At 45.9% G+C, this 72,089-nt stretch overlaps 2 protein-coding genes, 1 long non-coding RNA gene and 3 pseudogenes across 6 annotated transcripts; 3 read left to right on the forward strand and 3 right to left on the reverse strand.

The window, feature by feature from the left end:
- Window positions 1–9,225: 9,225 nt before the first annotated feature.
- Window positions 9,226–10,457, forward strand: LOC136545820 (cis-prenyltransferase 4, chloroplastic-like). Its single transcript, XM_066537797.1, has 3 exons — window positions 9,226–9,594; window positions 9,708–9,775; window positions 9,892–10,457. Exons 1-3 carry the CDS (start codon window positions 9,274–9,276, stop codon window positions 10,340–10,342), a joined length of 840 nt encoding a protein of 279 aa, XP_066393894.1. The 5' UTR covers window positions 9,226–9,273; the 3' UTR covers window positions 10,343–10,457.
- A 36-nt stretch (window positions 10,458–10,493) lies between these two features.
- LOC136541704 (uncharacterized) lies at window positions 10,494–16,505 on the reverse strand. Of its 4 annotated transcripts, none has more exons than XM_066533724.1 (5): window positions 16,362–16,505; window positions 15,309–15,364; window positions 15,177–15,226; window positions 13,507–13,581; window positions 10,494–10,630 (listed from the first exon to the last, which is right to left on the reverse strand). In XM_066533724.1, exons 1-5 carry the CDS (start codon window positions 16,369–16,371, stop codon window positions 10,594–10,596), a joined length of 228 nt encoding a protein of 75 aa, XP_066389821.1. In that variant the 5' UTR covers window positions 16,372–16,505; the 3' UTR covers window positions 10,494–10,593. The 4 variants fall into 4 exon arrangements, 2 of the variants coding, with proteins under 2 accessions (XP_066389821.1, XP_066389822.1); XM_066533725.1 differs by lacking the exon at window positions 10,494–10,630 and adding an exon at window positions 12,736–13,397; XR_010780436.1 differs by lacking the exons at window positions 10,494–10,630; window positions 13,507–13,581 and adding an exon at window positions 14,509–15,067.
- Window positions 16,506–16,745: 240 nt separating this feature from the next.
- On the reverse strand, window positions 16,746–25,928 carry LOC136541705 (uncharacterized). Its single transcript, XR_010780437.1, has 3 exons — window positions 25,772–25,928; window positions 17,041–17,159; window positions 16,746–16,934 (listed from the first exon to the last, which is right to left on the reverse strand). It is a non-coding gene; the product is annotated as an uncharacterized lncRNA (long non-coding RNA).
- A 1,468-nt stretch (window positions 25,929–27,396) lies between these two features.
- On the reverse strand, window positions 27,397–29,050 carry LOC136543782 (protein FAR1-RELATED SEQUENCE 5-like; annotated as a pseudogene).
- An 11,385-nt stretch (window positions 29,051–40,435) lies between these two features.
- LOC136543783 (disease resistance protein RPM1-like) lies at window positions 40,436–47,351 on the forward strand (annotated as a pseudogene).
- LOC136542893 (protein FAR1-RELATED SEQUENCE 5-like) lies at window positions 41,196–43,632 on the forward strand (annotated as a pseudogene).
- Window positions 47,352–72,089: the final 24,738 nt, after the last annotated feature.

A 72,089-nucleotide genomic window follows, 5' to 3' on the forward strand; every position in this document is an offset into this window, starting at 1 on the left:
GGAGCTCTTTAGTGTAGCAAGTGTGAGAGCTCTTAGTGAGTAGTGACATAGAAAATTGTGTGTCTAGAGATTATAGAAACTATAATTGTTGGATAGGTGGCTTGCAACCCTTGTAGAGCTAGAGCAAGTTTGCATTTCGCTATTTGTTATACTAATCAAATTGCTCTAGTTGATTTGTAGATTTTTAAATAGGATATTCACCCCCCTCTAGCCATATTAGGATCTTTCATCCCCCTACTTGTGTGTATTTTTTATCCCCTTATAATGTCATTTCATTTGTTTTCTCCTCCTATCTTATTATCTTTGTGAATTTCTCTCCCTCTTTGTCAATAATTAGCACAAAAGGCGAGCTTAAATTATAGATAGGTTGTGGTAAAACTATGTGAAATGAGGATCATTTTTCCAATTTGGTTCAATCTAAATCACTTGCAAAATATATTTAACTCGGTTTGATCCAAGGACAAGCTTCTTCACACCTCCAAATAAGGGTTATCTTGTACCATGTTGAGTTAAACACTTATAGCTTATTTTCTAGATCAAACACTAGGTTTATAAGCCCACAAACATGTCATATGCTACCACTAGATCATTTCAAATATACAAGCAATAGTGGTACCATACAAGTATCAAATTCATTTGATTTTCATGAATGAGCCTAGGACATGATAGGAATGAATAGATGCACTAAACAAGTCCTTAGCAATGGATGAATGACATGTTAATCAACTTTTACCTTGCTTTGCTCGAAAGAGAGGCATGTCATATAATGGGGGTGCATCAACACATAATGGAGAATTCAAGTATGTTCAATTTATTCCTTAGTTTGCAAAACCTCTTCTCATCAAGTGGCTTGGTGAAGATATCGGCAAGTTAATCTTCGGTGCACACACTATCAATGCAAATATCCCCTTTTTGTTGGTGATCTCTTATGAAATGATGGCAGACATCTATGTGCTTTGTTCTTGCATATTGAACCAGATTGTTGGTTAACATGATTGCACTCTCATTGTCACATAGCAATGGCACTTGCTTGAATTTGATTCCAAAGTCACTCAAAGTAGCCTTCATCCAAAGTAATTGAGCACAACAGTTACCGGCCGAAATGTACTCCGCTTTGGTGATTGAAAGTGCTACACTATTTTACTTCTTTGATGACCAAGACATAAGTGATCTTCCCAATAGTTGATATGTGCCTGATGTGCTCTTTCTCTCAACTTTGCATCCCGCATAATCAGAGTCCGAATATCCAATCAACTCAAATCTTGCTCCTTTGGGATACCATAATCCAACATTTTATGTATGCTTCAAGTACCTCAATATTCTCTTTGTTGCCTTCAAATGACTTTCTCTTGGTGAGGCTTGAAATCTAGCACACATACATACACTAAATGCCACATCCGACATTGATGCGGTCACATAGAGTAGGCTTCCAATCATAGACCGATACATCTTTTGATCCACCATGTTGCCACTAGCATCACTATCCAAGCTTCCACTTGTCCCCATTGGTGTACTAATAGCTTTAGCATCATTCATTCCAAACTTCTTGAGCATGTCCTTGATATACTTGCCTTGACTCACAAATGTGCCATTCTTCATTTGCTTGATTTGAAGACCAAGGAAGTAACTAAGCTCTCCAGTCATGGACATCTCAAACTCAATTGCCATCATCTTGCCAAACTCTTCACAAAAATCTTGATTTGTTGACCCAAATATGATATCATCAACATAGATTTGCATCACAAACAAGTCATTTCTAAGCTTATTGGTGAAGAGAGTGGTGTCAACCTTTCCCATTTTGAATCCCTTAGAGAGTAGGAAATCCCTCAATCTCTCATACCATGCTCTATGTGCTTGTTTTAATCCATACAAAGCCTTTCTCAACTTGTAAACATGGTTGGGTTTCTTTTCATCTTCAAAACCAGGAGGTTGCTCAACATACACAAGCTTATTGATGTACCCATTGAGAAATGCACTCTTCACATCCATTTGGTACAACTTGATGTTGTGGGCATAAACATAGGCTAATAAGATCATAATTGCTTCCAATCTTGCAACCGGGGCATATGTTTCTCTAAAGTCAAGACCTTCAACTTGAGTGTAACCTTGAGCCACTAATCTTGCTTCGTTCCTTATTACTATCCCATCTTGATCTTGCTTGTTCCTAAAGACCCACTTAGTTCCAATCACATTATGATCCTTAGGCCTCTCTACTAACTCTCAAACTTGGTTTCTTGTGAAGTTGTTTAGCTCTTCATGCATAGCATTCACCCAATCAACATCCTTCAAAGCTTCATCTATCTTCTTAGGTTCAATGGATGACACAAATGAGAAATGCTCTCAAAATGAAGCCAATCTTGATCTAGTTTGCACACCTCTTGAAATATCACCAATAATAGTGTCCAATGGATGATCTCTTACAACATTGGTTGGTTGAAGCACTTACACTTGATTGCTTGCATTTGATGGATCACTTGGTTGAGATGATGAACTAGCCACTTGTTGTTGATCTTGCACTTTGTCATCACTAGTACTTGCTTGAACGTAATCATGAGAACCACTAGCTTGCACATTTGAGTTAGAGAGCACTTGATTCTTGTCATCTTCAATATCAATCACCTCTCTAGGCCTTATATCACCAATGTTCATGTTCTTCATTGCATTGACTAATTGAGTGCCTCTTACATCATCTAGATTCTCATCTTCCTCTTGGGAACCATTTGTTTCATCAAATTCCACATCATGAACCTCCTCAAGAGTACCACTAGTCAAATTCCAAACTCTATATGCCTTGCTAGTAGTGGAGTAACCAAGCAAGAAACCTTCATCATATTTCTTTTCAAACTTGCTCAATCTAGTGCCTTTCTTCAATATATAGCATTTAGAACCAAAAACCCAAAAGTATGCTATGTTGGGCTTTCTTCCATTCAATAGCTCATAAGGTGTCTTCTTCATCATGGGGTGACAATAGAGTCGGTTGCTATAATAGCAAGCCATGTTGATTGCTTCGGCCCAAAATGAATGACTCACATTGTACTCACTCAACATTAATTTTGCCATGTCAATCCAAGTTCTATTCTTTCTTTCAACTAGGCCATTTGATTATGGAGTGTACTTGGTCGAGAATTGATGTCTAATTCCAAATTCATCACACAACTCATCAATTCTAGTGTTCTTGAATTCACTACCATTGTCGCTTCTAACTTTCTTGATGGTTGTTTCAAACTCGTTGTGAATGCCCTTGATAAATGATTTGAATATTGCAAACACATCACTCTTGTCAATAAGAAAGGACACCCATGTGTATCTAGTGAAATCATCCATAATCACAAATTCATATTTGTTTCCACCAATGCTAGTGTATATGGTTGGTCCAAATAAGTCCATGTGCATCAACTCAAATACCTTAGATGTGCTCATCATACACTTCTTAGGATGTGTGTTACCAACTTGCTTTCAAGCTTGGCATGCACTACATAGCTTATCCTTTTCAAATGTGACATCTTTCAAGCCTCTAACTAAGTCATGCTTGATCAATTTGTTCAATTGTTTTATTCCAACATGACCAAGCCTTCTATGCCATAACCAACCCATGCTAGACTTAGTGATCAAACATGTTGACAATTGAGCTTCTCTAGCATTGAAATCAACTAAATATAGATTTTCATATCTAAATCCTTTGAATATCAAGTTAGAGCCATCTACACTTATGATCTCTACATCATCCACACCAAATATGCACTTGAAACCAAGATCACACAATTGAGCTACCGATAATAGGTTGAAGTTCAAGCTTTCTACTAGTAGCACATTGGAAATGCTCAAGTCATTGGATATTGCAATCTTACCAAGACCTTTGACCTTGCCTTTCCCATTATCACCAAATGTGATACTATCAATACCATTGCTCTTATTTTCATTGATTGAATTGAACATCCTTGGATCACCGGTCATGTGTTGTGTGCACCCACTATCAAGCACCTAATACCTTCCTTTGGCTTTGTAATTGACCTACAAAAGAAGATCAATTCTTTTTAGGTACCCAAACTTGCTTGGGTCCTTGAAGGTTAGTTACCAAGGTCTTTGGTACCCAAATGGTCTTCTTTGGGCCCACAATTGGTGTATCAATGAACTTAGCCTTCACACCATTGGCACCCTTAACAAGCATGTAACAAGAATCAAATTTAATTGAGGATACATTAGGTAGCTTGTTCTTGTTAGTCTTGCAATATTGCTCTATATGCCCACCTTGCTTGCATCTATTGCAAAACCGACCATTGCCCTTCACAAAGCTAACTTTGGGAGTGACAAAGGCCGTCTTGTCTTTCTTAGGGTTATATCCTAATTCCTCTTTGTTGAGAAAATCTTTGGCTACCCAAGCACTTTAGCAAGTGGACATCTCCACCATAGGCATTGCCTAAGGCACGAGTGAGCTCATTTACCTCCTTCTTGAGGGTCTCATTTTCCACCATTGGTGAGGCATCACAAGTGAGACCATCACTCAAAGATGAAGTAGAAGTAGTAGTGTTACAAGAAGTGTTAGTGGGAGCAACTACAATGGGTTTATAAAAAGATTCATCAATGATATCACATGTTAGTCCCACATCACAAGACATAATCACTTCCTCCTTCTTGGCTTCCTCTATTTTGACTTGCTCGATGCGAGAGGAGTGAGCCTTTTCAAGCTTAGAGTGAGCCTTTTCAAGCTTAGAGTGAGCTTTGCCAAGCTTCTCATGGGCTTCCATTAGCCTCTCATGAGTGGCATTTAGCTCATCAAAGGATTGCTGAAGAAATTTGACTTTCTTGCGTAATTCTTTGCACTCCTTTCTCTTCATCTCAACACAAGTGTGCACTTGCTCACACATGTCCAAGAGCTCCTCCTTGGTGTACTCCTCCTCCTCCTCATCATCATCATCACTCCTACAAGCATCACTTTCACATTCATCATCATCACTCACATCATATTTTACCTTGGTAGGCTTTGCCATGAGGCATGTCGATGGAGTGTTGAAGATGGAGGGCTTGTTGTTGATGGCGATGCTTGCTAGTGCTTTCTTGATAGATTTCTTGCCATCATCACTAGAGTCATCACTATCCGAAGAGCCATCACTATCCCAAGTGACCACATATCCTTCACCCTTCTTCTTCTTTTGGAAGGTCATCCTCTTCTCCTTCTTCTCCTTTTCCTTCTTGTCCTTCCTGTGCTTCTTCTTTTCATCCTCATCATTGTCACTATTGTAGGGACAATCCGCTACAACATGATCGGAGCTCTTGCAATTGTAGCATCTTCTCACATATTCTTTGCTTTTGGTATGATCTCTTCTCTTTCTTGCACCATACCCCTTCTTTTTCATAAATTTGCCCCTCTTGCGCACAAAAAGAGCCATGGCTTCGTCATCAATATCACTAAGATCATCATCATCACTTGATTCTTTCTTGGACTTGCCCTTGTTCTTGGATGATGAGCTAGCCTTGAATGCTACACTCTTCTTCTTCTTGTCTTCATCTTCCTTCTTGTCATCCTTGTCAACCCCCTCCCTTTCCACATGGTATGTCTCTTGTGTCATGACATCACCTAGTACTTGGTTAGAGGTAATCTCCTTCAATCCTCCCCTTATGATAAGCAATCTCAACATCTCAAATCTTGGAGGTAGGCACATTAAGAACCGATGAGAGACATCATCGTCCTTGATCTTCTCTCCCAAAGCCTTTAAGTCATTGACAATTACTTGCAACCGATGGAACATTTCTAGAATGCTCTCATCATCCTTCATCTTGAAACTTGTCAACTTATCCTTGAGGATGTACAACTTGGCACTCTTCATCGCCGGTGTGCCCTCATATGTTTCCTCCAATCTCCTCCACACCTCATCCTTTATCTTAAAACTTGTCAACTTATCCTTGAGGATGTATAACTTGCTCTAGCTCTATATGGGTTGCAAGCCACCTATCCAATAATTCTAGTTGCTATGATCACTAAACACACAATTTGCTATGTCACTACTCACTAAGAGCTCTCACACTTACTACACTAAAGAGCTCCACTAGATGAACTTAATCTACAAAGTAAGCTCTCAATTCTAGCTACACTAAAGAGCTTGCTATAGCTAGTTTGCAGGAATATAAATGAGTAAATGAGGTAATTATACCACCGTGTAGAGGAGTGAACCAATCACAAGATGAATACTTAATCAATCACCGGGAGAATACCAAAGGGCAAGAGATAACCAATTTTTTCCCGAGGTTCATGTGCTTGCCAACATGCTACGTCCCTGTTGTGTTGACCAACACTTGGTGGTTCGGTGGCTAAGAGGTGTTGCATGAACCTCATCCACACAATTGGACATCATAATAACCTACCCATAAGTCAGGTAACTCAACGACATGAGCAATCCACTAAGGTTACCTTTCGGTGCTCCGCCGGGGAAGGTACAAATCCCCTCACAATCACCGGAGATGGCCATGAACAATCACCAACTCGTGCCAATCCTCCTTCGCTGCTCCAAGCCATCTAGGTGGTGGCAACCACCGAGAGCAACAAGTGAACCCCACAGCGAAACACGAATACTAAGTGCCTCTAGATGCAATCACTCAAGCAATGCACTTGGATTCTCTCCCAATCTCACAAAGATGATGAATCAATGATGGAGATAAGTGGGTGGATTTTGGCTAAGCTCACAAGGTTGCTATGTCAATGCAAATGGCTAAGAGAGTGAGCTTGAGCCGGTCATGGGGCTTAAATAGAAGCCCCCATGAAATAGAGTCGTTGGCTCCTCAGTCCACTAAAAAACGGGGCGACCGGCCACGCAGGTCAGATCGACTAGATGCTAGACCCCAGCGTCTGGTCGTGCGATGTGGGCCACGTGTCCCTGCTTCAAACGTTGATCGCCCGATCTCAACGGTCATCAGTACATTTAAGTTGTGACCGGACGCGCTGCTTTGAAGTGATCAGACGCTGGACCTCAGCGTCTGGTCATTTCCAGTAAGCATCCAGAAGCGAAAAATCACGACCGGACGCGTCCGGTCATGCCCGACCGGACTCACCCAGCGTCCGGTCACTCAACGTCTCCCCTGTGCGCCACATATGTCATCATATGTCATACTGACCGGACTCAGGCCCTAAGCGTCCGGTCAATTCTAGCGCCAGCATCTAGTCAAGAGACCGAGGGCGGACTACACTACGCCACTGACCGGACGTAGGACCTCAGCGTCCGGTCCCTGCGCCACCAGCGTCCGGTCACTCTGTGAATCCCTGTCTTTTCTGTATAGGGCGCCGGTGGCACCGTCGGACTGTCCGCACTCTACGGGCAGACACTTCGCCGGTGAAGTTTCTAACCCTTACTCAAATGTGCCAACCACCAAGTGTATCACCTTGTGCACATGTGTTAGCATATTTTCCAAAATGTTTTCAACGGTGTTAGCACTCCACTAGATCTTAAATGCATATGCAATGAGTTAGAGCATCTAGTGGCACTTTTGATAACAGCATTTTGATACGAGTTACACCCCTCTTAATAGTACGGCTATCGATTCTAAATGTGATCACACTCGCTAAGTGTCTTGATCACCGAAATAAAATGACTCGTACCATTTATACCTTTGCCTTTAGCCTTTTATTTTTCTTTTTCTTCTTTTCAAGTCTAAGCACTTGATCATCACCATGGAATCACCATCATTATGTCATGATCTTCATTTTCTTCACCACTTGGAATGTGCTACCTATCCCATAATCACTTTGATAAACTAGGTTAGCACAAAGGGTTTCATCAATTCACCAAAACCAAACTAGAGCTTTCAACTGTTTGCAGTTTTTTTTGAAACAGGTGAAAAAGAAATAGCTCCTGAAGTGGAGCCCCTTAAAACATGGTCTTAGAAGAGGCGGATGCCCAATGAAGCTAAAAATACCATTTTCTCTAAGCCCTCTATTTCATATCTACTATTAGAAGGTGTTTTATCAAATGCTTTTTTCAAAACAGATTTATCTCCACCAGTGGAGCTACTTATAGAGCTCCACCTATGTTTCCATATAGAAAATTTTACTCCCTCCGTCGTGAATAAATCAATTCTTAGAGTTTTAAATGATTTTTTTAATGTTTGACTAAATTTATTGAAAAGAGAACAAAAATTTATGACAATAAATGAGCATATTATAGAAATATACTTTATAATGTATCTAATGATACTAATTTGGTTTTGTAAGTCTTAGTATAAATTCAGTTAAATTTAAAAAAAATAGCTTAATATAACTCTAGAAGGGAGTATGTTCTAGAACCTTTCACACGCCACCTGGAACCTTTTATCGCATCCCAACGCAGCGAAAAGCACCAAAGCCAGAGGATAGGCTCCGCGGCTGCTTGTACAAGTGGTCTCCAAAATGGTAGATTTTGCCACCCAAAAGGTTAAAGGGTTGTATATTTTCTTTTATATCTGAGAGCACCAACCCAAACCCTAGTATCCAGAGTGCCAAACAGATACATGCTCTCTCTCTTCCAAATTATAAAATATTTTGACTTTTCTAGAAATAAAGTTTTAATTATGTGCTTAGCTGTACATTATGTTTAAATACATAGTAAAAACCATATAACTAGAAAAGTTAAAACATTATAATTTAGAATGAATGGGTAGTTTTTTTTCGATCCTATATTTCTATTTCTAAAACAGTCCACAAGCTACAAAGCAGAATTTTGAATTCTTTAACCAAAAACATGACCCGAGCGTTTGCATAGGTCTGGACTGGGTTGTGTATTAGCCAAGTCCGGCTCATATAAGTGGTAGGCTAAGTGTATGCAAATTGTTATGTTTAATTAGTTGCTTTCACCTAGCTAGCCTGTCTAATTGGGATAGTGGTCATTGCTCGCACAAGAATATATTGTATGGGTAAATTTAAGTAAATAAACATAATCATGTTATTATTCTATGCAACTATTTTGCTTATAATGTTTTGAAATACATTAGTATCAATTAATATACGCTAATCATACACTAATAATGTTATTTTTAGATAATTTGTTGTATTTAGCGAGCCTGGCCCTAGATAAACTTGCACCTTTCAAGTCTGGTGTACGTAGCTACTAGCTAGCCAATCAAGACAATTATAGTGTTTTGAAAACGAAAAAGAAAGGCAAACACATCATGCCTACATACATATTATATTCTCCCAAGAAGAGAATCTTTAGGCATATCGCCCTTGCCTAAATTTACTACTGACTTACTGAGAGGCTCAGAGGCTGAGACCAAGAGCAGACCCAGAACGCCAGACCCAAAGCTCCCACGATGCTGTCGCGCTTTCTGTCTGTTACTGCTCGCCGCACGCGCCACCAGGCTCGCAGACTGCACGCCGGCGCGGGCGCCGTCGTCGCTCCTCCGCCTCAGGCGCTGGTCCAGAGCGGGATCCGGCCGGAGTCGCTGCCGCGGCACGTAGCGGTGGTGACCGACGGGAACAGGCGATGGGCGAAGGCGCGGGGGATGCTGACGGCGGAGGGCCACGAGGCTGGCCGTCGTGCGCTGGAGCACACGATAGGGCTCTCCCACGCCTGGGGCATCCGCGCGCTCACGGTGTTCGCATTCTCCCAGGAGAACTTCGGGCGCCCCAAGGCATGGATCTCTTCACTCCCCTCACTAATTAACTTTTTTACTTTCTTCAGCCCCGACGCGAACAGATCTTGTGTTTATTTATACACTGTTCTTGCATTCCTTTGAATCTGAAGATGGAGGTCGATTACTTGATGGGAATGATCGAGCGGACGATCCGCGATAACATCGACGAGTACGCGAGGTGAGCGTGCATTTGCACAGCAGATCGCACATCACACACAGTGACATACGAAGTTAGTTTGGTACGTACTGCAAAATGCACATCATCAAATGAGCCCGTGATTTTGACCTGGACAGGAACGGGATTCGGATGCATGTCATCGGAGACCCCTCAAGACGTCCGGCTTCTCTGCAGAACGCTGCTCGGGAAGCGGAGGAGATGACGAGGAACAACTCGAAGTTCCACCTGATGCTGGCGACCTGCTACAGCGGGCGATGGGACATCGTGCAAGCGTGCCGAGAGCTCGCTGGCGAAGTGCAGGGCAAGACACTCAGGCCGGAGGACATCGACGAGTCGTTGCTTGCTAGCAAGCTCGCCACAGGCGTCGCCGGCGAGTTCTCGTGCCCCGACCTGGTCATCAGGACAAGCGGCGAGGTGAGGCTGAGCAACTTCTTGATGTGGCAGTCCGCCTACTCTGAGCTCTACTTCACCGACGTGATGTGGCCTGATTTTGGGGAGACCGAGTACCTACAGGCGCTGAGCTCATTCCAGAGCAGAGAACGGCGGTTTGGTCAGAGAAATGCTTAATTTCTCGCTAGCAGATGCGGACATGCGGTGTGAAATCGAACATGGAAATTGTAGCTTATTTTTCCCCACTATAAATAAATGCTCAGTTGTTACAGTTCATGATTACACTTAGAGCGTACTATCGATCCACATTTGCAGTAGTTTTCTTATCATGACAGATTTTGACATCTCTTGCTTCTTCCGGGTGGATACCAGTTTAGTTTGTGACCTAAGTTTTGAATCTGGTGAGGGAAATGTATCAATGATTCATCTTAAGCCCAAGGGCCCATGCCTCTGCATTCTGCAAAACTGCAATGGAGATCGATCAGCAGAACAGCATGAACTTATCAAGTCACTATTACCACTCACTACTTCGCGACTTAGCCGTGTGTTGACCTTCAGTTCCTTGTTGATAAAGCGGTTAGCAAATTCACATCTTGGAATAGAAAAAAAACACGACTCTAGCGTGACGGCTCCCTCTACAAATCTGTGCTCACTTCACGACCGGTTCACCTTCCCACCGCTCAGCAGGCACCCATGGAGGTGCTGGACGAAATTTGACAATGGCCCTGTTCGGATCCAGGGGCTAGAGCTAGTTTATGCTAGTTTGAGCTCAACTAACCCAAAAGCATCCAAACAGAAGGGCTAGAGTAGGTTATTTGCAACTAGCCCACCTAAAAAAAATATCCCCCAAAAGAGGTGATTATTTGGGCTAGTTCTGGTGGGGCCCACTGAAAACTCTTATTTTTTATTACTTCACCCGCACCGGATCCTCGCGATTCCCATCCCCCCATCGCTTCCCACGCCGAGCGCACCAACAGACGCCTTCGCGACGTTTTTTCGCGGTGACCGGCTGTCCTAGCCGAGCGACCAGAAATCCGCTGGGTTCACAGTTTTCACCTCGCGTTGCCGGGCACGCACGGGCTGCTCCTCGGGCTGCCAGAACAATGTAAGCATGCGTGGTTCATGCCGCTACAGACTAGAGTGACAGACAGGAGCCGTGAAGGCTGCAGTTGCTTTCCAGCGGTTCGCAGGCCCTCCTGCCATGCCTGAGACGCTGCAGGGGGCGTTTTCTGATAGCGCTGCGCGGCTGCAATTTGCTTGTGTTTGGTAGAACGTGTGGACGGCGGATTTCGCGCCTCCAAGTGGGTCTCCAGCACCCGCAGGTCAGTGTGCGGGAGGAGGCCATACAAGAGCCTGCCACACTAAATCCGACTATAAAGATGGTTTAAATGAGCCAAATGATTAGAAAAGTACATTTATTGTTAATCTAACCCTTGCATCCAAACATCTCTTGGGCTAGAGTTAGTTCAAAGCTAGTCTAAAGCTAGAAACTAGCTCTAACCTCTAGCCGAGCTAGAGTATCCAAACAGGGCCAATAAAAGACAACAATTTCTGTGGGCCGGTTTTTAAGTTTTGACGGGAGGAAAAATGCAAAATTAATTGGGGTCGTGCAAGACAGGCTATCTAGAGGCCTATAGATCCTACACTTGGAAAGGTTTGCAAGGACGCTTAGGCCTTGTTTGGCATGGCTCCACTTTACCAGTGAAGCCGTTTTTTTTGTTTCAGTGCCACGAACAGCTCTCTCGGTGGAGCTGTAGCCGTTTTAGTACCTCGATAATGCCCTTTTTTTTTCTCCTCTCCCTTTTTTTCTTTATCCGCTCGTTTCCTTCTTCCATGGTGTATCGCGTGAGCACTCTGGCCGTCCATGCAACTCCGGTGGCCACGCCCTCCTTGCCCTCGCGCCCAGCGGCCACAGCCACCCCACGCCCGCCCCTCCCCGGAGGGCGCGGCCAGGCGGTTGCGTGACCCGGTGGCCGCTCGCCCCAGTGGCTGTGCCCAAGTGGCCGCGCCCCAGCGGCTGTGCCCCGGGGCCACGCGCACCCATGCCCCGTGATAGGGGTAAAACATGTCTCTGGACGCCCTGGGTCCATGTGGGCAAGGTGAAACCATGTAAAGTCACTTTTTTCTCCATCTCACCCCCAACGTCTATGAGATCATGTGTTTAGGGGGCTTCACCACTGAAGTCGTTTCATTTTACCCTGTTTGGCAAAAAACGGCTCCTAAAGCTGGCAAAGAACCCTACCAAACGGGGCCTTGGCATGAATTAAAAATAGATCCCTATATGCTGCCACTCAAAATCAAAATTGGATCAAGATTTTAACCTGCGGCACCATGTTTTTGCTGCACAACAGTTCATCGAGTGGCTAGCAATATGCCGTGTGGTGCATGGTGTAAATTTATGGCCAGAGGTTCCGATGAGATCTCTTGGAAGCTCTTTGTTGATGATTAATATTCTGCAAACTCAGCTTACAGAGTTCAATTCTTGGGGTTAACAACAACCAACTTTGACACACTCATGGAAAGTTTGGGCCGCGCCTAAATTAAATGCAAATTCTTCGTAGCTCACCATCAAAAACAGACTATGGACGTTAGATTAGGCTTCAGGCAAGAGGATGGTCCAATAATGTTGTTTGCCCCCTCTATCGTAGAAAGCCAAATAGTGTCATCTACCTCCTTGCCCATTGCAGATACTACTTGTTTGGAAGGCACCTCTTTTCGCTTCTTGGCCGCAAGCCGACTTGCTTCATTAGTAGTGGACCTTCCTCTCAACCGTAACTTGCAACTCCATGAAAGGAATACACTCTCCGATCATCTTAGTCTCATAGGAATTTTGGAATGAAAATTGCTCGAATTTTCAATCGCAAAGAGTTAGCCTGCAATTGTCTAATACAAAACATAAAGGATGAAAAAAGCGGAGTGTGGATCACGATAGAAGCAAAACATCTTCCGATTTTGACAGGCTGACAATGAGTGTTTTTTATACTATTTGTATAGTTCTTTGTACAATCTTGTTTCTAATCTATTTGTGCTCACCTTCTTTTTAATATAAGAGACAGTCCTCCTACCTCTTTTATTTCGAAAAGGATCAGGGACTGTGATGATTGGAATAAATCACCTTGGTGGGGTTGACCAGTTCAGTGACAAATACTTGATCCTTGTTGGTGCGGACTCGACGACATGATCGTAGTGTTTTAAATCGCCCAAGTCATTTAGCGACCTATCTCCTATGGTCCTGTTCAAATAGCCAGCTATAGTAGGCTATGTGATAACTAACAGCTAAATTATATATTAGGAAATATAGTTAAATCCATCTCAGACAGCTATATCCGGACATTTAATACCTTGCATGATCGAGCTGGGATAGCCAATCATCTCTGGCACTCAAGTAGTCCGTGATGACCTTCTGACATTCGGTTCTTGAATCCATGAAAAAAGAAATATAGACTTTGTTAGACTTTGTTCGGCTGGTCTGAAATTTGACTTGTTCGGCTTTTTTTTTTTCAGCCGGAACAGTGTTTTTCTCTCACAACATTTCAGCAAGAATAGTATTTTCAGCCAAGTTTTAGACCAACGAACGGGGCCATAGATGACGTTTACCAATGAGATTTATGTATGCTAAACAGAGATTTACTAAGGAGATAATATTGGGTTCTTGATTTACGAGCAAAGCTGGTCTGGTCGTCCCGTTGACTGATGGAAGCACAGGCAGTCCTAATTCGCCGTCGCAGTCTGCTAGCGGCTAGGGCAGGCTCAGCGCTAGGTTGAAATGCTGTCTTTTCCGTTCGATTGACTTTTTAGTCATCAATTAATAATGTGCTCACAGCACAGAAACACATCTTATTTCGGGCCTGCCTACCGCCGCCATGCAGGGTTACGCACCGCCGCCACTGCCACGGCCGTCCTAGCGCCTCTCTCCTCCGATGTACTGTATCTCCTGAGGGCAAGAAGCGGAGGGGATCTATCTTTTTCTCCGCACTTTCATGTCTAGTTGATTAGGGTTTAGTTCCAATAATTTTTTCGACGAAATCTGATGATTTTCGGTTGGGATCATGTTTCATACGATGACTTCGGTGATTGCCACGACGAGATCACCGTTGGAGGCGTCGATTTTTTCGGCAAACAACCAATTTATGGCCTTTTATCTACAATGAGAGGGGTGCTTCTCAGAGGCCCCTACGAGCAAAACGATTCCGGGTCATCGAACTCATCGTCGATGGTTACGGAGTGGAATTCAGGGTAGATCATGTTGTATGAGCAATGTTTTGGGGCTAGTTGTTGATTTCGACATAAGGACTCAACCTTGTTTCTGGGATTTGAGGGAAGCCATTAGGAAAGAAGAAGATGAAAAAATCTATGTAAATTTTATGGGTCAGTCTATACAGCTGGCGACAGATTTTGCAACCAGAAATCTGTCAACTTTTAGACAAATCAAGAGCTAACACGTCACCAACAAAAAACTGACAGATTTGCAATACAAAAAATCTGTCAGATTTGCAATACCCATTAGCAATAGCACAAAGATCCAAAACCCAATAATAGTCAACCACTTCGATCGCACGGGCTCCACAGTGCCTGGCTCTGCACGCCGTACCTCCTCGTGGTGCCGCTGGGCCTCCTCGCTCTGCTGCTGGCACTCAAGAGCCTCAGCTCCTCCCACGCCCGTTCCCAGGGCCTCCACATGCTCTGCCGCGGCGCGGGCACCGACGACGGCGGCTACTACCACATTGTGTCGGACGCCGACGAGGAGAAGGCCTCCGCCGTCCCCGACGCCGAGACGCCGCCACGGCAGCCGGAGCTCGGCCTGCTCGTGGGTGTGCTGACCGTGCCGAGCCGTCGGGAGCGGCGGGACATCGTACGGACAGCGACCAAGTTAAAATACAGGCTTGCTTCACCATGGTATATCTTCTAAATATGACCAGCATGCAGATTATGGTTGCACACAAAGAGATTTTAAGCAAACATATCAACAAACTACTAGAAGAACATAGGAGATATCTAGATGACAACTTACTTCTCATCAATTTTAGGGACATCAGTCCTGCCAGCTTTCTCAACAATCACCTGAAAAACATTGATGACAAAATCAGCAATCAAGCATACATGCATAAACAAATGCACGGGAAAAATGCTGAACATATCTTACTGGGATTCTATCGGGGTACTTATCCCTGATCCTGGCAGATTTGGCCTGCCTTTTTTCTGTAATAGTAAATAAGGTTCAGAACTCTAGTTAAGAGAAGGGGAAGATACTGCACAAAAAAGGCGAGAACAAATTGAAGCCAACACACAGATCTTGACTATAATCAACTAAGTGTACAAATAGGAGCAGAAGTATCCTATGAATCTTCCCGGCTAGGAGGTGCAGTAAAGAGACCCAGAACCGTTGTTGCCTAATGGGAACTTCCCCCATATTGCTATCAATATCTTCATGTCGCACGACCTCTTAACATTACACCACTGAATCCCCAATCCTTTGCTTGCTAAAAACACTAAAAAATTAGGCACAACCAAAGAAAGAAACCGCAACGAAAAAGCAAAATACAAAAACACACAAAACCTCACACCGACACACAAGCCCACACACACACACACATACACATACACGGTGACAACTTCACTACCAGCATATAATTTAACTGAAAAAAAGGAGCTAGCAACACATCAAATCTAGCAAACAACTCTGAAAAAATTGCTAAAAAAACTCAGCTCAACAAACAAATATTAAAAAAAATATATCAACTCTAAAGAGCAGCTAGAAACATACACTCAGCTCAACTAAAATAGACAAATCACAACTCTGAAAAATACAGCTATTGGCAAAAGAAAAAGAAAAAGAAAAAAGGAAAAGAAAAAAAAAAGAAAAAGAAAAAGAAAAGAAATGAAATGAAAAGCACATACAATACCAACATCAGTCATCAATTCTATAATTAGAGACCATTAAGCTAAAATACCAAACACATCAAAGCTAGCAAACACATCTATTCAGTGACCGCAGAAAAACAAAACACATCCTCCATAGTCATAGATTGCTCCAAACAAAGACACACACACAAGCGCGCGCACACACACAATATATAGCATTGGCATGAGGCATCAACCTAAACATGAGCGTGATGCCCTGGAAGATAAAAGAGAAAGAAAATAAATGATATGGCAGCGGAAAACTTCAATCCTTCTAGCAGCCCACAACTCTCACCTGTTTTCATTATTAGTGATCCTGTACTGAGAATTTAGCTGTAGACCAGCAGTAACATGACAAGGCTCTTCCAGTCAAAAGCAATAGGACATCAGGGCTTGAGCCCGCATCTGCTAGGTACCAATGACCATTTGGGTTGCAAACCTGCAAAACAGGATAAACAGTAGGAATTAAAAAGATGAAAAAGCACTAGTGACAAGGCATAGTGACGAAGTCAGTCAAATACAAACCAGGGAAGAAAACACTAACTGACTAAACAGGAGGATGATACAAAAACAGTAGTGCTTTTCACCAAAAGTAACACTAGAATCAGGCACAACTTTTTTATTTGTATCATTCTGGATAAAGATTAGAAAAGAGTTACAGGATGAGCAACTTCACAACTCAAATCCTGAATGGTCAGAAGCAACCAATGTAACAAAACCTCTATCAACTTCAGCCATTGATAACTTGAGGCCCACCATAGGTGCCTGGCTTCTTTCGGGGTGTCCATGAGAAAATTACACCAACAATTCTAAAGCTGAAACCTCATCAGGAGGCAATGGGTTGTCATGAAGCAAATGGCTGAAAGCACTGGAAATCAAAAGAACAATTAGCTGGTAGAAAAAAGAAATAGGAACAAGAAGTCATTACAAACAGAAAAAGAAAATAAATTAACAAGAAAGAGCAATTGCATTACTCTGAACGTAAGCGAAAGGTTCCGTGCTATTGCATAGAGAGCAGCATAGGCTGCCTTACCCAAACATCTGAAAAGAATCAGCCATGCAACCAGGTGACAATCCTCCATCATCCAGAGCCCTGTCGAAGAGTATATTAAAGCAAAGGTATTGCAGAAAGAGGACAAATTTTGAAAATGGCATTGATACAGGCATATGGTGAGTCAATACATGAACATATTTTGTATGGGAAAAAAACAATGTTAGGCGCGCACACACAGACACACACACACACGGCATAAGAAAAAAAAATCCAACAAACTGCTACAACACAAACAGCTACAAAAGTTCACATGCAGCAAATGGAGCAGCAGCAACAACAAATGCAACAAAAGCTTAATCAGAAAAAAATTATAAAGAATAACGCCACAGCTCCAGACACAAAAACACGCTTACAAACACACACGAAACACACACACAAAGAGAGACACGCACTGTCAAGGGCACCAAACCCCTGGGTAGCGGGACCTCGACTACGTAGTTCGTAGTCGCGATCCGTCGTCTCCGGCGAGGTTTTGCCCCTCAGCCATAGGCTTTGTTGGGAAGAAGAGAGAGAGAGGAATTAGGAAATAGTTCTTGCTTAATTCTCAATCACCGATTACAATTATCCTTATAGGCCCAATGGCCGGCTACCCTTGAGCTAATTGCTCCTAAATTTGGGGAACATGCATGGCCTTCCAACTAATCTAGCCACTTCCTAAAACAGCCTCCGCATGCGGCGTGGTGACCGTGGCCTATGCGGCCTGGGCGCCTCCAGCGGCTCGGCGGATGTCACGGGCACGCCTCCTCCTGGAATAGGCGCGGCCCCACATGACATCTCTCCCCCCCCTCGACGTCCAGCGCGTCCTCGAGCTGGAATGATGGATACTTGACGTGGAACGAGTCAAGGTCTTCCCATGTTGCTGATGCGGCCGATTCCCCTTTCCAGTGCACAAGCACCTGGCGTACGCCACGCGCCAGCCGAGTGCGAAGGGCTCGTTCCGGCTCCGGAGTGATGGCGCCATGGTGAATGGCCGGAAGTGGCGGCGAAGCGTCCGGAGGCAGCCCCACGAACTTCTTTAGGACGCCGACATGGAACACGTCGTGCAATCTAGCACGCGGTGGCAGCTCCAGGCGGACGGCGACGTCGTTGATCATTTCGGCGACGCGATAGGGCCCGAAGTAGCGGGGCTTGAGCTTGCCCGCCATGGGCTGCGACAAGGAGGAAGCTGCGCGCTGCCGGAGGCGAAGCAGGGCCCAATCTCCCACCTTGTACGCGACGGGGTGGTGGAGCTTGTCGTAGTGGTGCTTCTGGACCTTCTGTGCTTGTTCAAGGCGGTAGCGGACGTCCTGGAGGAAGGCATCCCGCTCCTCCATGTTCTTGGCCACGGCGGCGACCTGGGTTTCGCCCTGCTCATAGGACCAAATGGTGGGGGGGTCACGGCCGTAGACCACGCGGAACGGCGTGTCGCGGAGAGACGTCTGATAGGCCGTATTGTAGATGTACTCGGCCCATGGCAGCCAACGGAGCCACTGGCGCGGCCGGTCGCCCGTGAAACATCACAGGTACATGACGATCACCCGATTGGCGGCCTTGGACTGCCCGTCCGACTGGGGGTGGAAGGCCGTCGTCATATGCAGCTGGGTGCCCACCAGGCGCATCAGCTCGCGCCAAAACGTGGACGTGAAGACCGGATCACGGTCGGACACCATCGACTGCGGCACTCCATGCAGGCGCACGATGTCGCGGAAGAACGCCAGCGCGACCGACTCAGCGGAGTAGGGGTGCGTCAAGGCGATGAAGTGGCAGTACTTGCTGAACCTGTCCACCACAGTCAGAATGACGGACTTACCACCCACCCGGGGCAGAGCCTCCACGAAGTCGAGGGCGATGTCGGTCCAAACGCCCGTCGGAATGGGCAGCGGCATGAGCAGTCCCGCTGGATGGAGGTGCTCTGACTTGTAGCGTTGGCACGTCGAGCATGCACGCACCAAGTCCTGGACGATCTGCCGCATGTTGGGGAAGTGAAAGTCGCGGTGAAGTCGGTGCAGTGTGCGTTGGACGCCCTCGTGGCCGTCGTCGTGGACCGCCGTCACGATCTCGAGCAGCAGTGGAGATGCCGGCGCGATGTAGAGGCGGTTGTCGAAGGTGATCATGTCGTCGACTAGCGGCCACGGAGCGCCGCGTGTGCCCGCGCGGATCTCGTCCCGCAGGGCCACCAGCGCCGGCTCGAAGGACTGGGCCTGACGGAGGCGCTCAACGAAGTCGAACTACGGCGCTGAGATGGCCGTGAGGGCACCCTCGGCTGTGTCACGCCGTGACAGCGCGTCCACCACTGTATTAGCCGCGCCGGGCTTATATTCGACAGAGAAGTCGAAGCCCAGGAGCTTCCCCACCCAATGGTGCTGAGGAATGGTCGCCAGCCGCTGGTCCAGGAGAAACTTGAGGCTGAAGTGGTTCGTCCGGACCAGGAAACGGCGCCCCCAGAGGTACGGCCTCCAGTGTCGGATGGCGTGAACCAGCCCGATGAGCTCCCGCTCGTACGCGGCGAGGGAGCGGTGACGTGGGGCGACGGGGCGGCTGAAGTACGCCACCGGGTGCTTGTCTTGGATGAGCACCGCCCCGAAGCCATGTGTGGAGGCGTCACACTCGATGATGAATTCCTTGGCGAAGTCCGGCAGCGCCAACACGGGGGCTGAGGTGACCGCCCGCTTGAGCGCGTCGAAGGCGTGTGCTGCGGCGTCGTTCCAGGAGAAGCCCTCCTTTTTGAGGAGCGCCGTAAGTGGTGCCGCGATCGCACCGTAGTCGTGGACGAACTTGCGGTAGTACCCCGCGAGGCCGAGGAAGCAGCGGACGGCGCGCGCGGAGCGGGGCACAGCCAGTCGTGGACGGCCTGCACCTTGGCCGGGTCCATAGCGACGCCCGAGGCGGAGATGACGTGGCCAAGGTAGGCGACCGAAGACACCCCGAACGCGCACTTGGAGCGCTTGACGAAGAGCCGGTGCTGGCGCAGGAGGGTGAGCACGGCGCGAATGTGCCGTAGATGGTCTGCCCATGATTTGCTGTAGATCAAAATATCATCAAAAAACACAAGCACAAATCGGCGAAGGAAGGACCGCAGCACGTCGTTCATGAGAGCTTGGAATGTCGCCGGAGCATTGCACAGTCCAAACGGCATGACGAGGAACTCGTACAAGCCGTCATGTGTGCGGAACGCAGTTTTGTCGACATCGTCGGGCCACATCCGGACCTGGTGGTAGCCCGAACGTAGGTCCAGTTTGGTGAAGAATTTGGCGCCGTGCAGCTCGTCGAGGAGTTCGTCCACCACGGGTATGGGGAACGCGTCCTTCACCGTGAGCGCGTTCAACGCCCAGTAGTCGACGCAAAACCTCCAGGCGCCGTCTGCCTTTTTCACCAGAAGGACCGGCGAGGAGAATGCGGATGAACTGCGGCGGATGATGCCCTGGTCCAGCATGGCCCTGCACTGACGCTCCAGCTCGTCTTTATGGGATGTCGGGTACCTGTACGGCCGAACCGCCACTGGGTGCGCGCCCGGCTTGAGGGTGATGCTGTGGTCACGGGCACGCGGAGGTGGCAGGCCTTGGGGCTCCGCAAACACGTCGCCGAAGGATGCCAGCAGCTCGTCCAGCAAGGACTCGCTGGCCGTTGTGGTGTGAAGGTGAGGCGCGCCAGATGTCGCCACGCCCGTCCAGCGCACGTCGTGGCCTTGCCGCTGGAACGCCATCGTGCGGGCGCCCAGGTCCCAGAGGATTGGTCCCAGGGTGGTGAGCCACTGGGTGCCCAACACCAGATCATAGTCGGCGAGAGGCATCACAAAGAGATCGGCATGAAACAAGTCGTCGCCGATGACAAACGGCGCCTGCCGAAGGACGCCCGGGCAGGAGACGCGCTCACCGTTGGCCACTGTGGCCGTGAAGCGGGGGCGGTGCTGGATCGGTAAGCCGGAGCGGTGCGCCGCAGCTTCAGCGATGAAGTTGTGGGTGGAGCCCGAGTCGAGGAGGGCCGTGAGGACCGAACCCCCCAGTTTGACGACAATCTGCATGGTGTCGCTGAAGTGGATGCCGGCGATCGCGTTGAGGGAGATGTGGGGCATGTCCTCCTCAACCCGAGGCGCCTCCGTGGTCAGTGTGTCCTCGACGTCCTCCTCTTCCACGCCGTCGAGGAGGAACAACCGCTTGCAGACGCGATTATGACCGCGCCCGAATTTCTCGTCGCAGTTATAGCAGAGCCCAAGACGCCGGCGTTCTTCCTGTTCCGCCTGGGTCAGCCGGCGCACGGGACAGCCCTCCACCGTGACGGTGGTCGGGGCAGTCTTGTCTGGCTGGGGCACCGGGAGCGCGAGACGGGGCGCGGGTGCCGGCAGGAGGGCCCGGTCACGCCCCGGCGCATGCGCGCGAGTTGGCGGCGCGACGTAGCTGTTCCGGAGCTCGAACTTGCGGGCGAGGCTCATGGCGGCCGCCAGCGACTGGGGGTTGTGGATCTCCACGTCGTGGCTGAGTGGTGGGAGGAGACCGGCGGTGAACAGCTGGACGTGCTGTGCCTCCTCCAGCCGGCCTGCGCGCGGCAACAGGGCCTGGAAGCGGTCTTGGTACTCCTCGACCGTCCCGGTGCAGTGACATGCCGCCAGTTCGCCGAGAGGGTTGGAGCGAAGAGGAGGCCCATAGCGCAAGTGGAGGAGCTCCTTGAAGTGGCGCCAGGAGGGGGTACCCTCATCCTGCTGGACCTGGTAATACCATAGTTGTGCGCCGTCTTCTAGGTTGTACGAGGCCATCCAGACCTTCTCCTCCATAATTCGCTGCTGATGAAAATACGATTCACAGCGATTGATAAAAATCAATGGATCGGACTTGCCATCATAGCGCGGGAAATCCATTTTTTGGAATCGGGGTGGACGATCCTGGTGGTGTTCCCCCGAGCCAGTGCGCGACGAGGACATCGACCCGCCAGCCGGTGCGACTGCCGCGTCTAGGCGCAGGATCGCCTGGGCGTTGGCCTCGACAGAGGTTTGCAGGGTCTTGATGGACTGCACCAGGGACTCCAGGGTGGCCTGCATGGCGGCCTACGCGGCTTGAGCAGCTGCAGCGTCGCCCATGGCGGTGAGAGGGTTTGGCGGCGGTGGCGCGGTGGAGACAGGGGGTGGCGGTAGCGGTGGTGGTTGTGGGGCTGATCGGGAAGATGAGGAACGCCTGGATCGTGATACCAGGTTGTCAAGGGCACCAAACCCTTGGGTAGCGGGACCTCGACTACGTAGTTTGTAGTCGCGATCCGTCGTCTCCGGCGAGGTTTTGCCCCTCAGCCGTAGGCTTTGTTGGGAAGAAGAGAGAGAGAGAGGAATTAGGAAATAGTTCTTGCTTAATTCTCAATCACCGATTACAATTATTCTTATAGGCCCAATGGCCGGCTACCCTTGAGCTAATTGCTCCTAAATTTGGGGAACATGCATGGCCTTCCAACTAATCTAGCCACTTCCTAAAACAGCCTCCGCATGCGGCGTGGTGACCGCGGCCTGTGCGGCCTAGGCGCCTCCAGCGGCTCGGCGGATGTCACGGGCACACCTCCTCCTGGAATAGGCGCGGCCTCACATGGCACGCACAAAAACAACAAACACACATCTGATGAAACTACGGATTAGACTGACAGTTTGCTACACACAGAAAAAAAAGCTTACAAAATATAACAGCTAAAAAAACTCTGCTCAACAACTAAGTCAAATATAAAAATAAAAAAATTATATCAACTCTAAAGAGCAGCTAGAAATATACACTCAGCTCAACTAAATAAACAAATCACAACTCTGAAAATTACAGCTAATGGCAAAAGAAAAAGAAAAAAAGGAAAACAAAAACAAAAAGAAATAGAAATAGAAATAGAAAAGAATAAAGAAAAGCACATCTGCACAACACAGTAATAAAAATCTAAAAAATACACCTACAAAATAAAATTAGCAAGCTTTGGGGCAATCAAAAGACAAAAGAAATAAAAAACACCTTAATCAGCATCAGGAGCAAGCAGCATGAAACTGCAAAAACAACAGTACAAGCTCAATCAGCAGGCTTTGGGGCCCTCAAAAGGCAAAAGACAAATAGCAAGGCCAAAAAGCTTAATCAGTAGTAGCAGCAGGCATCGGTAGCTGTCACACAGAGAAAGACAGAGAGACATACACAGAGAGATAAACATAACTCAACTCTGAAAAATATAACTAATGCCAAAAGAAAAAGCAAAAAAAGGAAAATAAAAAAAAGTAAAAAAAAAAAACCGAGCAAACACACAAACACAAAAAAAAACCGACACACAAAGACACACACACACAAAGAGAGGGAGAGAGAGATGCACACAAAAAGACACACATGCACCCACACACACAAAGAACACACACACAGACACACTCAGAAGGCAAAGGACAAAAAAGAACTACAGCTAAAAAAAATCCCACCTTCTAAGACACACATGCACCCAAACACACAAAGAACCCACACACAGACACACTCAGAAGGCAAAATACAACAAAAAACTACAGCTAAAAAAAACCGCACATTCTACTCCTACTAGACAAATCAAATACTACCAACTATTCCAGCATCAGCAGCTCTAGCAGCTTCACAACTATTGAGGAGCAGCTCTAGCAGCTTAATCAATAACCACATCAATTGGCTTTGGGGCCCACAAAGGGAAAAAAAAGCATATTCATCAAAGCTTTGAGGCCCTCAAAAGGCAACAAAAAAATCAATAGTTGCTGCATCTGGTTTTGGATGAATTGTTCCTCATGCATTATATTACTATAATCCATCCACCCACATAAAAAATGCAAATTAAAATAGTTGCTGCATCTAGTAGCTCAGGGTGCATCCGAGCAAAGGACACTTTGTTACAAGTAGCACAGAAATAGCTACTTAACATGCACTAGCATTGTTGTTACAAGTGGAGCTTGCTATATATGAACTACTAGTAGTGTACATGCTCTTTCACTCTGCTTGGTGAATTGAAGTGCAAACCGTAAAGAGTTAAGCAAGAAATAGCAGATCCTAGAGACATATATGCCACAAAAGTAATAAACCAACAAGTTTGAAGACATATATGCCACATTGTTCATAGAAGAAACATATTATCCAAATTATATTTTCAAAAGAATGCAGATCCAGAGACAAAATGCCACATTAGCAAGATATACTAAAATTACATCACCAAGTACAAAAATTTAGAGTGTGTACTATGATGTAAACTTAGTGCTAGTAATATATAAGTGTTGGCCTAAGCAAAAGGTAATCTTTCGCATAGATATGAAAATTACCCTTTAATCATTTGTATATCGGGCTTGGGTGTACCTCAGTTGCATTCAGATAGAGCCCCATAGAAACAATTCATGCAAAAAAAAGTGTCAATGGAAAAGGACAACTCAGATGAAAAATCTTACAAATACAACAGTAAAAAAATAGAGGAAAAATTGTTCACTAACAAACAAAAGAGTCAAAAAGAAAAAAAAAAAAGGCGCAGCAGCACAACTGATAGGCCGGAAGCCATTCGTGGTCTTTTCTATTTCGACACAAATCTACTCTAGTACAAGAAAAGGGTCTGACTAAACAAAAAGTCTGCAATCCATAGAATGTGACATATTTTCTCTCTGCAATTCATAGAAGGTTAAATCACAGCAAACAAAAATCATCATGAATAATCCTATAGCCCTCACAATATTTGTCATGCCCAACAGCAACAGCAAAGCAAAAATTGATGGGCATAGAACAGAAACTGGTACTCGTTAACTATAACATCAGCAGCTCAGGGTGCCGCTCGACAAAAACTACATTCCTCCTTCCGCCTAACAAAAGCATGGTATGGTACCACTAGCTATGCTACGATATCACATCAAACATGTGCAATTCAAATCTCCAAAAACTAACTGAATTGCCTGCAGGCAAACATCCAATCCACAAAGGGCACTACCAGAAACACAAAGCCCTTGGCAGCCGCTAACTTGTCCAACTCAGTATTTAGAATCATCGACTCATCCACCAGAGCTAGCAGCACTCAGTAGTCTGAAAGGAATATTCTCAATTCTTGAGAGTTCATGAGCAGAGAAATTGCAAGAGCATTATAGTATCAGCCACCCTCACTACTCAGCACGCAGCATGATCAATCTGTAACTGGCATGAGTACAATAGTCAACCAAAAAAGTTCTTGTACACATCACAAAAGCAGATGCGCTGGACTACTGGAGCAGTACAGAAGGTCAGGCTGTAGACGAGTCAATCCAGTCTTCTTCAAAGAGTATGCCATGCAATATTCACTTATTCAGAGCAACCGTGGTCTATTTTTAGAAGTCAAACCAGTACCAAAGCAAGCAAGGGATTACCATCGAACGGCATAGCCGCATAGGGGGATCAATTGAACACCGAAAAATTGGAGTTGAATTGCATCTACGAGTACTACTAGCCCAACACACATCGGAGGAGCATATAACCCGGCCAAAAGGATCTGGGCTTGATTCATCACAGAAACGCAAAGATCGGGAAAAGGAGAGCTAGTGCGTCGTGCGCCAAGGGCCCCTAGGCCGCCGCCCATGCCACAACCAAATCCACAGCAACAACCCCTACCGCAACCAAATCCACAGCCACACCCAAACCCACGGCCACAACCGGGGTTGAACCCACTGCCACAGAGTTCCTCGCAAACTACCGCAAGCCACCACAAAAAAATACAAAATCGACCGAATGAAAGAGATTCCTCGCGGCCGTCGGCACAGGAGGCAGCGGCGCGCGAGGACACCGCTAGCCACCACCCTCCGTGGCACAGGGGAAGCAGAACTGCCGCACCCCAGCCACCGCCCGCCGCGGCACAGGGGGAGCGAAATGATCGGAGTCAGGCGTAGCAGCGTGCGGCTGTGCTGCGTCCGGTCGTAACTTAACCATTCAGATGGTGCGCTCATTATTCGAAGCAGGTACCACGAGGCGTGCATCGAGCAATCGGATGGTGACTCCTGCGTTCGGTCAATACGACCGGAGCATCTGGTAGTCTCGAACTATGCTATAAATAGAAGGAATCTTGGCCTTGGGGTGGTAGGTAAGCACCTTGGAGACTTTGTGTTCATCCTTGAGAGTGTTTAGGAGTCCTCTAACTCACATATGCTTGATAGTGATTATCTAATTATGTGAGTGAGTGATTCTACTGTAATTGCATTGTGAGGTTCCATCGAGTGGCACTAGATGATCGAGTTGCAAGACGGTAGAGCTTGTTACTCTTGGAGGTTGTCACCTCCTAGACGGCTTGGTGGTGGTCTCCGTTGAAGCCTGCAAGAAGCTTATGCAGTGCACCAGGGAAAAGCTTTGTGAGGAGCATTGTGCTCGTCCCGTGGGAGCCATGAAGAGCAACTCTAGTTGAGCGTGTCATTGAGCTACCCTCACTTTCGAGGTAGGTTCTTACGGTGCCCGATGTGTGGGTTTGACAGGTGATGCCAATTTGCCGTCGAACCACCAAGTGAGCGATCGACACAACGGGGACTAGCGTGTTGGTAAACACGTGAACCTCGAGAGAAAAATCACCGTGACAACTTTGTTCTTCCTGTTGGTTTGCATCCTCGTTACACAAGCTTGTAATGACTTTCATATACATTATGCTTATGTAGTTGCTCTTGTAATTAGTTTACTTGTGTAGCATACTAGTTACCTTCTTGCTTATATAGCATATAAGTAGCTCCCTTGCGTGGCTAATTTGGTTTATGTAACCTTGTTAGTCACATTGCTTAGTTTGTATAGCTAAATATTTACGCTCTCTAATTAGGCATTGATTGCCTTGTTATTGAGCATTGCTAGTGAGCTTAGTTAGCTTTGCACTTTTACTTACTAGCATGTGTAGGAGCTCTCTTATTTGCTTAAAGTACTAGTGGCATAGGTCTGTGTGACCTTACTTCTAGAATTGGTTAAGTGAGCTCTAACATGCCCGGTACCTTAATTAGAATCTTTACAAGATGCTAGAGAACATAGATAGAGGAATATAGTCTTGACTAGACCAATACATTTAATTCCGCACTTGTTTCGCTTACCCGACGCGATTAGAATTTAGTAACGACTATTCACCCCCCTCTAGTTGTCATCTCGACCTTACACATAGGTATCATTATTTTGATTCTAGGTAATTTTTTTCTTGATTCAAATTCAAATTGCAGTTCTTTCTTTCTTTTATATTCCACGACCCTTTCAAAGTGCTTAAGAAATCGGATTATATCAAAATAAGATTTAAAATGTCACTTCAGGTCACTATTTAGACTCTCGCTGAGTTGTGTACTTCTCATCCCTAATATGAACACATCTTTCATATAACATTCGGCTCATTTTTCTCTTACCTTGTATATACTATCTAACCAAGTTTGTTTTTTTTGCCTTTGACCTCATGATGTTAAATGCATCTTCAAATGTTGCTTCATCTTCATATTCATACATACACGCACTAAAATCAGAGAGAGTACTTGGTTCTTTATTGCTGTCTTCTACTTCCTGTTTGGGAGATACACCTGATTCCTCATCATCTGGTTCAGCTAGATGCTTGACAGCATTCTGCATAATGTGAAAAGTGCACAAACCATGCCATGCTTCTAAAAAGACTTCCTTAACTGCTTTTCCCATTGCATAATCATGATCAGTATATATTGTTTTAGGTTGCTTGTCATTATGAGCTCTCAGGAAGGTCTCAAATAGCCACTTGAAAGATTCAAATATCTCATCGTACATGAGAACAACACCAAAAACCACTGTTTCCCTGAAATGGTTGAACCCAACAAATACGCCAAAAGGCCTACTCTTCTTGTTTGTACCAAAAGTAGTATCAAAACTGACAACATCACCAAAATATGCATAGTCAGTGAGCATTTTAGCATCAACCTAGAATATGTTTGCAATCTGTTCTTTCCGGTCCATCTACAATGCATATTGAAATGATGGGTTCTCGGTAATTTTTCTCTAAAAATACATAAGCATGCTTCCTGCTTGACCATATGCCATCTCCCGTTGTCGCTTGACCCGTAAATAGTTCTTGTGGTCTCGAAGAGTGTAACTGAAATTAACTGAGCCACCAACTTAGATGCAAGCCAACTCATGAGCAGCTTTGGGCCTAATTCCTGCATCGTCAGCCGTCTCAATATTAAAACCTTGTAACTCTGAAATTTTCCTTTGGGACGCCATCAAAGGTGAGGTTTGTGGCAGCTGAAGGGGTATGATTATGTTCCAAAAATAGATCAGTCACTTTATAATTTCCTTTTTTCTTGTCCATTATAAGTCCCGCGCGAACTTGACAGTTGGTTCTAGTTTTAGCTCTTGGGCACTTTGTTAGATGATTTCTTTTATCTAGCTTTCTATAACCCTCATTTGCACAAACATACCTACAGGAACTAACCTTTCCATCTAACTTTCTTTTGTTTGTATGCATTTTCCTCACCTCAAAGCCTTTCTGACCCCATAGCTAATCCAAAACATCCAAGGCTCATCTATAGTGCTGAACTCCATTCTAACTTGAGGTAAAAGACTAGGAAACAAACCCTCCCTACAAAAAAATAGATAAAGATGACATGATATTAGCGCGGCGAACTGAACAACTACAATCTATTCCTAAATTAGTTGGACCACAGAAAAACAATCATGGCATTACACACCTATTTTATTTCATCTTAAATATGCAAATTTTATTTTCATTCAAGCAAGTTGATGTTCCCTTCAAGCTTCCGTATCAGATCTCCTTCAATCGATCAATTTCAGAAAAATCCAGTGACGGAGGAAAAAAATTCAAATTAGAACAACACTTTAAGTACGGAGCAAGAAGATCAAGAGATGACGTGAGTGCATAAGGCCACCTGCTTACCCATCGAGAGCACCATAGCAGTAGAACTCCGATCCCGGCGCCCACCCTTTCCACTCTCGCGCCAAAAACGTAGCCCCGGCGCCAAAGTGTCGAGTAGTCACGCTAGAACCAAAATACCGCTGCTCTGTCATACGTGAAGGGCTGTGCTGGTATTGGGCCGAAGCCCAGCGAGCTGAGGGACAGCTAGGGATGAAAACGGATCAGATACGGACAGATATCACCGATATTACATTTGTTTTCATATTTCTGTCCGGATTCGGATTCGAATACGGAGAGTGTCAACTATGTCGGATATGATATGATTGGATATCGACATCATAAATATGCGATTTGAGTATTCGGATACGGATACGGTATCGGATGTTAGACATCCGGACTCGGATACGGATAGATCTCAACCCCTCTAAATGGATTCGGTTTCGAATACGGTCGAAAAATATCCATACCGTTTTCATCCCTAGGGACAGCGCATATTCTCCTTATCACCGTTAGATACAAATGAGAGGCCAAATGTTCAGCAACCATAGAGAGAAGTTATGTGGCCAACTGCAGACGATCTCGTTCCCGCCTACGCGCGGCGCAAGCGAAACCGCGATGAGCCCGATGCGGAGAGGATTGGGGAAAGAACGCTCGGTGGGAGATTTCGAAAAAAGGGTTTGCGCGTTTCGGATGCTACTTTGCGGACCCATTCGCGCTGGTGTATGCCCAAATAGCAGCACAGATCTTAAAACAAAATCAACGGTCTAGAATTTGACCGATAAAAAGCCACAAAATCTGTCGACAGAAATATAGCAAAACTCATATTTTATTTCAGATTTTTTCCACGTATAATTTAAGGATGTCTTGTGTCCAAATTTAATATAAGCCCTCTCGCCTTCAGAAAAAAAAATAATGTGCTCGAGCGTGCCGTTTGGTGTCCCAATCGCAACTTGCACCTTCCTGGGCTCCCGGCTCTGGCCCCGTTCGCGTGCCCTTTGAAGGGTCGAGATGGCGGACTAAAGGGGGGTGAATAGTCTTTTCTAAAATTAATTGCGTCGACTAACCGAAACAAGTGCAGAATTAAGACGATCTGTCTAGCCAAGACTACACCCCTCTATCTATGTTCTCTAGCACCTTCCAAAGATACTAATTAAGCAACAAAGGTGCCGGGCTAGTTAGAGCTCACCTAACCAATTCTAGAAGCAAGGTCACACAAACCTATGCCGCTAGTACTTTAAGCAACAAGGGAGCTCCTACACAAGCTAGTAAGCAAAAGCACAAAGCCACCTAAGCTTACTAGCAATGCTCAATAACAAGGCAACCAATGCCAAATTAGAGAGCGCAATTACTTAGCTATACAAACTAAGCAATGTGACTAACAAGGTTACACAAACCAAATTAGCCACGCAAGGGAGCTACTTCTATGCTACACAAGCAAGAAGGTAACTAGCAAGCTACACAAGCTAACTAATTATAAAAGCAATAACACAAGCTCAATGTATATAAAAGTAATCGTAAGCTTGTGTAACGAGGATGCAAACCAACGGGAAGAACAAGGTTGACACGATGATTTTTCTTTCGAGGTTCACATGTTTGCCAACACGCTAGTTCCTGTTGTGTCGACCGCTCACTTGGTGGTTCGGCGGCTCATTAGCATCACCCACCAAGCCCGTACGTCGGGTGCCACAAGAACCTACCCCTTGAATGAGGGTAGCTCAATGACACGCTTTACTAAAGTTGCTCTTTGCGACTCCCACGGGGCGAGCACAATTGCCCCCTCACAAGCACTTCTCCAGAGCACCGTACAAGCTTCTTGCGGGCTTCGACGGAGACCACCACCAAGCTGTCTAGGAGGTGGCAACCTCCAAGAGTAACAAGCACCACCGGCTTGCAACTCGATCACCTAGTGCCACTCGATGCAACCTCATGATGCAATCGCACTAGAATCGCTCACTCACACAATCAAATGATCACTATCAAGTATGTGTGAGATGGAGGGCTCCCAAGCACTACTACACAAGCCACCAAGGCTCTAGTGTGCTCTCCTACTGGTCCAAGGCTGACCATGGCTTCTATTTATAACCCCACGAACAAATAGAGCCATTACCCCTTCACTGGGCGTTTTTCGGGCTGATCGGACGCAGCACCGGACGCTGCACCGGACGCACCGACCGTGCATACCAGACGTGTCCGGTCGTTATATCGGATGTGTCCGGTAGCTGCCAGACCGCCACGTGTCCGACCGTTGCCTCCAATGGCTCTCTGATGCGATGACCGGACGCTCAGCACGAAACGATCGGACGCTCAGCCGCTGAGTCCGGTCGAGTCCAGTAAGCCTCTAGGGCCGACCGGACGTGTCTGTTAGAAACTGACCGGACGCTGAGCCTCAGCGTCCGGTCAAGTCCAGTAAGCACCCATGGACGACCAGACACGTTTGGTCACATCAGACCGGACGCTGCCAGCGTCTGATCGACTGCACTGCCAAACACTGCTTACTCTGACTCACACCGGACGCGTCCGGTGTGGTGATCGGACGCGTCCGATCGCTAAGTACGTCGCCAAATACCGGATGTGTCCGGTCACCATACCAGACACGTCTAGTCACTCTGTAACCAGTGCGACTTACTCGTTTTCATCACCAACTTCTTCTCCTTTGCAAATATGCCAACACCACCAAGTGTACACCATCATGTGTATTTGTGTTAGCATTTTCACAATCATTTTTCAAAGGATTAGCCACTCCAACTTGCCACGCCACCCAATCCTAGCGACGATGTAAAGTTAGATTACTCGAGTGGCACTAGATGACCGATATGCAAACAAGTTTGCCCCTCTTGATAGTACGGCCATCTATCCTAAACCCGATCATAAACTTCTCTACACACCTATGACCGGTGAAATGAAATGCCCTAGGTTATACCTTTGCCTTGCGCATTCCATTCCATCTCCTCCAATGTTGATGCAACACATGCACCAACATGATCAACAATGATATGATCCACTTCATATCATCACGTGATCATATTGGTTCATCGATCTTGACTTTACTTGCTTTTCACTGTTGCCTTCGTCCATCGACGCCAAGTCTTGCTCAAGCTTCACCGCCACGTGGTCCATCGCTCCAAAGCCTTCGACTTGCCCTTTACGCTTGCAACCGGTCCATCAAGCCAAGTCCTGTCTTGATCTTCTCCACCTTGATCACATGACTTAATGTCATGTCTCATGTGCAATGAGCTCCTTCATCTTCACATGTGTGAGCTTTGCAACATCTCTAAGCCATTTTTACCTTCATGGCATATGTTGCTCACACACATGTATCTGTGGACTAATCACCTATGTATCTCACATAAACACAATTAGTCCACCTAGGTTGTCACTCAATTACCAAAACCACACAAGGACCTTTCAATCTCCCCCTTTTTGGTAATTGATGACAACTCTACAAAGATATGGAAATTAAGCTCGTTTGGATTCATGTTGCTTGCCCAAGCAATTTTACCATGTGAAAATGATTTTGGACAAGTACTACAAACCTAAAATGGTAGTATTAGCTCCCCCTATATATGTGCTAGAGTGTTTGATTTGAAGGTCGCACATATGCATAGATTAAAAATGTGGGAGAGTAATTACTACCGGATGATGCTAAGATGTATAGAATAAACCTTTGAAGCGTGTACCAATTGGAGTTGCACCTTTAAGTTCATCCTTAGCACCATGGTTAGCTAGATATCACTTGGAAATAAAAGCACTAGATACCTTGTGAGATCAACATTAAAACCAAGGTACTAGCATTACTTGAAAAACATACCAAGTGTCTAGCTATCATCCTATGCATGCTAGTTATCAAATCATCATTCGAGTTCTACAACTAGCATACACCACACAAGCATGCATATTGAATTTGAAAGCTTATGCAATGCAAGCAGGCACATGAATATGCACATTTCAAATGCAATCAATCTAAGTTCATGAGCTTGCTCCCTCTACTTGTGTGCTTCTCTTATCCAAGAAATTATGATCCATCTCTTTTCTCCAATGTTGCTCCCTCTTTGTTAATATTCATGCCCAACCTCCTAAGCTTTCATATCTTATCTCTCCCATTGCACAATTTATCTCTCCCCCTTATAGAGGCTTTCATATCTTTGTACAATCTTTCCCCCTTTGTCATCAATTTCCATAAAAGGTGTGCTTCTTATTGATGCAAAGGTATACATTTGGGGTAGATGGTTGAGGCTTGAATCTTGCATTTTTTATGGACATCACTTGATTGTTGGAATGACTCTACTTGTAGATACCACTTGTAACTTATACCACTTGTATCTTGTGTAGGGCTTCTTGAAATACCACATGTAGGATCTTTGATCTTGATAGCAATTTGTGGTATATCTCCCCCTATGTGATAGCATGGGTCATCCATTTGATACACTTGAGCATTTGTAGTTGAGGGATGCATTCTTTATTTGATGATCACTTAAAGTTGAGGATCACTTGTGGAACCATCGTCTTGCATGATTGATACTATGTATAGATACCACTTGTAGGAAGTGAATACCATTTGAAAGAATCTTCTAGTATGGAACCACTTGTTTGATTTATCAATAAAGACCATTTCTTGAACATTTGCTATCTTCATGAGTACCACTTATAGGATATCACTTGTGAGTTGATCTAGACATCACTTATGAAATCTTGATGAAATACTTGAGTCTAGATACCATTTGAAACAAACAAACTAGATATCCATTTGCATTGTTGTCTTGTGCTTGTACTCTTATCACTATCATGAGCTTCTATGGTTGACTTGAACTAAATTGATTTGCCTAAGCTTTCAAGTCTGATTTGAACCAATGACAAGCTTCTTCACACCTCTTGCAAGGGTTATCTTGCCAATGTTGTACTTGTCACTTGTTAGCAATCTAAATTAGATCAAGTACTTGGGATCACTAGCTCATGAACAAATTCATATACTAACCACTAGATCAAGTAATCATTCAAATAATAGTGGTAGGCTATGAATTTAAACATTTCATTTGTTATGCATGATCCTATGAAGCATATACTATATGCACTAACCGCATACTAGTAAGGGATGAAATGATCATGCATATTACAATGATACCTTTGTTATGTTGGAGTAGAGGATAGTCACATAGATTCTAATTCATTACTCTAATAGCAATATGAAGTCCAATTATAAGCTTGGTGAAGACCAATAGATACCATGTTGAATTTCATTCTTCACCCATATGAATTGAATACCACTTATGATCAAGTGCATTTTCTTGTTGTGGTTGACTTGCTTTATCTTTTGATCTTTGCTTGCATGAGAGCATCAGTTTGAGAATACCACTTGAAATATTATGACTAGCTCTCTTTTGGGTGTTGCTTGCTTTTCTTGATCAACCCTTTTGATTGCTTCAACTAAGCATCTCAAATGTTCCTCGGATCACCACTTCCGTGTTAGCCTTCCAAGTACCACACTTGGTTCACCTACACATAGGCGACAAGCCCTTACACTAGGGAGAAGTGACCTCTCTCCAAGAACCATTGTTGACACTCACTTGAAATAACTTGATTGATTGATCCAAGTGATGGACTTAACTTGATGAGTAACCTTGATTCCTTCTTTAAGTCCTTTTATTTCTTCTTGTTTGAGTTCTTTTCTTTTTACCAAATGATTTTCAATAGTCACTAGAACTTAACTTTCAACTTCATCTTGAGTTTGATCTTGATCTTCCAATTTGAGTACCAAATATGTGCAAAATACACTCCACAATCAAAATAGCCTTGTACTCATATCTTGTCATGCTTCTAGATCATCTCAAAACTAAACTTAGGTACCTCAAACACTTGTAAACATGTTTCCAACTTGAGGACCTTTCAATCAAAGTGACTCTAGATCAATCCAACATTTGTCACTTTTCTGACAGATTTTGTACCCTTCAAAGAAATAAGCATATCTCCCAAAGTATAAATCCAAATACCACAAAATTTGGTGGAGATGTTCTTTACTAAGTTATCTAGCAGCTGTAAAAATTTGAGCTTCATTTGACTTCTAGATTGCTGCCACATTTCAATTCTTCCACCACTGCTACATGCTGAAAACTGCTGCACTATAGCTGACAAGAACCACTCCAAAACCGAAGAATTTCTTATCCAATTCTCATGAAACTTTTACAGCATCTTATAACATAAGTCTAGAGCATGTACACCAATTTTCATGCCAATCCAATAAGTTTTGATTTCTCAAACGTGGCTAAGATCATAGCTAGCTCAGATTTTGCAATATAGGACAGATTTCAACAATTGAGTTATACTTCATCAAATGTGAATCAAACTTGACACTAACTTGTTTGAATACTTCCGTAAGACATATATCCATTCAAACCTCTTACTAAATGTCATCTTATAAACTTATCCAACACAAATCAATCCAAACTTGATTACTAAGCAATTATCCATTCAATCGATTTATAGCAAGCAACATTGCATATTTTATCCAATTCAATCAACTCATATGCACCCAAATGAAATGATCAACAAGAGATATACCTTGGTTAGCTCATGATCATCCAACTAGCAAGCTTCAACTCAAATATTTGCAAGCCATCAAATAATATCCAATGAATCACCAACAACTTGAATTATAGCACTTGTATATTGATAGCACTTAGACTTCACTCAATTTTCTCTTGGCATTGGGTTAGGATGTGCACTAAGCTTCATAACTTGTTTCAACATATGATGAACAATGTGAGATCAATTGAATCAAGTCTCCAATGCCGATGGTACCTACAATCAATCATCCACTTTTTGATGGTACCCAAACAAGTTTGGGTCCTCTCAAGTTAGGAGCAACATACTTAGGCATAGCCTTAGTATGAATAGCGAGATATTTTGCAATAGCAACTATAGAGGTACCATTACCATCCTTTCTAAGCACATTATTATCAACAATTGAAATAGGCTTAGAAATGTCACCTAGGGGACATGAATGTGCCATGTGTCCCCTTTCCTGGCATGAGTAGCACTTTCTTTTTCCTTGAGCCTTCTCTTCTTTGCTCATGTGGTGCTTCTCATTGCCTTGCCTCTTATGGATTGCTTGAGCCTTCTTCTCAAGCTTGGCAGGACACTTAGAGGCAAAGTGTCCCATATTTCTACACTTGAAGCACTTTATGTGAGCATAATCTTCATTCTCATCTTCATTCTTGCTCATCATCTTGGCATCTTGAGTTTGCATTAGATGCCTTGCCTTTCCACCCCTTCTTGTTTTCTTCTTCTTTATTATTAAATCACCACCATCTTCATGGATGATCTTGATTTGAACTTGGGGTATCTTCTCTTGCTCAACTTGTGGCTTTGGTTGAGGCTTCACTTGTTGCTTCACCAATTGCTTGGTTGGGCACATTGAGGTAAGATGACCCCAAGTGCGGCACTTGAAGTACTTGACATGTTTTAGCCTCTCTTCTTCTTTCTTCAACTTGAGATTTTCTTCATTTAGGCAACTATTTGCAAGATGTCCTACTTCATGGCACTTGAAGCACATGAAATGAGAGAGCTTCTCTTGTTCTTGCTTCTTCATTTCTCTTTCATATCTTCTCTTGCCCCGTCTTTTGCCCTTGATCTTGCTCTTGTTGAAGCCAATGCCACCTATGTCATTGTGGCTTTTTTGATGATTGACTTTGCTAGTCATGAAGCTGACTCCACTCTTGTCACCAAAGTTTCTTTGAGTCTTCAACATATGCTCAAAGGTGACTTGAGAGTTGTAGCACCTCTCTAACTTGTTGCTCAATTTCTTCACTTCACTTTTGAGCTTAATGTTCTCCTTCAAAATGTTAGTCTCATAAGACATGGAAGTAGAACAAGCATCTATATGTGAAGAGCATGGCATATCTAATAAATCATCACAAGAGGTGGATATATGCTTCTTGCCTACATCACAAGGGTTAGCAATAATATGTGATTTATCATTTGATCCATGTGATGAGCTCTCATTATTTTTTAGTTTCTTTGTAAACACTTTAATGAGAGAAGCATATTGTTCTAATAATTCATCATGAGATGCAAGTAGTGTCTCATGATTCAATTTTAGCTCATCAAGTGAAGATTTATAAGCATCAAGTAATTTCTTATGTTCTTCACAAGAGTTCTTTAGAAATGAGTTTTCATTTTTTAAGTTCAATGTTTTAGCTTTCTCATTTTCTAAAGACATGGTCATGCTAGCAAGTCTACTAACAAGCTCATCATATGAATCAACATGATCAACCACATTTTCATTTGTTACCTTGGTGTCACCTCGTGACATGAAGCAATGTGGTGATGTAGGTGGAGAGCTTGTAGTAGCATTTTCATCATGGCTTGAGCATGAACCATTATCACCATCAAGTGTGCATGGGGTAGCATCATCACTTACAACACTTGTGGCATCATCATTAACCTTGTCAAGTGTACTTGTAGTAGATCGATTATCATCATCACTTGACCATGAGGTGTTGCAATCTTTCAAAATCACCAAATTATGATTATGCTCAACACACTCATGCACCTCCTTCTTGGGCTCATCCTCCTTCTTGAATTTGCCATCATTCCATGTGGAGGAATCACCGAAAGTTTCCTTGATGGACTCCAATATCTCACAAGCGGTCCCCTTGTAGTTTACTTGCTTCATCAAATCAAAATGTAAAGCATCCAATAGAAAACAACAAGCATATGCATCAAATTCATAGAGGACTCTTTGAGCTTTGGTTAGAGTTCTATGATCCAAGACATGGGTGAGACCACTAGTGACAACCCACCAAAATTTAGGCCCCTTTGCACGAAAATGATCAAGCATGTGATTTTTCCAAAGTGCAAAGTTTGTGCCATAAAAAATGTGTGCCTCACAAACATCTATCCCATTAGACGCCATCCTCTCGGGTCGGTGAAGACCACAAATGAGAGACTGGGCTTTGATACCACTTGAAGGGTCGAGATGGCGGACTAGAGGGGGGTGAATAGTCTTTTCTAAAATTAATTACGTCGGCTAACCGAAACAAGTGCGGAATTAAGACGATCAGTCTAGCCAAGACTACACCCCTCTATCTATGTTCTCTAGCACCTTCCAAAGATACTAATTAAGCAACAAAGGTGCCGGGCTAGTTAGAGCTCACCTAACCAATTCTAGAAGCAAGGTCACACAAACCTATGCCGCTAGTACTTTAAGCAACAAGGGAGCTCCTACACAAGCTAGTAAGCAAAAGCACAAAGCCACCTAAGCTTACTAGCAATGCTCAATAACAAGGCAACCAATGCCAAATTAGAGAGCGCAATTACTTAGCTATACAAACTAAGCAATGTGACTAACAAGGTTACACAAACCAAATTAGTCACGCAAGGGAGCTACTTGTATGCTACACAAGCAAGAAGGTAACTAGCAAGCTACACAAGCTAACTAATTATAAAAACAACAACACAAGCTTAATGTATATAAAAGTAATCACAAGCTTGTGTAATGGGGATGCAAACCAACGGGAAGAACAAGGTTGACACGATGATTTTTCTCTCGAGGTTCACGTGTTTGCCAACACGCTAGTCCCCGTTGTGTCGACCGCTCACTTGGTGGTTCGGCGGCTAATTGGCATCACCCGCCAAGCCCGCACGTCGGGTGCCATAAGAACCTACCCCTTGAGTGAGGGTAGCTCAATGACACGCTTTACTAAAGTTGCTCTTCGCGACTCCCGCGGGGTGAGCACAAGTGCCCCTCACAAGCACTTCTTCGGAGCGCCACACAAGCTTCTTGCGGGCTTTGACAGAGACCACCACCAAGCCATCTAGGAGGTGGCAACCTCCAAGAGTAACAAGCACCACCGGCTTGCAACTCGATCACCTAGTGCCACTCGATGCAACCTCACGATGCAATCGCACTAGAATCGCTCACTCACACAATTGGATTATCACTATCAAGTATGTGTGAGATGGAGGGCTCCCAAGCACTACTACACAAGCCACCAAGGCTCTAGTGTGCTCTCCTACCGGTCCAAGGCCGACCATGACTTATATTTATAACCCCACGAACAAATAGAGCCGTTACCCCTTCACTGGGCGTTTTTCGGGCCGATTGGACGCTGCACCGGACGCACCAACCGTGCATACCGAACATGTCCGGTCGCTATACCGGACGTGTCCGGTAGCTGCCAGACTGCCACGTGTCCGACCATTGCCTCCAATGGCTCTCTGACACGATGACCGGACGCTCAGCACAAAATGACTGGACGCTCAGCCACTGAGTCCGGTCAAGTCCAGTAAGCCTCCAGGGCCGACCAGACGCGTCTGTTAGAAACTGACCGGACACTGAGCCTCAGCGTCTGGTCGAGTCCAGTAAGCGCCCACAGATGACTGGACGCATTCGGTCACACTGGACCGGACACTGCCAGTGTCTGATCGACTGCACTGCCGAACACTGCTTACTCTGACTCACACCAGACGCGTCCGATGTGGCGACCGAACGCGTCCGATCGCTGAGTACGCCACGAAATACCGGACATGTCCGGTCACCATACCGGACGCGTCCGGTCACTCTGTAACCAGCGTGACTTACTCGTTTTCATCACCAACTTCTTCTCCTTTGCAAATGTGCCAACACCACCAAGTGTACACCATCATGTGTATGTGTGTTAGCATTTTCACAATCATTTTTCAAAGGATTAGCCACTCAACTTGCCACGCCACTCAATCCTAGCGACGATGCAAAGTTAGATCACTCGAGTGGCACTAGATGACCGATATGCAAACAAGTTTGCCCCTCTTGATAGTACGGCCATCTATCCTAAACCCGGTCATAAACTTCTCTACACACCTATGACCGGTGAAATGAAATGCCCTAGGTTATACCTTTGCCTTGCGCATTCCATTTCATCTCCTCCAATGTTGATGCAACACATGCACCAACACGATCAACAATGATATGATCCACTTCATATCATCACGTGATCATATTGGTTCATCGACTTGACTTTACTTGGTTTTCACTGTTGCCTTCGTCCATCGGCGCCAAGTCTTGCTCAAGCTTCACCGCCACGCGGTCCATCGCTCCAAAGCCTTCGACTTGCCCTTCACGCTTGCAACCGGTTCATTAAGCCAAGTCCCATCTTGATCTTCTCCACCTTGATCACATGACTCAATGTCATGTCTCATGTGCAATGAGCTCCTTCATCTTCGCATGTGTGAGCTTTGCAACATCTCCAAGCCATTTTCACTTTCATGGCATATGCTGCTCACACACATGTATCTGTGGACTAATCACCTGTGTATCTCACATAAACATAATTAGTCCACTTAGGTTGTCACTCAATTACCAAAACCACACAAGGACCTTTCACCCTTAAATCCGGTTTGATCCATTTTTTTCATCCGAAACAGTGTTTTTCTCTCACAAATTCGTCCAAAATTCTTGCAAACCATCCAAATTCCTCCAGAACCGTACCATCCGAATGGACGGGGCCTCTTTCTCTCCCTCTCCGTGGCCCCCGCTGCGACAAGTCATTGACTGGTTGGCAGAAATGGCGGAGGCCATAGCCATATCCCTCGCCGCTAAACTCGTCGTGGCACTGTCCCGCGGTGCCGCCGTCGGCGGGGGCCGGATTCAGTGACTTAGCTTCTCCAAGTCACAACGTAACATACCTCCTTGTATCTGCCATTCAATGTGAATCCAAGGGCTGACAATGCTCGCAGGTGATCCAGGCCTAAAGACTACTTTTTTAGGAGCACGCGGGAGCCTCCTCGGCAAAGCGCGCGGACGGACACGTTTTCCCGCGGCCGCGCGGCTCCGCTCTCCTGCCATCGTAGCTCTCGTGTGCTGTGCCATGCCGCGGCGAACCTCAGGCGCCGCCCTAGCCTAGCCATCACGACACGCCTCGTTGCCCTCCCGCGTCGTGCTGCCCCGAGCCCGAGTAGGTCGACACTCGTGGAGGAGCTCTCCAGTGCCGTGCCGCCCCCGCCGAGGAGAAGGTCGAACTCGTGCTGCTGCTTGGGCGCCATCGTGGAGGAGGGTTTAGAGGTCGGCCTTTTCAGTAAGCTTCTCTTATTTCGATGACTTTCACAAATTAAATTTCAGTCGAACAATGCTTATGAATTTTAGATTCAGGGAACCAATTTTAGGTTAAATTGTTCGATTTAGTGATAGGATTATCATCTGCTATAGTTTTATATGCAGTTAATATTTTCGTACACACTGTTATGGTATTGTTTGGGTTACAAAATTAGTTAATGTTTGGATTCGAGAACACAACTTTTGTGCAATTGCGAGTGCTGTGGAAAGGAATGGCATAATTTATCCAGGAGACACCAAAAGTTGGTTTTAGGTTTAGAAATCCAAAGGAGGCTTAGCAATACTGGGTGGCATATGGTGGTCGTATGGGCTTTGATGTGAGGAAAAGGTATACAAATGTGAGTAGCTATGATCGTAAGGTGACTTCATGCAGATATGTTTGTTCCAATGAGGGCCATCGAAGGAAAGGACTAACAGACCATGTGACAAAGTGTTTTAGAGCTGAAACAAGAACTGATTGCAAAGCTCGAATGACTCTCACATTAGATCGAGGGGAAGATAATTATGAAGTCACTGATGTTGTGCTTGAACACAATCACCTCCTTCACTTACCAGAAACTCGCCACTTGATGGCATCGCAAAGAAAAATTTCAGACTTACAAGCATTTGAAATTGATAGAATTAGGCCAAAAGGTGCACATGAGTTGGCTAGTCGTCAAGTTGGTGGACAGCTTAACCTCAGCTACACTTGTCATGATCGCAAAAATTATTTGCAAAGCAAACGACAGAGGGAGTTGGCTTTTGGGCAGGCTGGTAGTATGCTGAAGTATTTTCATGACAAAATCTCCGAGAACCCATCATTCCAATATGCTTTGCAGCTTGATTGTGAGGAGCATATAACCAACATATTCTGGGCTGATGCAAAAATGATCCTTGACTATGCACATTTTGGTGACGTGGTGACATTTGACACTACATTTGGCACAAACAAAGAGTATAGGCCATTTGGTGTTTTTCTTGGGCTCAACCAGTTCAGAGAAACCACTATTTTTGGTGCTGCAATACTCTTTGATGAAATAGAAGACTCTTTTACATGGCTCTTCGAGACTTTTGTAGCTGCACATAATGGAAAACAGCCTAAAACTATTTATATAGATCAAGATGCAGCTATGGGAAAGGCTATAAAAAATGTGTTCACAGAGTCGTACCATGGTTTGTGCACCTTTCACATAATGTAGAATGCTGTCAAACATTTGTCTGCAGCAAAGGGCGAAGATGAGGATGAAGATAAGGGTGAAGAGGAAGATGAAGAATCTCATATTCTCTCTGATTTTAGTGCTTGTATGTATGGCTATGAGGACAAGGCAGAATTTCAAGAAGCATTTGACAATATGTGATCTAAAGTGCGTAAGCAAACTTGGTTAGATAGTATCTACAAGGTGAGAGAAAAGTGGGCTGAATGTTACATGAGAGATGTCTTTAGTTTGGGGTGAGAAGTACACAACTAAGTGAGAGCTTCAATAATTCATTGAAGAACCATTTGAAATCAGATTTTGATATTGTTAGATTTTTGAAGTACTTTGAGAGAACAGTGGAAGAAAAAAGAGATAAGAAATTGAAATCTAAATTTGAAGCAAGGAAAAAGATACCAAGAATGCGAATGTGCACACCTATGTTGGTGCAAGCAAGCAAAGTGTACACTCCTGTTATATTTGAAGCTTTCTAGAGTGAATATGAAAGATCCATGGCTGCATGCTCTTGGCTGTTGGATGGATATAACATATATGGTGTTTCTATTGGTAATTTAAGTGGTGATATAAGTTTTGAGGAAGAGCGGATAGTGACAGGTGATCCTTTCAACCAAACAGCTTCATGTAGTTGTGGAATGTTCAATAGGACAGGAATATTGTGTGCACATGACTTGAAAGATCTTGATTTAATGAATGTAAAAATATTGCCAACTCATTATGTTTTAAAGAGATGGACTAGAGAAGCACGCAATGGAAGTATACAAGATAGGCAAGGAAGAAGAGTTTTAGAAAATCCAAGACATGAAGCTCAACTCAATTACAAGTGTTTGTCTTATAAATTTTTGAATTTGGCATATAAAGCAGCTAGCTCTCCAGAATGTTGTTTGCCATTACACAATGCATTGGATTGCCTTGGTACACAGCTGGAGGAAAAACTAAATGTTTCTTCTAGTGTCATGAATGAAAAATCATGCAATGACCAAGAAAATGTTGAGCCAAATGTGCAATAAAGAGATGACTTGCTTAGTGCTGCACAATTGAAGAAAAAGGACATTCAGTCCAAAAACTCAAGGCGAAAGAGAACTTGGATCGATAAGTTACACAAGGTGAGGCGCAAGTCGACTAAATCTTCTGTGGCAACAAAGAAGACAACAAAGGTGTGTTGCAGCTACAATTTTAATATTTCTATATGTACTGCAATCTGTAAACTAAGTAGTTGACATCTCTGTATGTTGCTTTTTTAGATCAATCTCTATATGTTGCTGTTATCCTAAACTAATTATATGTGCTTCATTGGCAGCAGCAAAAGAAAAAAGGTGATATAGAGCCTCAAGTAGAACTGGAACATGATGGCAACAACAAAGAAGTTGAGCTTCAAGAGTACGCTGTTATTGGGAATTTTACCTAGCTCATAACAGCTCCAACTTTGACAAATGTGGAGCTTCCAGATCTGTTCTAGCTTCTAAAGCTAGTTAGATAGTATTTTGGACATTGTTGACTATAGTATTTTGTGGGATAACTATAGCATTTTGTGTAGTATGTCACAATGCCAATCAATACAAATGTAAGTAGTTCATGGTTGCTTTTAAGCACTTGATTAGCCATGTCTTGCTGCTACTGTTAGGAAGCACCAAGCAATAGCATAATTGAATTGCTCCAGTGACTTGTTTGTCAGTCCAAGGCTAATATTTGGATAATCAGTACTCAGTGACTTGCTTGTCAATTGAAGCCTAATATATTTGAATGATTTAGTGTTATGCACATGCTCTTTTTTTCTTGTGCTATATTTGTTAGCACTAACAGCAGCTGGGAAGTATATCACTGATTGATTAATTCCTACTATTATTGTTGCGAAGGTCTGTCTTCGCAGTTGAGAAAAAAAAAGGCTAAGTTGTGCGCTGGGTCACTGCAATCATTGTCACTCTTGATTTATGCGGGACGGCAGCTAAGTTACGTTGTGACTTGTGACCGACAAGCTAAGTCGCTGAATCCAGCTCCGCCGTCGGCCTCGCACCCCTGTTGGGCATCGGCTCTGAAATCTCCGCTGCCGCTCGGGACCTCGATCTCCTCCGCGCCTTCCTCCGGTTCGCCGACTCCTGCCACGGCACGGACGCCCTCGCCGCTGCGTGGGTCAAGCAGGTCCGCGACGCTGCCTTCGAGCTGGAGGACGTAGCGGAGGAGTGGTGCTACCTCTCCGGCCACGTCCGCGCACGGGACTGGGTCCACGTCAGGGCCTGGTTCGCCCTCTTGAAGCGGCTGCGCAAGGCACGGGACAAGCTTTCCCGCCTGTCCGCCGCCAAGGAGCAGTTCGGGATCCGCCCCGCCGACGGCCCCGCGCCTCCCGCCGTCTCCATGACCAGGCAGATTCTGGCGGCAAGTTCGCACTTCGTGGAGAAAGAGGAAGTCGTCGGCTTCTCCGCGCACGAGACGCTGCTGCTGGGGTGGTTGGTCGAGGACTCAGTCGGAGCCACGGCGGACCCTGGTTGCCGTGCTGGGGATGGGCGGCGTCGGCAAGACCACCCTCGCCACGCGCGTGTTCAAACAAGTGGCAACAAGCCAGTTCGATTGCGCCGCGTGGGTGTCCGTCTCTCAGGGCTTCACCATGGACGATCTCCTCAACAAGATCCTAAAAGAGCTGCACCGCGACGCCGGCGCGCGCGGTGCGCACGGACCCGGCGGGAGCAATGGGGACACGGACTACAGGTCGCTCGTGGCGGCCGTGCGTGGCCATCTGGGAAACAAGAGGTACCTTGTGGTGCTGGACGACGTCTGGGACTCCCACCTGTGGGACAAGCTCCGCCATGCGTTCCTGGACGATGAGATCGGGAGCCGGGTCGTCATCACCACGCGCAGCGGAGACGTGGCCAAGGCCGCGGCAACTGAGAGGATCATGGTGCTGGAGTCTCTGCCGAGGCATGAGCAATGTTTTAAATAGCGGGCTAAGCCTCTTAGCGGCAGCCTCTCTAAAAGGCTAAGAAAGGCTATAGCGAGCTAAATAGCGGGCTAAGTCATTTAGCGTCTGGACAAAAAATATGTCAAACATCATGTAATTTTACACATAATAAAGATATAGAAGATGAAAACATTACAAATACCAATAGGGACAGATAGTTCAAAGTCTTACTAACACATTACATCAAAGTTCATAGTTCATAAATGATACATTATACATCACATAGGGACATACGTGAGTTCAAAGTTCATACAAAGGTGGAAATGAAAGCCCAGGCCAAATAGCGGCCCTAAATGAACCACAATTTAGCGGAATTAGCGCACTATTAGCAGCTAATAGCAGGAAAAATCGTTTAGCGTTAAAATCCTGGTAGCTTAGCATTGGTCTTCCAGATCCGCTAAATAGCGCTATAGCGTCTGCTATAGCGCGCTATTTAAAACTTTGGGCATGAGGCCTGGACCTTGTTCTGCAACGTGGCATTTAGAGAGGTGTCGGCAGGACGTGCCCGAAGCACCTTACCGAGCTTGCAACCAATATGCTGGAGCGATGCCGCGGCCTGCCTCTGGCGATCGTCTCCGTAGGCAACCTCCTCGCGCTCAAGGACAGGACAGAGTTCGCGTGGAGGAATGTCCGTGACAGCCTCGTGTGGGACAGGAGAAGCTTCGGGATAGGGGAAGCGGCGAGCATACTAAGCCTGAGCATCGATGACCTGCCACACCACCTCAAGAAATGCTTCCTGAGCTGCAGCGTTTACCCCGAGGACTTGTGGATCAAGCGCAAGATACTCATCAGGAAGTGGGTTGCGCAGGGCTGCGTCCAGGATAAACCAGGCCAGTGTACAGCAGAGGATGTCTCAGATCACTACTTGGACCAGCTGGTCCAACGCAGCCTGATGTAGCCCGTTGCCAGGAACGAGTTTGGCCGTGCCAAGCGGTGCCTCATTCATGACCTTATCAGGGAGTTGATTATCCACAGGTCCAAAGAAGAGGAAGGCTTCTTTCAGTTTGCAAAGTGCAAGAAGATAACAACGGACGATCACGACGTCAGAATCCGACATCTCGCATCAGACAGATGCGAAGATGTGGACTCTCGGCATGTTCAGCAGGTGCCCATGCTTCGCTCCTTCAATGCGTTTGGGTCAGAGCTGAATGCTTCGTTCCTATCTCGCTTCAGGCTCTTGACTGTGCTAAACCTCTGGTTCGTCGAGATGAATAAGTTACCCAGCTCAGTGACCAATCTTCACAACCTGCGATATCTTGGTGTCCGAGACACTCTCATTGAGGAGATTCCAAAGGATCTGGGAAAGTTGCAGAATCTACAAATTTTGGATTCCAAGTTTTCCATGTTCCAAAGGCTACCAAGCAGCATAGCACAACTGAAGAACCTGCGCCACCTGATAGTTTTAAAGCGTGAGACAAGTGATTTCTTGAAGCCGTATCCTGGCACGGCAGTTGGGGTTCCTGACGGGCTAGAAAACCTGGCCAGCCTGCAGACACTCAAGTATGTCGAAGCTGATAAGAAGATGGTTCGATCGTTAGCAAAGCTAGAGCAGATGAGGAGCTTGGAGATATCTGTCATTGATGCAAGCTTTGCCGCTGACTTGTCATCGTCAATCTCTAGAATGAGCTTCCTTCTGCGCTTGGGGGTCGCAATTAAACCTGGAGTTGACGCAGTACTGGATCTCGAATCAATTTCTCGACCACCATTGAAACTACAAAAACTGGCTCTCACTGGCAGATTGGCAAGAGGGAAGCTGCCACCATGGATCTGCTCCCTCACTAGCCTCGTGCAGTTAAGGTTGTGTGGTTGCCAAATTGCGCAAGGCTCACTCGTGCTCCGCTGCCCTTCCTAGGCTGGTAAATTTCAGCCTCATCGGTGCATACCATGACAAAGACATGATCTTCACCGAAGGTAGTTTTCCTACACTGCGGAAACTCACTTTGGAGGACTTGCCTAACCTTAGTCACATAGCGTTTCAACAAGGATGCCTTATGGACCTACGTGATCTGGCGCTTGGCCATTGCACTGAACTGACTGAAACACCTCTAGGAATGGAGAACCTCAAGCATATCCAAAACATGGAATTGTTTGGCATGCCATCAGAGTTTGTGGGTAAGCTGAAGGAACATAATAGTGATGCTGAGTATCACAATCCGGCCAGTTCAGATTTTTATCAGGCGCCAAGGTTTTTGAGGCTTATTAGATTTGTAGAAAGAAATAGGTGAAGGAGGTTCCTACTTCCTAGTCTATCTTGATTAGCAATAAGAACAACCTGTTACCTGTAAGCTGCAGATCATCTTCTTTGTCACGTTTGCCTTTGACTTCATAGTTATAGAAAAACTATCACTTGGCTCGAATTTCTTAGTAACTGATGACAAGGTTTTATTTTTCTTTTCTCGATCACACAAAAAGTTTGCGTATCTTTGTATCAAGATACAGAAAAAGTTCAATACAACACGCCTTAACGATGTCCTAGGTGGTCATAAGAGATACATATGGACGCTCGGACCCTCCCTACACTACTGGATTCAGGTTCTTTGCCGAGTGTCTGAGGCACTCGGCAAAGGCCAGATTGCACTCGACAAAGCCTTTGCCGAGTGCGACACTCGGCAAAGAACACACAACAAAAAATTGATCGGCAAAGCCCTCTTTGCCGAGTGTCTTTTATCGGGCACTCGGCAAAGAAAAGCAACCGTCACGGCGCCGGTCCCGTTGACGGTCACTTTGCCGAGTGCCAACCGGGCAGGCACTCAGCAAAGATTTTTTATTTTTTTTAAAAATTCTTTGTCGAGTGCCAACCCTTTAGGTACTTGGCAAAGAGTTTTTATTTTTTTTTATAAAATTTCTTTGCCGAGTGCCAACCTTCATGCACTCGGCAAAGATTTTTTATTTTTTTTTAAAAAAATTCTTTGCCGAGTGCCCCTGTCCGGCACTCGGCAAAGTTTGAATTTTTTTAATTTCTTTGCCGAGTGCCCTCTGCCCGACACTCGGCAAAGTTTGATTTTTTTTAATTTCTTTGCCGAGTGTCATCTGTCCGGCACTCAGCAAAGTTTGAATTTTTTATAAAAAAATTCCTTTGCCGAGTGTCGTCTGTCCGGCACTCGGTAAAGTTTGAATTTTTTTTTAAAAAAATTTCTTTGCCGAGTGCCCTCTGTCCGGCACTCGACAAAGTTTGAATTTTTTTTTAAAAAAATTCTTTGCCGAGTGCCCTCTGTCCGGCACTCGGCAAAGTTTGAATTTTTTTTAAAAACATTCTTTGCCGAGTGTCATGGTCACAGCACTCGGTAAAGCTAGAAAAATTGTTTTCTGGACACCAATTTTTCCAGCTTTGCCGAGTGCTGTGACCATTGCACTCGGCAAAGTGACCCAAAACTGCAATTTTTAATTTTTTTTACATTCCATCATGATAAATAAATTCATACAAACATATATCACATATATATCTCATTCATCACATATATATCTCATCCATCACACACATATATATATATATATATATATATATATATATATATATATATATATATATATATATATATATATATATATCTCATCCATCACATATATCTCATCTATCCACATATCCATCCGCACATATCACATCCATCACAATATATATCACATATATAATAATAAGTGCTCAAGTCTATCCAAATAAATACACGAATCCATCAAAGTCCACAAGTGCATCACAAGTATATCACAAAGTGAAGAACAAATGAAAAAAATACAACGTGCACTCATCTCGGCCAAGACGACTATGGTGAAGGCCCAGCTCCATCATTCGGAGATGCATAAGGTGGATTATTCGAACCACCATCAGATGGAGACTGCACAAAGGAGAAAAGATTGCATGTGAAACAAGATTATTTGGATAGCTAATCTAGGAAGGTAGATGCTATAAAAGTAAAGCACAAGCGAAAGTAAAAAACTTTTATACTCATAGGAGTAGCTGTAGCTGTAGGACGCGGAGGCGAAGGTGGAACCAACAGCCTAGGTGGTAGAGAGAAGCCCACACGTTGCCCAAGTCCTTATAGGAACTCCGTAATATCCGTCAGCCTCTGCGCCTGGGCTTGCCACTCGGCCCACTCAGCCTCCAGCTGGGCCGCCATCCTCTGCTGCCCGGCCTCCAGCTCCTGACGTTGCCTCATTTCTTGTTTCAGCCGGGCCTGCAATATTTCACTCCAATGTTTCAGTAATGCAAAGCTAATTAAGGTGTGTAAATATCAATGTATGACGAGTAAAATAGGAATAACCTCGAGTGCGTCGACCCGGTGCTGTGCAGGAGGTCGGCCGTGTGCGAATGGCCGGGCTCTCGCTCGTGCTCCATGCTCAGATCTGGGAGAGAGAGGGAGTAGAGGCCGTGTCGATGACGCCGTCGCCAAGCCAGAACCGCCCATACTTCTTGCCTTGCCCCGCCCTCATGATGGCCTCTCCATCGAAGTCCTGCGTGCTCAGATCGTGGTCTGACCCATGGAGCGACCTCGCCACCTCAGTGTACTCACTGATGCGGGAGTGGACGCTCGGGTTCGTGTATGCCTCGGGCGGGTCCTCCAGGTTGAAGGAGACGTCGTACGTCGCCTTGCCCTTGTGGGCCATACACCATGCCTAGAAGTCCGAGCAAGCCTGGCTACTATGTGACGCCAACTGGGAGAAAGACAACACGATGATTAGAAATCAGGCAGAACTGAGCGTCATAATAGATAAATGAATTCGTGTACCCATGCTTGTTTGTATCCGGCGAGGCTGCGGCTGCCTTGATGGTGTGCTGGACCTTGCATATGCAAATAACGGTCCTGAACATCCCTGTGCATCTTGAGGTACTCCTCCATGAACCACCTGTCCACCATCATCGCCCAGCACTCGGGATACGCTTGGCACCACCAGGGAATCATCTACACGCCATCAAGTATTGGACATATAAGAAGATCAAATTAAACCAACTTAATCTCAAAACGAATCAATATTGATGTTCTTCATTTACCTCAAGGTACTGCTCCCGAGTCAGCTGCATCTCTCTTGCGTCTTTCTTTGTTTTCCTCTCTCCAAGCTTCGACCCATAGTAGGTTACGATGGCCTGGATGCGCACCTCGTGATGCATGTCGGAGACGAGTTTTTTACAGGCTTTGGTAGTCACCTGCTCCGCCCTAGCCTCAAATCCCTCCTCACATCTGTAATAAGTCTGCATACAAAAGCGATGTATCCATTCATTATTTCAAGAAAAGTCTGCAATGTTGTGCGAGGGAGACTTACCCAAAGCTCTGCCTTCACCCGCGCCGCCTTGTTGGGGTACTCCGCATCGGTGGCGATGGCGTAGTGGTCAAACGAGTAGGCCGGCTCCATCTTCGATGCATACGTGACAATGCCGAGGAAGTGTTGCCTACACAGAAGACCCATCCGTTGACTAGCCATGCGTTACCACCCGACACAACCACCCAGTTCCTGCACAAGTGATTAAGAAAAATTATTAGTTTTTTTTCATCATATCATATGAAGTAGTGGTGATAACATATAAAGTTACTTACTTTTGCCCTTCAGGGCGAATCACTGGGCGTTGGTGAGGAAGCGGAACATATGGAAGGCTCACGGGACCTCGCAAGTAGACACTCGAAGAGGAGTCGGAGGAAGTAGAACCCGTGCCTGCCGCCTCCAACTCATCGTCCTCATGCGGCCCCTCCTCCTCATCTGTCTACTGAACCAGCTCATCATTCGACTCGTCCACGGGCGCCACCTCCTCCTCCGGCTCCTCCTCACGCGGCATGGGAGGAGATGGCCCCCTCCTGCGTCTGGCAGTCCTCCTCCTCCTATCCGGTCCCTCCACCACCTCCTGCAGCCAGCGTTGTCTTTGGTATATCGAGTTCACAGACCTATGATGGTCGCCCGCCATCTTTGTTCAATCACCTGCAACAAAAAAGAAAAACAAGATGTAATTAGAAATAGGTGAAAAAATGAACAAAACATAATTACAAAAACATAGTAATACATGTATTAGAAATATTTGCAAAAATGAACAAAAAATAATTACAAAAAATATAGTATTACATGTATTAGAAATAATCTTCATGATTGAGATTAGCTGGATCATAGGTCTCGTCATCACTATCAATATTGTCCAACTCATCAACACTATCTGAAGGAGGAATGTTGTCTTCATTGTCATTACCTAAATGTAATCGCTCAAGCATTTGTATGTCCCTCAGATTTCGCACCTCGTCTCCAGCGTCCTCGTCATCATCCCTTTCATTGTCTACTTCCATTCCTATCTCTTCGGTTAAGTCTATATCAAACCTTCCTTGTAATCCCTCTTCTTGATAGAACTCTCTATCATATGTGTTTGGGTTGAAGTTGTAATCTTCATCGTTTGGGACAGGTAGTTTACCGTGTGGCGATACCTTGTGCACAATAGACCAACCCTTAAGATGCTCGGCGTCTTTGCACGCGTATGACGTATAATAAACCTGGACGGCCTGTTGAGCCACAATGTAGACATCTTTTCCTGGATAGACAAAATCCTACCGAATCTCGACTAGCCCAAGCTTAGGGGTCCATCTCGTTACTCCCAGATGAAACCAGTGGCATTTGAATATGATAGGAGTAAGAGGTTTGGAACCATAGAATGATAGTTCGTAGATTTCTTCAATTCTTCCATAATAGTCGAGTCCATCAGTGCCGGACGTAACAACTCTGCTGTTTGTGGTTTTTTGATTGGACCGACTCTGCTCGTAGCTTGCTGTGTGAAAACGATATCCATTCATGTCATAACTGGTAAATGACTTGACCCTAACGGCACAGCCGTTTGCAGCCTGTCTCAGCTCGTCACTTATAGACGCATCAGTTTGGGCTTTCTGTTTGAACCAACAAATGAAATCAGGGCTCCCTAGTCCCGCACCCCGTGAAAGAAGAGTATCATTTTCTTGTGGGGTAGGTTGCCTTGATCCATGCCAGGATTGATGAAGAAATTCTCTATACCAACGAGAAACAAGGGGGTTGGACGAAGAAACAAGGACATACGGCGAAATGAAACAAGTTCGTTCAGAACTTACCCAATGAACGGTTGCACCTCGACAAGGTTGGTCAACACATATAGCATGATACTACGCCACTCTTCATTTTTCAATTGCTTAGTGGTCGATGCACTTGCGCTTCCGAGTTGCCCTTGGAAAAGGCTGAGGTTCGATTCATTTTTGCCAGCATTGTAACGAGGGGGTGGATTATAAACGCTAGGAAGTTTCTCAGTGTAGTATTTCTCTGTGAAGTTCGACACCTCCTCTAGAATGTATGCCTCTGCAATGGAAGCCTCAATTTTGGCTTTATTTCTACATTTTTTTGCGAAGAGTCTTCAGACATCTCTTGATTGGATAGCACCAACGGTTCTGCATAGGCCCCCACCATCCGTGCCTCATACGGGAGGTGCACAATCAAATGCTGCATCGGCAAAAAGAAGCCAGGTGGAAAGATCTTCTCCAACTTACAAAGCAACACGGGTGCCGCTTTTTCCAAGTCATCAATGACGGTCCGAGAGAGCTCCTTGGCACAAAGCTGGCGGAATAAGTAGCTCAACTCTGCCAGCACTTGCCAGACATGCTCTGGGACATAGCCTCGAACCATCACCGAAAGAAGCCGCTCAATCCATATATGGTAGTCATGACTCTTCATCCCGTTTACTCGAAGAGTGCCTAAGTTCACTCCCCTCTTTAGATTCGCTGCATACCCATTAGGGAACATTAGCGTCTTGATCCATTCAAGTACTTCCCTCCTTTGGTCCTTTTTTCAAGATGAAATCGGCCTTAGGCCTTCTCCAGGTCTTACCATGACTAGGAGGCTGCATCTCTTGATTTGGTCTATCGCATAATGTTGCCAGGTCCACTCTAGCCTTAGGGTTGTCCTTAGACTTTTTAGTGTCCATGAGTGTTGCCCAAAGTGCCTCGGCGACATTCTTTTCAGTGTGCATTACATCAATGTTATGTGGCATAAGAAGGTCATCGAAATAGGGGAGCCTCGTCATGCCCGAGATATGAGTCCACATATGTTGCTCACCATATCCCACAAAACCACCTTCATTAGGCATGAGAGCATCTATCTGAGCATGAACCTCGGCACCAGTCATCATCCGTGGTGCAAGGTTTGTCACTTTGACACCTTTCATAAAGTTCTTGATGTCTTGTCTGAATGGATGGTCAAGAGGTAGGAATTGACGATGTTTGTCGAACGATGAATACTTGCCACCCTTCTGTAACCAAATGAACCTCACACCTTCCTTGCATATTGGGCATGGGAACTTCCCGTGAACACACCAAGCGTAGAATATCCCATACGCTAGGAAGTCATGCAGGGAGTAGTGGTACCAAACGTGCATTTTGAAGGTTGTCTTTGTAGCTCGATCATATGTCCATACCCCTTCATCCCAAGCACAGACCAATTCATCAAACACGGGCTCCATGAACACACCCATATTACTCCCTGGGTGTCTAGGAATTATCAACAACAAGAATACGTTATGTCATTGATAGGAGACACCGGAGGGGAGATTAAGGGGGATAACGAAGATAGGCCAACATGTGTATGAGGTAGCCATCATTCCATAAGGATTGAACCCATCTGTTGCCAGCATGACACGTACATTACGAGCCTCATCGGCTTTGTCATGAAGTTTGTCATTAAAGCGGATCCAAGCTTCACCATCGAATGGGCGTACCATCTTGTCAGGATTGTACCATTTGCCATTTTTGTGCCATGTCATCTATTTCGTGGATTCCTCGATCATGTATAGCTGTTGGATCCTCGGTAGGAACAGAAGGTACCATAGGATTTTCATGAGGATCGTAAGTTGACTCTTCTGGCCATCATCAGAGTCTACCTCTAGGTACTTGGAGGATTTACACTTTGGACAGAACTTTGCATGCTCATGTTCTTTCCTAAACAGGACGTACCCCTTCGGACAAGCATGTATCTGCTCATACGTCATCTTAAGTGCTCGAAGGAGTTTATGTGACTTGTACATGCTCTTTGGCAGAATGTGGCCCTCCGGAAGTAGGGTGCCAATCACGACCAACATCTTATCGAAGCTAGGTCGACTCAAGTTTAACTCAGACTTCAACCCCATTAAGCGTCCAATGGTATCCAGTTGAGACATCGTTGACCGATCATGAAGGGGTTTCTGAGCTGAGTCCATCATGTCGTAGAACGCCTATGCGGCTGCCTCCATCTCCTCCTTCTCACGTCCCTCATCGAACTGTCCTTGGTGAAAGTCATCTAACAAGTCTGGTACCCCAACATCAGCATCAAAAGCCTCCACCCGTGGTCTCACCACCTCCTCTCTCATACGATGGACTTCATTTGTTTTTTATAGAATTTAAAAACACTTCGCATGCAAGTTCGCGGTTATGTTTCATGAATAAGATGTCTGAAATTTCGAGTCCGTTCCTGGATACAGCCTCACACTTCACTCATTAACATGACTATCATTTTTTGAATCATTAAATTCCATTATTCGTACCACGTGCAGTTCAAATTTATGTTTTTCAAAAAAATTCAAGTAAACAAAATAAAGTAACTAAATATATCAAAAAGCCACAAAAAATCCCTAAATTCTAACTAGGAGTTCCTGGTACTTTAAAAGGGCTGCATAAAAAATTTGGAGGCAAAAAAAACTTTGCCGAGTGCTAGGGCATGGCACTCGGCAAAGGGGGTCTATGACGAGTGCCAAGAACAAAGCACTCGGCAAAGAGGGTTTTGAATTTTTTTAAAAAATTCCTCTTTATCGAGTGCCTTCACAGGGGCACTCGGCAAAGACATTTCGAAAAAATAAAAATTCTTTGCCGAGCGCCATGTTAGGGGCACTCGGCAAAGTATGTTCAAAAAAAATCTTTGCCGAGTGCCAGATCTGGGACACTCGGCAAAGAATTTTTTTAAAAAAAAACCGTTGCTGAGTGCTAGGCCATGTGACACTTGGCAAAGAGGCGGTTAAAAAAATTAAAAAACCCTTTGTCGAGTGCCAGATCGGGGGCACTCGGCATAGGGGGAATGTAACCCCTCCCGGCCGGGCCGGCCACGCACCCCGCACACACGACACACGCACGCGCCACCGCCTACGTGCTCGCGCCGCCCGCGCCACTCGTGCTGCCCGCGCCCTGCCCCCGGCCACGCCCCGTGGACCGCCCGCCCCGACGCTGCTCGTGCCCGACCTCATTCCTAACTCCGACGACCCCGACTCCGACCTCGACACCGCCCGACCCCGACGCTACCCGCCCCTACCCCCGGCGCCCGTCAGGTATGCCTTCTCTCTTGTTGTTGTCGTGGTAGTGATAGTTGTAGTAGTATTAGTTGTACTAGTAGTGCTAGTGGTAGTAGAAGTATTAGAAGTAGTGGTAGTAGTAGTACAACTAGTGGTAGTAGTAGTAGTAGAATTAGTGGTAGTAGTAGTAGCAATAGTGGAAGTAGTAGTAATAGAACTAGTGGCAGTAGTAGTAGCAATAGTGGAAGTAGTAGTAGAAGTACTGGTACTACTAGGATATATTCTTCTGCATGGAATGATATCCAAACTACATGGCTTCTCTTGAGACATATGTGCTTGTCGGCCATTGTGCCATTGTTTTTTGCAGGTTTTGGAAACCTCACAGTGCAGGGAAGGTTCTGCTGATTTTTTTAAAGGGGAAATTGGCTGGCGGACACCCACAGTGGTGGTCGTTCACTGGTGGACACCCAAAGTGGAGTTGTATTCTAGAAGACACTCTAGTTTGTTGTAATTATGCCAGAGCACACCGTGGGCTGGTTTCCCCTGGTTGAGGAGAGAGAAATTTTCAGTTTGGAAATCCGGTGCCCCTGAGCCATGTTTAGGTTGTTCTTTACTATTCTGGGTACATACCCCGTGTATGCGTAGCAATTTATCCTATGGTTGAAGCGTGGGTTAGGGCTGACTGGGGCACTATGAGCTCGTGGACCTATACACTGATCTGTGGACTTGCCCCTTCAGTATCAGTGGTCTTTGTGAACCTTGTCTACAGAAGAGGAGGGACAGGGTGTGGAGCCTATGACAGGCAGGCCCCGTGGCTAGGCGTGGCCTACCCTTATTGGGTCGAGTGATGTGGCCGAGCACTGCCTTGTGCTGGTCGTCCTCATCCACTGCCTAGCTATGAGGTCAGAAAGGAGAGGAAGGGAGAGAGAGAAAGAAGAGGAGAGGGCATGGTGGCGGTGGCTCATGGCCATGGCCTCCAACGTGGTGAACGGTTGGCGGAGGGCACAGGGGACGGCGATGAAGGAGAGAGAGAGAGAGTGGAGGAAGATAGTGAGGGAGGTGGAACAGAGAGGGAGGGACATGCTGACTGTGGGGAGGTTGGCTCCGACGGCGTGGGGTGAAAGTGGAGCAGAGAGGGAGATGAGAGAGAGACGGAGAGGGCAGAGGGCTCACGGCGTTGGGCAAGGCAGAGGATGGGGAGGAGTCAGAGCAGGGCTACCGAGGGCGGCTCCGGCGCGGGTGGCGTCTGTGCTCTAGTGGTGAGCGGCGGACTGGCTTCGGTCTCCTCGTCCCCGTGTGGAGCAAAGGAAGGCAGGAGAGCGACGGAGAAGGAACAAGTTGTGATGATGCTCGGCCTCATCCACCTTCCTATAGCATATAGGAAGGACAGCGTGCTCTCGCCGCCCACCATGACAATGTCGATGGCGAAGGAGATGTTCGCGAGGGCGAGGCGTGGGGCTAGGAGCACGAGGCAGCAGACGAACATAGAGCGGAATAGCTTGCAGAGCTCGAAGAGCGTCGTGGCAGCCTCGCAGCGCTCCTATGGCCACCGCGGCGGAGGTTGCGTCAGCCCCGTCAATGCTGGGACACCACAGCTGAGAGCGCATCCATGGCGCCATTCGCCACGAGCCTCATCCCTAGCCTCTACATGCCGTAGCAGCACCGCCGCATCAGTACTTCCGCCACGAGCCTCATCCACGGCTGAGAGCGCGTCCACGGCGGAGGATTCCTATCGACTGCTCCCTGGCCAACCCCGCACAGTGCAGAGCGCCTCTGGCACCAAGGACGCTGCCTCCATCACCATGGACACCGCTGACCACCGCACTAGGACTAAGCGCTATGCGGAGCCGCCTTTTCTTCGGCCACCAATCCCGCACCGTCGAGCCGAGCCTCCACCCCGCTCCATGCTCTATCTCTCTACTTCCCTTCCCCTATCCTAATGTTGAGGCAGGAGAAACAGAGGACGCCGAGCTTGCCATCTAGTAGGACTGCTGGAGCCAACGCTGTCGGCGCCGAGACGCTGGAGGTTGTCCCCGCCCCTGACCCACCACCACTGGAGTGACCCTCGCCCTCGCCTCTGCCTACCACCGCCATGCTCTGCTTCTTCCGAGTAGGCCGGCTCCATCTTCGATTGCATACGTGACAATGCCGAGGAAGTGTTTGCCTACACAGAAGACCCATCCGTTGACTAGCCATGCGTACCACCCGACACAACCACCCAGTTCCTGCACAAGTGATTAAGAAAAAATTATTAGTTTTTTTTCATCATATCATATGAAGTAGTGGTGATAACATATAAAGTTACTTACTTTTGCCCTTCAGGGCGAATCACTGGGCGTTGGTGAGGAAGCGGAACATATGGAAGGCTCACGGGACCTCGCAAGTAGACACTCGAAGAGGAGTCGGAGGAAGTAGAACCCGTGCCTGCCGCCTCCAACTCATCGTCCTCATGCGGCCCCTCCTCCTCATCTGTCTACTGAACCAGCTCATCATTCGACTCGTCCACGGGCGCCACCTCCTCCTCCGGCTCCTCCTCACGCGGCATGGGAGGAGATGGCCCCCCTCCTGCGTCTGGCAGTCCTCCTCCTCCTATCCGGTCCCTCCACCACCTCCTGCAGCCAGCGTTGTCTTTGGTATATCGAGTTCACAGACCTATGATGGTCGCCCGCCATCTTTGTTCAATCACCTGCAACAAAAAAGAAAAACAAGATGTAATTAGAAATAGGTGAAAAAATGAACAAAACATAATTACAAAAACATAGTAATACATGTATTAGAAATATTTGCAAAAATGAACAAAAAATAATTACAAAAAATATAGTATTACATGTATTAGAAATAATCTTCATGATTGAGATTAGCTGGATCATAGGTCTCGTCATCACTATCAATATTGTCCAACTCATCAACACTATCTGAAGGAGGAATGTTGTCTTCATTGTCATTACCTAAATGTAATCGCTCAAGCATTTGTATGTCCCTCAGATTTCGCACCTCGTCTCCAGCGTCCTCGTCATCATCCCTTTCATTGTCTACTTCCATTCCTATCTCTTCGGTTAAGTCTATATCAAACCTTCCTTGTAATCCCTCTTCTTGATAGAACTCTCTATCATATGTGTTTGGGTTGAAGTTGTAATCTTCATCGTTTGGGACAGGTAGTTTACCGTGTGGCGATACCTTGTGCACAATAGACCAACCCTTAAGATGCTCGGCGTCTTTGCACGCGTATGACGTATAATAAACCTGGACGGCCTGTTGAGCCACAATGTAGACATCTTTTCCTGGATAGACAAAATCCTACCGAATCTCGACTAGCCCAAGCTTAGGGGTCCATCTCGTTACTCCCAGATGAAACCAGTGGCATTTGAATATGATAGGAGTAAGAGGTTTGGAACCATAGAATGATAGTTCGTAGATTTCTTCAATTCTTCCATAATAGTCGAGTCCATCAGTGCCGGACGTAACAACTCTGCTGTTTGTGGTTTTTTGATTGGACCGACTCTGCTCGTAGCTTGCTGTGTGAAAACGATATCCATTCATGTCATAACTGGTAAATGACTTGACCCTAACGGCACAGCCGTTTGCCAGCCTGTCTCAGCTCGTCACTTATAGACGCATCAGTTTGGGCTTTCTGTTTGAACCAACAAATGAAATCAGGGCTCCCTAGTCCCGCACCCCGTGAAAGAAGAGTATCATTTTCTTGTGGGGTAGGTTGCCTTGATCCATGCCAGGATTGATGAAGAAATTCTCTATACCAACGAGAAACAAGGGGGTTGGACGAAGAAACAAGGACATACGGCGAAATGAAACAAGTTCGTTCAGAACTTACCCAATGAACGGTTGCACCTCGACAAGGTTGGTCAACACATATAGCATGATACTACGCCACTCTTCATTTTTCAATTGCTTAGTGGTCGATGCACTTGCGCTTCCGAGTTGCCCTTGGAAAAGGCTGAGGTTCGATTCATTTTTGCCAGCATTGTAACGAGGGGGTGGATTATAAACGCTAGGAAGTTTCTCAGTGTAGTATTTCTCTGTGAAGTTCGACACCTCCTCTAGAATGTATGCCTCTGCAATGGAAGCCTCAATTTTGGCTTTATTTCTACATTTTTTTGCGAAGAGTCTTCAGACATCTCTTGATTGGATAGCACCAACGGTTCTGCATAGGCCCCCACCATCCGTGCCTCATACGGGAGGTGCACAATCAAATGCTGCATCGGCAAAAAGAAGCCAGGTGGAAAGATCTTCTCCAACTTACAAAGCAACACGGGTGCCGCTTTTTCCAAGTCATCAATGACGGTCCGAGAGAGCTCCTTGGCACAAAGCTGGCGGAATAAGTAGCTCAACTCTGCCAGCACTTGCCAGACATGCTCTGGGACATAGCCTCGAACCATCACCGAAAGAAGCCGCTCAATCCATATATGGTAGTCATGACTCTTCATCCCGTTTACTCGAAGAGTGCCTAAGTTCACTCCCCTCTTTAGATTCGCTGCATACCCATTAGGGAACATTAGCGTCTTGATCCATTCAAGTACTTCCCTCCTTTGGTCCTTTTTTCAAGATGAAATCGGCCTTAGGCCTTCTCCAGGTCTTACCATGACTAGGAGGCTGCATCTCTTGATTTGGTCTATCGCATAATGTTGCCAGGTCCACTCTAGCCTTAGGGTTGTCCTTAGACTTTTTAGTGTCCATGAGTGTTGCCCAAAGTGCCTCGGCGACATTCTTTTCAGTGTGCATTACATCAATGTTATGTGGCATAAGAAGGTCATCGAAATAGGGGAGCCTCGTCATGCCCGAGATATGAGTCCACATATGTTGCTCACCATATCCCACAAAACCACCTTCATTAGGCATGAGAGCATCTATCTGAGCATGAACCTCGGCACCAGTCATCATCCGTGGTGCAAGGTTTGTCACTTTGACACCTTTCATAAAGTTCTTGATGTCTTGTCTGAATGGATGGTCAAGAGGTAGGAATTGACGATGTTTGTCGAACGATGAATACTTGCCACCCTTCTGTAACCAAATGAACCTCACACCTTCCTTGCATATTGGGCATGGGAACTTCCCGTGAACACACCAAGCGTAGAATATCCCATACGCTAGGAAGTCATGCAGGGAGTAGTGGTACCAAACGTGCATTTTGAAGGTTGTCTTTGTAGCTCGATCATATGTCCATACCCCTTCATCCCAAGCACAGACCAATTCATCAAACACGGGCTCCATGAACACACCCATATTACTCCCTGGGTGTCTAGGAATTATCAACAACAAGAATACGTTATGTCATTGATAGGAGACACCGGAGGGGAGATTAAGGGGGATAACGAAGATAGGCCAACATGTGTATGAGGTAGCCATCATTCCATAAGGATTGAACCCATCTGTTGCCAGCATGACACGTACATTACGAGCCTCATCGGCTTTGTCATGAAGTTTGTCATTAAAGCGGATCCAAGCTTCACCATCGAATGGGCGTACCATCTTGTCAGGATTGTACCATTTGCCATTTTTGTGCCATGTCATCTATTTCGTGGATTCCTCGATCATGTATAGCTGTTGGATCCTCGGTAGGAACAGAAGGTACCATAGGATTTTCATGAGGATCGTAAGTTGACTCTTCTGGCCATCATCAGAGTCTACCTCTAGGTACTTGGAGGATTTACACTTTGGACAGAACTTTGCATGCTCATGTTCTTTCCTAAACAGGACGTACCCCTTCGGACAAGCATGTATCTGCTCATACGTCATCTTAAGTGCTCGAAGGAGTTTATGTGACTTGTACATGCTCTTTGGCAGAATGTGGCCCTCCGGAAGTAGGGTGCCAATCACGACCAACATCTTATCGAAGCTAGGTCGACTCAAGTTTAACTCAGACTTCAACCCCATTAAGCGTCCAATGGTATCCAGTTGAGACATCGTTGACCGATCATGAAGGGGTTTCTGAGCTGAGTCCATCATGTCGTAGAACGCCTATGCGGCTGCCTCCATCTCCTCCTTCTCACGTCCCTCATCGAACTGTCCTTGGTGAAAGTCATCTAACAAGTCTGGTACCCCAACATCAGCATCAAAAGCCTCCACCCGTGGTCTCACCACCTCCTCTCTCATACGATGGACTTCATTTGTTTTTTATAGAATTTAAAAACACTTCGCATGCAAGTTCGCGGTTATGTTTCATGAATAAGATGTCTGAAATTTCGAGTCCGTTCCTGGATACAGCCTCACACTTCACTCATTAACATGACTATCATTTTTTGAATCATTAAATTCCATTATTCGTACCACGTGCAGTTCAAATTTATGTTTTTCAAAAAAATTCAAGTAAACAAAATAAAGTAACTAAATATATCAAAAAGCCACAAAAAATCCCTAAATTCTAACTAGGAGTTCCTGGTACTTTAAAAGGGCTGCATAAAAAATTTGGAGGCAAAAAAAACTTTGCCGAGTGCTAGGGCATGGCACTCGGCAAAGGGGGTCTATGACGAGTGCCAAGAACAAAGCACTCGGCAAAGAGGGTTTTGAATTTTTTTAAAAAATTCCTCTTTATCGAGTGCCTTCACAGGGGCACTCGGCAAAGACATTTCGAAAAAATAAAAATTCTTTGCCGAGCGCCATGTTAGGGGCACTCGGCAAAGTATGTTCAAAAAAAATCTTTGCCGAGTGCCAGATCTGGGACACTCGGCAAAGAATTTTTTTAAAAAAAAACCGTTGCTGAGTGCTAGGCCATGTGACACTTGGCAAAGAGGCGGTTAAAAAATTAAAAAACCCTTTGTCGAGTGCCAGATCGGGGGCACTCGGCATAGGGGGAATGTAACCCCTCCCGGCCGGGCCGGCCACGCACCCCGCACACACGACACACGCACGCGCCACCGCCTACGTGCTCGCGCCGCCCGCGCCACTCGTGCTGCCCGCGCCCTGCCCCCGGCCACGCCCCGTGGACCGCCCGCCCCGACGCTGCTCGTGCCCGACCTCATTCCTAACTCCGACGACCCCGACTCCGACCTCGACACCGCCCGACCCCGACGCTACCCGCCCCTACCCCCGGCGCCCGTCAGGTATGCCTTCTCTCTTGTTGTTGTCGTGGTAGTGATAGTTGTAGTAGTATTAGTTGTACTAGTAGTGCTAGTGGTAGTAGAAGTATTAGAAGTAGTGGTAGTAGTAGTACAACTAGTGGTAGTAGTAGTAGTAGAATTAGTGGTAGTAGTAGTAGCAATAGTGGAAGTAGTAGTAATAGAACTAGTGGCAGTAGTAGTAGCAATAGTGGAAGTAGTAGTAGAAGTACTGGTACTACTAGGATATATTCTTCTGCATGGAATGATATCCAAACTACATGGCTTCTCTTGAGACATATGTGCTTGTCGGCCATTGTGCCATTGTTTTTTGCAGGTTTTGGAAACCTCACAGTGCAGGGAAGGTTCTGCTGATTTTTTTAAAGGGGAAATTGGCTGGCGGACACCCACAGTGGTGGTCGTTCACTGGTGGACACCCAAAGTGGAGTTGTATTCTAGAAGACACTCTAGTTTGTTGTAATTATGCCAGAGCACACCGTGGGCTGGTTTCCCCTGGTTGAGGAGAGAGAAATTTTCAGTTTGGAAATCCGGTGCCCCTGAGCCATGTTTAGGTTGTTCTTTACTATTCTGGGTACATACCCCGTGTATGCGTAGCAATTTATCCTATGGTTGAAGCGTGGGTTAGGGCTGACTGGGGCACTATGAGCTCGTGGACCTATACACTGATCTGTGGACTTGCCCCTTCAGTATCAGTGGTCTTTGTGAACCTTGTCTACAGAAGAGGAGGGACAGGGTGTGGAGCCTATGACAGGCAGGCCCCGTGGCTAGGCGTGGCCTACCCTTATTGGGTCGAGTGATGTGGCCGAGCACTGCCTTGTGCTGGTCGTCCTCATCCACTGCCTAGCTATGAGGTCAGAAAGGAGAGGAAGGGAGAGAGAGAAAGAAGAGGAGAGGGCATGGTGGCGGTGGCTCATGGCCATGGCTCCAACGTGGTGAACGGTTGGCGGAGGGCACAGGGGACGGCGATGAAGGAGAGAGAGAGAGAGTGGAGGAAGATAGTGAGGGAGGTGGAACAGAGAGGGAGGGACATGCTGACTGTGGGGAGGTTGGCTCCGACGGCGTGGGGTGAAAGTGGAGCAGAGAGGGAGATGAGAGAGAGACGGAGAGGGCAGAGGGCTCACGGCGTTGGGCAAGGCAGAGGATGGGGAGGAGTCAGAGCAGGGCTACCGAGGGCGGCTCCGGCGCGGGTGGCGTCTGTGCTCTAGTGGTGAGCGGCGGACTGGCTTCGGTCTCCTCGTCCCCGTGTGGAGCAAAGGAAGGCAGGAGAGCGACGGAGAAGGAACAAGTTGTGATGATGCTCGGCCTCATCCACCTTCCTATAGCATATAGGAAGGACAGCGTGCTCTCGCCGCCCACCATGACAATGTCGATGGCGAAGGAGATGTTCGCGAGGGCGAGGCGTGGGGCTAGGAGCACGAGGCAGCAGACGAACATAGAGCGGAATAGCTTGCAGAGCTCGAAGAGCGTCGTGGCAGCCTCGCAGCGCTCCTATGGCCACCGCGGCGGAGGTTGCGTCAGCCCCGTCAATGCTGGGACACCACAGCTGAGAGCGCATCCATGGCGCCATTCGCCACGAGCCTCATCCCTAGCCTCTACATGCCGTAGCAGCACCGCCGCATCAGTACTTCCGCCACGAGCCTCATCCACGGCTGAGAGCGCGTCCACGGCGGAGGATTCCTATCGACTGCTCCCTGGCCAACCCCGCACAGTGCAGAGCGCCTCTGGCACCAAGGACGCTGCCTCCATCACCATGGACACCGCTGACCACCGCACTAGGACTAAGCGCTATGCGGAGCCGCCTTTTCTTCGGCCACCAATCCCGCACCGTCGAGCCGAGCCTCCACCCCGCTCCATGCTCTATCTCTCTACTTCCCTTCCCCTATCCTAATGTTGAGGCAGGAGAAACAGAGGACGCCGAGCTTGCCATCTAGTAGGACTGCTGGAGCCAACGCTGTCGGCGCCGAGACGCTGGAGGTTGTCCCCGCCCTGACCCACCACCACTGGAGTGACCCTCGCCCTCGCCTCTGCCTACCACCGCCATGCTCTGCTTCTTCCCCTCTCTCTGCTCTCCCTCCCTTCTCTCTCTTTCTTGTCGGGTGTTGACCGAATGGGAGGAGTGGACGCACCCAATGCATCCAATACCATGTCGCCAGCCGATAGGAGCGCGACACATCGCTATTCGGGACCACATGGCATTTGTGCTCCCCAGCGCCAACTGCAATGGTAGCCTGTTCATGGCCATCTCGCTATAGGTCCAACCAGACCAGGCTCGGGTCGGTTTTAGTTGGTCCAACCAGACCCAAACGTGGCTCAGGGGCACCGGATGTCCAAACTAAAATTTTCTCTCTCCTCAACCGGTGGAAACCAGCCCGCGGTGTTGTCTGGTATAATTACAACAAACCAGAGTATCTTCTAGCATACAGCTCCACTTTGGGTGTCCACCAGCAAATGACCACCACTGTGGGTGTCCGCCAGCCAATTTCCCATTTTTTAAATGATAGTATTTTGTTCCATTTTTGTAGAGAAGAGCCCGTCGGAGCCAAGTCGGAGTTCCCATCGCCGTGCTGTCTACCTGCACCGCATCGCCTCGCCACTGCATCGACCCACCATGGCCCCGCTAGCCTGACTCCGCCACCACCCTAGGTATAATCCCTCTTTCTGTATCATGGTCGTAGATCACGTAACCTAGTTAGGTGTCTCCTGTTCGAAAGAGATACTTGTTGATGCAAAAGTGGATCTACAAACACAAAGGGCTAATACCCGAATCGATATCCAAGGCGTGCCAGTCGATTTGACCTGTTAATCGACAAGGATGAAGATACGAGCACTTTGGTCCTGACAACAGCGATACGCCCAGAAGTCACGGCCAAGAGGTACTCACGCGGAACTCGAGGATCGCCGAAGGTCGCACTGAAGCGATGCAGCTTGCCGAATCAATGAGAACTCGTAAAGAGAAAATAATGCAAATTGACGAAGTCGCCAAAAAGTAAGTAGATGCAAATGGGAGTAAAAATTGGTTTTGATATTGATTGATATATCTAATTACATTGCCTCTCACTCCATATTTATACCCTGATCTAAAGAGACACAACCAAACACAACTAGGACACCAAGCCCATATCTAAGGAAACACGTGACTCTTACATGAATCATACTCTAACAAATATAGAAAAGGAAATCAACTCCTATCTATTTCCCTGTCCGCCTCAATTATGATGGAAATCTCACCGTCCTCCTTCCCATCGGCATACCCCCTATTTCATCGGCAGTAGTCCTCAAGTCTTCCTTCATCAGCATACTCCTTGTTTCATCGACAGTAGTCCTCAAGTCTTCCTTCATTGGCATACTCCCTATTTCATCGGCAGTAGTCTTCAAGCCTCCCTTCATCGGCATCGACAATGACACCTTCAACCTCATCGGCAACGCCCGAGTCTAAATCAACCTCTCCATCGACCATCACCAGCTATCGGCAACCATCTTTACAAGCTGGCTTTCATCGGCTATCAAGTATACAGTAACTTTCCCCTTGTCGATTAGTCCACTCCGATCATTTTGACACGTGCAAAAAACGGTGTCAACACATGCCCCCCAATTTCGGAGTATAAAACCATTAATGCTCTGAAATTTACTCCAGATTACCGTAACTCATTCTCCAAGCCAAAACCTGATCTGTTATCAAATCCAATCAAATCTAATCCTGATTCACGCACTTCAGTAAATATCGCACAATCACCAACCACTCTTGCCTTGATTATGGTTAAGATACTGAAACAATAACCCATCGGCAAGATCTTAACATGATAATGCTGTCATTTTCAGAATTAAAATATTCTGTACCGATATCTCTTCCAAGTCATGATTACTTGCCATCAACCCATCTGTACAATCCCCTGATTATCGTGCGAACAGTTACCATATCCATCTGAACCACTTCGACCTACATGCGCGTGGCATAGAGATAAGTGCAAAATACCCCTACTCCAAGCGGCTTATAAATAGATTCCTCCGGAACACTCGTCTTCTACCCTCAGACTCCAATCTTTGACATTTTCTCTTTCCGGTGGCGACTCCGACGAACCACTGCACGACCTCAACCAACAAGAACCCTTCTGCAGCATTACCTCAAGTCTCCGGCTCGTGCCCTCATCTTCCTCAAGATAATGGCAATCAACTTCGACGTCCCCGCGGTTCGCTCCACTTCCATTACCTTTACTTTGATTCCCCTAGTTTTTGCAAATCCATACAGTTGGTGATTTCTTTCTTTTGTTCTCCGGATCCTTCAAACTTAGGAACTGCGCAACAAATTAGTTATTCCAACTGATCAGCCGCATGTCCAATGCCTAGGACCAATGGGCAACCCAGATCCAACCGATCTGATTAATGCAGAGGTTAACCGAATCTCCTTTAGAGCCCAAAATTTCTCTCTGAATTTATGGAAAGACACATTTCGATCTTGGCCCAAAACCACCAAAGGGTGGAAAGATTGGTACTTGAGGGTTAATAGATCGATGCAAGTATACTGGGCAGAACGAAAGTTAGACCAATGCATTAGGTTATCTATTGCTGATATGCAGAAGAATGAATCGATGATGATTGCAGCTGCTTACTTCTGGTCAGACACAACAAACACTTTTTTGTTTGGACATGGCCCAGCTACTCCTACACTTGCCGATGTCCACATGCTCACTGGCTTGGATATTTCAACTGCCGATGAAGGCTCCATTTATGGTAGAAAATCTAAATATAGGGTGAATACTCGCAACATCGGTGGTTGGACGGGATACATCCAAGAATACCAGAAGACTGGGACACTTAACCAGAGGGAACATGCCACATTCTTGAATATGTGGTTAGAAAAATTTATCTTCTGTGGTCGATCAGTAGGACCAACCAACGCCTTCCTCCCCGCAGCTGAACTTTTGGCTAATGGTGTAAGGTTTCCTCTTGGCCGATACCTTCTGAGCTCCACTTATCATCTTCTTCATCAAGTGTCTCAGAAACTTTTGCTTGGCGAACCCATCGGCAACCTAGGAGGCCCGTGGTGGTTTATCAACATGTGGCTGAATACCCATATGCACAAACGTCTGCAATGGGACTTTTTTGCTCAACAATTCCCACGAGAAATTGCTGAAGACCATGTGCTTGGGGATGATGAATCAGCAACACGCTCACCCCTCAATTTTGGTGAAGCCATAATTGTCCTTCCTGGAATAGAGGCCAATGAAGACCAGATCGGCAGATTCTTCCAGAGCCTCTACAATGGTCTTTCTCGTGATCATAGGGCCTAGGTACCTTATATTGACGAAGAAAACAGATTCCCCCTTCTTTTCAACTTTGCCGATGACACTCTGAATCAGGATAAGGAACTGATGATGGCCATCATTACTCCCAGGGTAATCCCAGTAAATACATTTGGTAGCGAGAAAAACACCAGCATTACGTATGAATTTTACAACCCATCGGCAGTATCCCGTCAATTGGCTTTTGGGCAACTGCCAATCAAACTTTGCTTTGCCGATGTGATCAAACCCAGGGAAACAATTACCTGCGGAACAGATTGGAACAAGGTAGTACAACTCTCCCTCGATGCCGATACTACAGATGTTGATATATCCACCTAGACGCTAGTATCTTTCATCACCGAGTCATATAAGCAATGGTGGCGAGAGTGGAAGGAACAGCTATTTGCATCATCTGTTCACACATATCGGCACATGATCGACCCTGAATACGCCATTCCCAATGACGCAGTAAGTTCCTTTTAGCTCCCTTCCGCTTTTTCCTTTCATATATCGGTAACTAACTCTCTTGTGATAGGTTAACAACCCAGCACCAACTATGAGCAAAAGTGGGAAACCCTTCGATCTTCGGCCTGTTTCCCCGATATCACCGATCGGCTACAACGCTCCCACCTTAGCCGCTTTGACTCACCAGAAGATCCGTACCAAGACCATCACCTCCAAGTCCAAATTGGCTACAGCCAGGGCCACTCCATCGGCTGCTGCTACAACCTTGGTCAAGGCATTCAAGGTAACAACCTTGTTTATTTCTACTCATGCCGATCACAAACTATATTAACATTAATCACCAGGGGGTAAGAGCTGCTGCTGGATCGTCATCGACAATTCCTCCGATATCAAGCACCACTTCTTTTGATGAACCTTCAGAGGTATCTTCTTAACTTTACATTTTATCTGTTAAATATCATACCTTACACTTGTTTTGCAGCAACAATTGGGTACATCGGCAAGCGTACCAGATGTCTAAGCTTCACAATCAACAAGTGCCGATGCCCTCCAGCCAATCGTTGCCGATGCCCAAGCAAAGCGCAAAGCTTTAACAGATGCTGAAGCACAGCCAAAACGATAAAGGTCCATGCCGATCCCTACATCTACCCCAATGTCATCGGTCATCATACCTCAAGAGCCAACCACCGATGAAGTCACAGAGTATATCCCATCGGCAAGCTCAACCGATCCCCCACACGACATACTCCAGGTTGCTTCCTCTAGTCAAGCACAGGAAATCGCCTTGAAATAGGTAAACCGATTAACCTAGCTGATTTACAATGCTCATACTTATCCTTAACTAACCTCCTTTCCTTTTCCTCAGGAACAAGACTCCCCAAACAGCCTATTCTCCTTCGCTATTGACGTCTCTGACGATGATGGAGAGGAAACAAGTTCTTCCCTTGCACTGGGAACAATATCGGCAGAAACTAAGTCCAGGTTGGAAGCTCTCCTGAACTTGCTACAGCAGGATACCGCCCAACTGGTAGATGACTTGGACCCCGCAAAGGCAATTTTCAAAACAATCCGTGGCCAGGTCCCTGCCGATGTTGAAGAAGTACTCTTCCTAGCAGCCCATTTAGAGAGTCGCCAACTATAATATCAACGGGCTGCTCAATGTATTGCCGATAGAGCAGCTCAGGCTCAACTCAAAGAAGAGATGCTACAACTGAAACAAATTGCCGATGAGAAGCACAAGGGCATCGGCAACTTGCAGACTTCGGGTGCTGAACTTAAGCAGAAAATCTTGGATTTATCAGCAAGGAAGATGGCTCTATTGGCTGAATTGAAGGAAGTCGATGCAGCCTTAACTCATGCTCAACAAAAAGAAAGCCAGCTACCCAATGCCATCAAAGCCCTTCAGCAAGAAAGAGATATCCAGGCTCGCAAACTTTGGCCATGAAGAAAAAACTCAAGCCTGTGGAGGGTACTGCCGATGACGATATCAAAGAAATGGAGGAAGCCGAGCAGATTCGCCTGCGTGCGATATTAGCTATCCAATCCTTGTTGAACTTGTAATCTTGTTTATTGTATCGGCACTTTATGAGACATTGACATCCTTACATAATTCTAGCCGATAGGACTGTTATCGGCACTTATACTTTTATGCATCCATCCAGATACTAGGGTAATATTTCTTTAAATATTTTCCATTTAATGCTCTAGGAAACACAACCCCTTCGAGGGTTTCTAGAATATATGCGTTACCAGAAACAGACTGATTTATCCGATATGGACCTTCCCAATTAGGAGACCACTTTCCAAACTTTGAACTTTTAGTCCCAATCGGTAAAACCAATTTCTAGACCAGATCTCCATCGGCAAACTCCTTTATCTTCACCTTCTTGTCATACCATCTGGCTACTCTTTTCTTATTTTCTTTGATGCTAACTAAAGCCCTTAACCGATGACCCGCCCCATCTTCCAACTCATCCTTCATAAGGGTATTATAATCATCGGCTGTCAGCTAATTTTGAGAACATATTCGCCTAGAGCCAATTTTAATTTCCTAAGGCAATACTGCATCGTGTCCATATACTAACTGATAAGGCGTTACTTTGGTTGCACCATGACATGACATCCGATATGACCATAAGGCTTCATTTAATACTGTATGCCACCTCCTAGGATTTTCTTCAATTTTGCGCTTAATGAGTTTGATGATCCCTTTGTTAGAAGCCTCAGCTTGACCATTAGCTTGAGCATAATATGGAGAAGAATTTAAAACTTTAATTCCCATACCTACAGCAAACTCATCAAATTCTCCTGATATAAACATAGCGCCCTGATCGGTAGTGATAGTCTGAGGAATACCAAATCGGTAGACAATATGCTCTTTCACAAAATCAATCATATTAACCGATGTCACCTTTTTTAAAGGAATTGCCTCAACCCATTTTGTGAAATAATCGGTAGCAACCAGAATAAATTTATGTCCTTTACTCGATGGCGGATAAATCTGACCAATGAGATCAATAGCCCATCCCCGGAACGGCCACGGTTTGATTATAGGGTTCATAGCCGATGCAGGTGCTCTTTGAATATTACCAAACTTTTGACACCCCTGACATCCTTTAAAATATTTAAAACAATCTTCAAGAATAGTCAGCCAATAGTACCCATTCCTTCTGATCATCCACTTCATCTTGAAAGCCGATTGATGCGCCCCACACACTCCTTCACGAATTTCACCCATCAAGCTTTTCGATTCATCACTGCTAACACATCTAAGTAAAACTCCATCTATAGTTCGATAATATAATTCATCATCGAGGAGCACATACTTAGTAGCTTGGAACCTTATACGTCTCTCAACCTTTCTATATGGATCCTTTAAATAATCGACAACCTTCTTCCTCCAGTCATCGGTATCAACTGCCGATGTTAGCACTTCCTGAATAGACTGATACCCTGAAGCATGCTGAGCTAGTCGATTAGCTTCCTCATTATGCAACCGAGAGATATGTTCAAGACAAAAATCTCTAAATCCTTTCAACAATTGCAAACATCTTTCATAATATGAAATCAAAGCTTCACTTTGGCATTCATAAATTCCAGTCAATTGATTTATAACTAGCATTGAATCACCAAAGATTTCAACAGCATCGGCACGTATCTCCTTCAGTAATTCTAACCCTTTTATCAAGGCTTGGTATTCAGCCTGATTATTTGTCGATGTAGCAACAATCGGCAATGAAAACTCATACTTCCTTCCTTGAGGTGAAATCAACACAATGCCGATACCTGCTCCTTCACCGCATGTGGAACCATCGAAGAAAAGTGTCCAAGGGGCAATCTCCAGAGAGTCCACTGTATTACAATACTGAGTAACGAAATCAGCTATAACTTGCCCCTTAACTGCCTTGGTCAATTCATAACGTAGTTTAAATTCTGATAATGCTAAAATCCACTTGCCGATTCTACCACTTAATATCGGCATTGACAGCATGTACTTGACTACGTCGTCTTTGCATATGACCGTACATTCGGCAGATAACAAATAATGTCTCAATTTGACACAAGAAAAGTATAAACATAGACATAATTTTTCGACGGCCGAATACCTTGTCTCAGCATCCACTAATCTTTTGCTCAGATAATAAATAACACGTTCTTTCCCTTCAAATTCTTGAATAAGAGCTGAACCAATAACAGTATCATCAGCTGACAAATACAACCTGAAAGGCTTCCCGTGTTGAGGTGGAACTAGCACTGGAGGATTTGTTAAATATTTCTTAATTTCATCGAGGGCTAACTGCTGCTCAGCTCCCCATACAAATTCCTGATTGGCCTTCAATTTAAGTAATGGACTGAAAGCCTTGATCTTACCCGACAGATTAGATATGAATCTTCTAATGAAATTAATCTTAC

Source organism: Miscanthus floridulus, chromosome 3, assembly GCF_019320115.1.
Source record: "Miscanthus floridulus cultivar M001 chromosome 3, ASM1932011v1, whole genome shotgun sequence".
NCBI lineage: Eukaryota > Viridiplantae > Streptophyta > Magnoliopsida > Poales > Poaceae > Miscanthus > Miscanthus floridulus.

Excerpts from the sequence above, each read along its gene's own strand:
- LOC136541704 (XM_066533725.1), bottom strand. Across the intron at positions 15,227-15,308 it reads AGTACCCCGATAGAATCCCA|GTGATTGTTGAGAAAGCTGG; the intron begins GTAAGATATGTT and ends AATGTTTTTCAG. Across the intron at positions 13,582-15,176 it reads GTCCCTAAAATTGATGAGAA|AACCGAATGTCAGAAGGTCA; the intron begins GTAAGTTGTCAT and ends CATGGATTCAAG.
- LOC136545820 (XM_066537797.1), top strand. The coding sequence starts at position 9,274 with ATGCTGTCGCGCTTTCTGTCTGTTACTGCTCGCCGCACGCGCCACCAG. Across the intron at positions 9,595-9,707 it reads AGAACTTCGGGCGCCCCAAG|ATGGAGGTCGATTACTTGAT; the intron begins GCATGGATCTCT and ends TTGAATCTGAAG. Across the intron at positions 9,776-9,891 it reads AACATCGACGAGTACGCGAG|GAACGGGATTCGGATGCATG; the intron begins GTGAGCGTGCAT and ends TGACCTGGACAG.